At 44.3% G+C, this 60,904-nt stretch overlaps 2 protein-coding genes, 1 long non-coding RNA gene and 4 other non-coding genes across 12 annotated transcripts; 2 read left to right on the top strand and 5 right to left on the bottom strand.

Moving 5' to 3' along the window:
* Positions 1-2,634: 2,634 nt before the first annotated feature.
* On the bottom strand, positions 2,635-55,618 carry LOC129525697 (uncharacterized). Of its 3 annotated transcripts, none has more exons than XR_008670127.2 (4): positions 55,535-55,616; positions 52,264-52,395; positions 7,559-7,639; positions 2,635-3,084 (listed from the first exon to the last, which is right to left on the bottom strand). It is a non-coding gene; the product is annotated as an uncharacterized lncRNA (long non-coding RNA). The 3 variants fall into 3 exon arrangements; XR_008670126.2 differs by lacking the exon at positions 2,635-3,084 and adding an exon at positions 5,905-6,855; XR_010130824.1 differs by lacking the exons at positions 2,635-3,084; positions 52,264-52,395 and adding an exon at positions 5,905-6,855 and having other exon boundaries at positions 55,535-55,618.
* TRNAK-CUU (transfer RNA lysine (anticodon CUU)) lies at positions 13,819-13,891 on the bottom strand. Its single transcript has one exon. It is a non-coding gene; the product is annotated as a tRNA-Lys (tRNA).
* On the bottom strand, positions 15,170-15,241 carry TRNAH-GUG (transfer RNA histidin (anticodon GUG)). The gene has a single exon. It is a non-coding gene; the product is annotated as a tRNA-His (tRNA).
* Positions 16,118-16,189, bottom strand: TRNAG-UCC (transfer RNA glycine (anticodon UCC)). The gene has a single exon. It is a non-coding gene; the product is annotated as a tRNA-Gly (tRNA).
* On the bottom strand, positions 17,486-17,557 carry TRNAE-CUC (transfer RNA glutamic acid (anticodon CUC)). Its single transcript has one exon. It is a non-coding gene; the product is annotated as a tRNA-Glu (tRNA).
* HJV (hemojuvelin BMP co-receptor) lies at positions 31,001-35,352 on the top strand. Of its 3 annotated transcripts, none has more exons than XM_004026473.5 (4): positions 31,006-31,216; positions 32,483-32,668; positions 33,069-33,625; positions 34,100-35,352. In XM_004026473.5, the coding sequence occupies exons 2-4, from the start codon at positions 32,572-32,574 to the stop codon at positions 34,721-34,723; spliced, it is 1,278 nt and encodes a 425-aa protein (XP_004026522.5). In that variant the 5' UTR covers positions 31,006-31,216; positions 32,483-32,571; the 3' UTR covers positions 34,724-35,352. The 3 variants fall into 3 exon arrangements, 2 of the variants coding, with proteins under 2 accessions (XP_004026522.5, XP_018877016.4); XM_019021471.4 differs by having other exon boundaries at positions 32,465-32,668; XR_010130407.1 differs by lacking the exons at positions 32,483-32,668; positions 34,100-35,352 and having other exon boundaries at positions 31,001-31,216; positions 33,069-33,132.
* On the top strand, positions 53,937-60,060 carry TXNIP (thioredoxin interacting protein). 2 transcript variants are annotated; one of them, XM_004026479.5, is made up of 8 exons: positions 53,937-56,465; positions 57,010-57,082; positions 57,195-57,342; positions 57,455-57,557; positions 57,686-57,942; positions 58,049-58,205; positions 58,319-58,470; positions 58,600-60,060. In XM_004026479.5, exons 1-8 carry the CDS (start codon positions 56,216-56,218, stop codon positions 58,633-58,635), a joined length of 1,176 nt encoding a protein of 391 aa, XP_004026528.1. In that variant the 5' UTR covers positions 53,937-56,215; the 3' UTR covers positions 58,636-60,060. The 2 variants fall into 2 exon arrangements, with proteins under 2 accessions (XP_004026528.1, XP_055212900.1); XM_055356925.2 differs by having other exon boundaries at positions 55,893-56,465; positions 58,319-60,060.
* Positions 60,061-60,904: the final 844 nt, after the last annotated feature.

Genomic DNA, 60,904 nt, shown 5'->3' with positions numbered 1-60,904 from the left:
TGTGTCTGTGTGTGTGTCTGTGTGTGCCTTTGGCATTTAGGAAGGGTTGTATAGCTCATGTTAAATATTGCACTAAAAATGTTTTTGATGGTTTTCCTCCCTTTGAACTAGACACACTTCTAATATTTGGTTTATAGTTTTAAATTATAACTTTCAGCATCAAATATTTCCATACAACAGTCAATTACATGATGTGTTTTCTTTTTCCTACCTCCTTTACCTGCCACTTCTCATAATAGTATTTGAACCTAAACATATACCGGTGACATTCTGTGATTATCATCTTGCCCCTACCTTGGTTTTTGGTTTAGATCCACAATGAAATATATTAATGCTCATGAGCTATTCAAAAGTGAATGTCACAGTCATCACTTGCTGAGTGGTACTCATCCTTAACAGAGTCCTCATGAGGGAATCAGGTCTCACTGAGTTTAGCATGTTTAATAATCTTTTCTCACGGTCTTGATACATGGATCGCATTACTAGATATAAGGTGCTTGCCCAAAATGATTTTTCTGGAGTTTTTAGGAGATACTGTCTTCCTTGGGGGACATACATGGTGTATGTTCTCATTGTGGGATTCTATTTTGTTCTACCAGGACCTCTAATTTCTGCCAGTTACTTCATTCATTTGCTCTCTTCACCATGAGTCTCCAGAGGATACTTCCATGGTCCGTGCCTCCCCATCTCCCAGCAATTCTGCATTTCCAAGATTGGCACCTCTGGTCCTCTGCACGGTGAATCCCCTTCCTTTCAATTCCCCAGTAGCCAGTGCTCTAATCCACCAGGTCTCAGGCATGATCTATGTTTCTCCACACTCGCTTTGTGAGGATAGTTTTACCTGGGTTCTATCATGAACAGGCCCTCCCTGCTGTCCTGGCCTCTATTTGCATAGTGTTTCCTGCTCCCTCTGCCATCGTGTGGCTCCCAGACCTGGCTAAAGAAAATCACCTGAGGGCCACAGTGTTCCCTAGCCCTGGTGTTTAGCGGCAGGATTATGGGTGAGATTTTTGGGTCTCTAAGTTGACCCCTACGGCTCTGAAGTGTATGTTGAGAAATTCAGCTGTTATCATCCTAGGTGGACTTGCTCCCTCCTATCCTCCTACTTCAAATGCAGAACTTCAATCATTTACAAAAGAAGACTGAATCGTATAATAGAACACACCCTTATTCATTGGCTGGCTTCACCAGTCATCTCATGGCTGAACTTGTAAAAATACAATCTTAGCCACATGCCTATGAAATGTATATGTGTGTGTCTATATATACATGAATTTGCTTCTGAGATTATGGAGGCTGAAATTCCCAAGATGGAAGGAAAGCTGGATACCCAGGAAAGCATTTGTTCCCATTAGGCCTCTTAATTCTCTCCTGGCCCTTGATTGATTGCATGAGGCCCACCCCTATTAAGGAGGGCAATCTGCTTCACTTAGTCTGCCCATCCCAATGTTAATCGTATCTGAAACACTCTCTGGAACACAACCAGAATCACGTTTGGCCAAATGTCCTGGCACCCTGGTGCTCGGTCACAGTGACAAGTACAAGTAACTATCACACATGCCCTTTGTCATACTGGTGATTTCCACTGTTTTTCTCCCAAACTGCAGCTTATATTTGTTCTCTTAATACTGTTGAACAAAAACTTTTAATTTTTTAAAGTCGAATTTATCAATGTTTTCTTTAATGGTTTGTGTTTATTGATAATAAAGGACACTTTGCCTAACTCTGTGTCATGAAGATTGTGTCTTATATTTTCTGCTATACTTTTTCTAGTTTTATAGTTTATATTTAGTTGCATAATCCATTTTGAGTTAGTTTTTGAGTTAGTATTGAGGTTCAGGTGAATTTTTTTCCTTTGGGGATAAAAAAAACAAATTGTGTAAAAAAAAGTTGTTTCTACACAATTTGTTGACAAGAGAATGCCTTCTCCACTGAATCATATTTGCACCTTTGTCAATCCATTGGGTGATTGAGACTGGTGAGAGGACTGTCCTGGTGTTTGGACAGAGAGACAGGGCATGAAGTAGGGTGGTTCTTATGGGAAAAATTAAGGAAGACACATTTTCCCTGAGGAATAGGAAATCCCCAAGCACAATTTGGGGTACCCTCTACCAGCATGCTGTAGCACACTCATCTCTGCTCTACCTGTCCTGCTGCAAAAGCTTGGGCGTGCATAGACACTGAGGTTGAGTGGTGTCTTTGGGTATTTTGAGCATTGACACCAAAGTTCCAGCATCAAATCTTAGAATATCAAGCAGCCAGATGGATCACCTGAGGTCAGGAGTTCACAACCAGCCTGACTAGCATGGTGAAACCCCATCTCTACTAAATACAAAAAAATTAGCCAGGCATGATGGTGCATGCCTGTAATCTGAGCTACTTGGGAGGCTGAGACAGGAGAATCGCTTGTGTACCTGGGAGGTGGAGGTTGCAGTGAGCTGAGATCACACCATTGCACTCCAGCCTGCGCAACGAGAGCAAAACTCTATCCCCCCACAAAAAAAATAAATAAAAATAAAAGAATATCAAGCAGCCAAAGAAGCAGGAAAACATGACACATAATGAAGAATGTAATAATCTAGTTGAAATTGACAGACATGTTGGAAATAGAAGAAAAGGACATTAGAGCAGTTAGTATAATTGTATTTTAATTAAATGGGAAGGTTGAAGATTTTTTAACTATCAAATTCTGTAAATAAAAGTATGATTTACAGTCTGAAATGGAAGAAGGCAGTTGATTAAACATTGCAGAAGAGAAGATTATTGAACTAGAAAGAATAGAAGTTGAAACTAACATAAATGAAACACACAGTAACAAATGACTTGAAAACAGAAAAAGACCATCGGCATCAAAACTTTAAACCCCCCAGTATAGGGCTAAATGGAATCCCTGAAGGGCGTGTAGTGGAGAAGAGAGACAAAGATATTTAAAACATACTGGATGAAAGATTTAGAAGCTCCATGGAAACCATAAACTTCAAATATTACAGAAATATGATTATTCTAAGAACAAGAAACATGAAGAAAACTTCACCAAGGAACGCCTTAATCAAATCCATCAAAACCAGTGATAAAAAGGAAATCCTAAAAGGAATAAAAAGGGAAAGAACATGTTACATACAGAGCACTAAATATAAGGATGGCATAAGATTTCTCATACAAACAAGAAGTTTGCAATAAAGAACTTAAAAAAAAGAAAAACTGTCACCTACAATTCTACACCTGGCCAAATTATCTTTTAAAAATAAACATGAGAAAAAGTATGTTTGAACACAAAACAAAATGATCTCAATTTGCAGATGGTGTGATCCTATGCATAGAAAATCCCAAATAATACCTACAGAGGCAAACACACATACATGCACACAGAGGCCAGACACACACACACACACACACACACACACTCATATACACACACTACTAGAGTTAATAAGCGAATTCAGCAAACTTTCAGCAAACAATCAGTTGTGTTAGCAATGAACAATCTGAGAAGAAAATTGACACAATGATTTCATTTATAATAGCACTTGTAAGAATAATATGCCTGGGAATAAATTTGTTCAGGAAGGTGCAGTACTTGTACACAGACAACTACAGAATGTTGCTTGAGGAGATTCAGGAAGACCTAAATCAATGGACAGACATCTTGTGTCCACGGGTTGGAAGTCGTAACATGGTTAAGATAAAAATACAACTCAAAGCAACCCACAGATTCAATACAATCCTATCAAAAAGTGGCCTTTTTTACAGGAATGCCTAAGAAGAACTTCATATTCCTAAAAAATAGTGTGTCCCCCCAAAACAAAAGCAATCTTGAAATGCAAGAAGAAACATTTTCTATTCCAAAGGTCTTTAACTGCTCTAAGCAGTACTTGGTAGTCTTCAATATATAGGCTTTCACATCTTTTTTTTTCTTCTTTTGTTTCTGCACAGGATCTCACTCTTTCACCCAGGCTGGAGTGCAGTGGCACAATCACAGCTCACTGCAGCATGGAATTCTCAGGCCTATGACATCCTAGGGCCTCATCCACTGATTCCTGGGACTACAGGCTCACACCACCAAACACGGATAATTTTTCAGTAGAGATGAGGGCTCACTATGTTGCCTAGGCTAGTTTCAAGCTTCTGAGATCAAGCAACCCTCCTGCCACAGCCTTCCAAAGTGCTGGGATTTGAAGTCAAGCCTGGCTGGCTTTCATGTCTTTTCTATGTAGTTTATATTTCTGGATGCCATTGAGAGTCTGGCTGGCTTTCACATATTTGCTATGTCGTTTATATTTCTTGATGTTATTGTAAATGTTTATTAAAAGAATCTTTTAAAAACTTTGTTTTGGCCAGGCACGGTGGTCCACGCCTGTAATCCTAGCACTTTGGGAGGCCGAGGTGGGTGGATCATGAGGTCAGAAGATCGAGACCATCCTGGCTAACATGGTGAAACCCCATCTCTACTAAAAATACAAAAAAAAAAAAAAATTAGCCTGGCGTGGTGGCGGGCGCCTGTAGTCCCAGGTACTTGGGAGGCTGAGGCAGGAGAATGGTGTGAACCTGGGAGGCAGAGGTTGCAGTGAGCTGAGATTGCACCACTGCACTCCAGCCTGGGCGACAGAGCGAGACTCCGTCTCAAAAAAAAAAAAAAAAAAAAAAAAAATAGTGACAGGGTTTCACCATGTTGGCCACGCTGGTCTTGAACTCCTGATCTCAAGTTTTCCGCCTGCCTCGCGGCCTCCCAAAATGTTGGGATTACAGGCCTGAGCCACCGCACCTGGCCTGTTTACAGACTTTACAGACACATTTTGTTTACAAGCTTTACAGGTACAGTTCAATTGCGATTAGTGTATATTATGTTTGGCCCAAGACAAGTGTCTTTTTTTTTTTTCCCGTGTGGCCCAAGGAAGCCAAAATTTAGACAACCCTGCTCTAGAGGGTTTGATTCATGTTTCCACTGGGTTATGCTTATTGCCTATAATTCCATTTGATATTTTCCAAATTTGATTTTTTAAAAAGCGTTTTCCTGAAGCACCCTAAAGCTTTCCTAATAATATGAGAACTTAAACCAGATTGGATGTAGCAAAACCCAGCTGGAATCCTGCAACTTCTAACCTTAATGTTAGATCAAGAAGCAAAACACCCACCAGTCCAAGGGTCAGGGAAGCTGAAGATCATGCCTGAGCTGTAACAACACCCTTCCCAGTATACAAAAGCGTGTAACAGCCACTTGAATTCTATCTTCCAAGTGTCTCCTGTTGCCCAGGCTAACCTAGAGCTATCTAAAGATGGCAAATCTGGGAAATGTGCATTCAGCTTGGCAAAACTGATACATTACAAATCCACCACAGTCCACTTCTTCTCAAAGTGGCATCAATGTACATCTTCCTCCTCTTCTTTCTCTTTTCCTCCTCTTCCTCTTCTTTCGCTTCTTCCTCCTCCTTTTTCCTCCTTGTAAAATCATACTTAAGGTTCAAATAAAGACAATATGAAAATCATACTTTTTCTCATTCAGTGAAAATATGCCAACCCTTTCCCCAACAGGATAAAGTCTTTGTCTTTGAATGATGTTCACTCCTTTTTTAGCTAGATAGATCACATTCCATATTTGCTATCCTGTAACCTAAATATTGAGATTTCTAAAAGTTAATTATTAATGAATGTGCTAGCTAGGGTGATGGAAAAGGAGAATTCTCAAGAAAAGTATTGGTTAATATATAACCAAATGTATTCATCTCAAAATAATGAAGAAATACTCATAACTATTACAAGTCCTGATTTCTGCAACTGGCACTGGCACTAGCTGGTATTTGTAACTATCTTCACATCTTGCTCTCACAACCATTTCCTTTGGGCCTGGGCCGGTGGACGTGAGCGTGGGAAAGACCAGAACCCACGGTGCCCCCCACCGCACTATCCTCGGGTCTCCAGAGGTGGGATCCACCAGGCAGGGGCCTTTGCTGGATTCTAAACCGGCTCTGGGGATACAAGAACAGCTGCCTTTGAGAAACAGTTCAGGTCTCCATATTCCAGACTTCCTAGTAGGACTAAACGCTTAACGTTCACACGGGAATTCATGGTTCTCCTAAAACCCTGCGGTGGAATGCCTTCCTTCACCGAGCATTTATTGGGCACCTACTAGGTGTTAGGCTGGCTCTGGGCGAAGGGCTGCAGCCTGTGCAAACTCCAGGTCCCTGTCCGGTGGATCCCACCTCTGAGGGCCCGAGGGCGACGCGGTGAGGACACCACGGGTTCTGGTCCTTCCCACGTGCGCGTCCGCTAGCCCAGGCCCGGCGGAAATGACTGTGAGCTCAAGGTGTGAAGCGGGGCTAAGAATGGGAAAGCAAGTGACTTCCGCCGGAGAAGCTGCAGTTGTCGCCTGTAGAGGGGCCGGCGACTTTTGAGATGGTGAAAAGCAGGCGGGGGAAGCAGTGAAGAGCAGACGGCGAGGAGCAGGCGGCCGTTTGGCCGTTGGAGTTCCCCAGCTGACTCTGCCCAGGTAGAATGTCCAAACGTGCCCAAAGACTCGACTCTTGGCTTCAATGTCTCCCGTGTTCTGGGTTTCTGGAGTGCGCGGGATTGGACAGGCTACAAACATATGAGATTATCTACGGCCAGAGGTTAAAATGCCATTTCTGGTATCAGCAAATCTAAACCATTAGAGTCTCTGTGGCGCAATCGGTTAGTGCGTTCGGCTGTTTGAACCGAAAGGCTGGTGGTTCAAGCCCACCCAGAGATGATACCTTTTACTTAGGCAAGATTCACAGTTTCTGTTTAAAGACTTTAATCCTGGGAATCTTCCGGACCTCTACTAGCTTTAAATTGGATGCCAAAATACGCTGCGCGAAGGCTCAAGTTCCACGGAAGTTCCTAAAAACAAGAATATTTCAGCAAAAGTAATTTTTCAATAGAGCCTGAGCCTGGGGCTTCAGAGCTTACACCAGAGCCACTGCACTTATTTCATCACTTCCTGAAGCTGGGTTTTTACAATTGCACATTCCTGGAAATCCAAAACTCCCAATAATTGAAAACAAGAAAATCCCAGTCTTCACTTGTGGTGAAGCCTCAATTTCCGGGTTGAAATCTTGGTTGGTTCATGACGTGACTTTTAAAACGTTACTGAATTTTCTGTATCTCTATTTCTTCATCTATAAAAACAGAAAAAAAAAAAAAGTGCTTCCCTTGGCTGGTCGTGGTGGCTCATGCCTGTAATTGCAGCAGTTTGGGAGGATGAGGCGGACAGATCACCTAAGGTTAGGAGTTCGAGACCTGCCTGGTCAACTTGGTGAAACCCCATCTCTACTAAAAATACAAAAATGAGCTGGGCGTGGTGGCAGGTGCCTGTAATCCCAGCTACTTGAGAGGCTGAGGCAGGAGAATAGTTTGAACCCAGGAGGCAGAGGTTGCAGTGAGCCAAGATTGCGCCACTGCACTCCAGCCTGGTAACAGAGCCGACTCCATCTCAAAAAATAATAATAAAAAATAAATAAACAATGCTTCTCTCATGGATTAATCTAACATTTGTGAATCCAAAAGTATGTGAGACAGGTCTCAATAAATTTAGAAAGTTTACCTTGCAAGGTTAAGGTGGCACCCATGACACAGCTTCAGGAGGTCCTGGCAACATGTGCCCAAGGTGGTCGGGTACAGCTTGCTTTTATTCATTTTAGGGAGACAGAATACATCGATCAATACATGTAAGATTTACACTGCTTCAATCTGGAAGGGCGGGACAACTCAAAGGGTGGGGGGCTTCCAGGTCATAGAGCTAAAATTTTTCTGATTAGCTATTGGTTGAAAGAGTTCTTATTCCAGAAGGGAATTTCTGGGCTAGATAGGGGGTTGTGGAGACCAAGGTTTTACCATGCAGATGAAGCCTCCAGGTAGCAGGCTTCAGAGAAAATAGATTGTAAATGTTTCTTATCAGACTTAAGGTCTGTGTTGATGTTAATGCTGGTTGGCTTTTCCTGAGTTCCAAAAGGAAGGAGGGTATAATGAGGCATGTCCAACTTCTTCCCATCATGGCCTGAACTAGTTTTTCAGGTTAACTGTGGAATGACCTTGACCTAGAGCAGGGGTCCATTCACATGGTTGGGGGGCCTTAGAATTTTATTTTTGGTTTACACATTTGATGAGAAATACACATAAAGCATTTGAGCACCTAATAAATGTTCATTAAACGTTAGCTGCTATAATTATTTTCAGTGGCATCATCATCACCACTTTCATATTTTACCTCAGCCTTTTAAACAACAGCTTATCTTTTTATGGTATGGATGAACCAGTATATATTTAAATGGCCCTCAGCTAATGGACACAAAATTGTGTCTAATGCTTATTCTTATAAAAAATTATTCAGAGAACATCCTTATACAAATATCTTTCATCATTTGTGCAGGGATTTCGGGATTTCTCTTTTTTTTTTTTTTTTTTTTTTTTTGAGACGGTGTCTTGGTCTGCTGCCCAGGCTGGAGTGCAGTGGTACGATCTCGGCTCACTGCAAGCTCCGCCTCCCGGGTTCACTCCATTCTCCTGCCTCAGCCTCCTGAGTAGCTGGGACTACAGGCGCCCGCCACCAGGCCCAGCTAATTTTTGTATTTTTAGTAGAGACTGGGTTTCACTGTGTTAGCCAGGATGGTCTCGATCTCCTGATCTCGTGATCTGCCTGCCTTGGCCTCCCAAAGGCCTGGGATTACAGGTGTGAGCTGTGCAAGGATTTCTTAAAACAGACTTCTAGAAATAGACTTCCCTGGTCAAAGTATTTGTGCCTCTCTAGTTTTTCTAATTGATGCTTAATTGACCTCTAAAGAAGTTGGGCCTAGTCATATTCCCACATCCTAAGAGAATGCTCCTTCCTTGGCCACACTATCTGACATTTAATAGCAGCACAAACTCTTCACTTTTGTTTGGGGAATGTTATTGCTTGCAGGTCTCACACATAGCACTGAATCTTACAGGTAAGGAGCTGGTGCTACCCTGTTCTCCTTTGTTCTCCTGACCCCTGAGAATTCTGGGAAAGTGGTTCACAAGAGAGACTTGAGGTTGGATTCACCTGACTGTAAAAGTGCTGACAATGGGTGTTCCCACTGTTCCTGTGACAGAGAGCCCAGGCTTCAGCTGCTGAAGAAGAACTCAGACCTAACCCTCCAGGGCAGGACCGTTAATTTGGCACAGAGTTGGTCCTTAGCCAAATAAAAATTGAAAAGGGGAGATTTTAAATTTTCATCTAATTAAGACTTTATATAATGGATCTTTTCCTTATTGTGGCAACAAGAGGAGAGATTGCATTCTTGGGCTTTTATTGTTGGAACTTAATAATACTGGCTATTCTACTGCTCTTGTGGAATTGTTTGGTCTATGCTGGTACATGGTACTTGCTATGAAACACTGTCTGGTGAGCTGGATAGGCAAGTAGCAAAAGAAAACGTCATAAGAAACAGAAATAGGAGTTGAGTCCAATCTCTCTCCTGCACTGCAAGATTCTGTTGCAGTGGTACCTACACCTATTGCCATAGCACCCCCCAAATTTTCTTTAAAGCTAAGAAAATAGAAATAGAGGATGGATTCTCAAATAGATATACCTAGAGTTAGTTAAGTAAAGTCTGATTTTGATTCTTTCAGAGGTTTGGATGTCTTAGTTATCTCAGGCTGCTGTAACAAAATACCATCTACTGGGTGGCTTAAACATTTATTTCTCACAGTTCCGGAGGCTGAGATGTCCAAGATCAAGGTGCCAGCAGGTTTGGTTCTTGGTGTGAGTCCTCTTCCTAGCTTCTAGATAGTGATTTTTTTTTTTTTGGTACAGTATTTACCCTGGCAATAAGAATCTTATTTTTCCATTTGGTTAGTTTTTCATGTATTTATTACTTAATACTAGCCAATTTCTCCCCAGCTCTGTAAATCTCCCCTCAACACATAGAAACACAAAATCATTTTGATTGGTTTGCCTGCTTGTATGTTTGTTCAAGAAATTTTTCCTGGCCCAGCGTGGTGGCTCATGTCTGTAATCCCAGCACTTTGGGAGGCCCAGGCAGGTGGATCACCTGAGGTCAGGAGTTCAAGAACAGCCTGGCCAGCGTGGTGAATCCCTGTCTTTACTAAAAATACAAAAATTAGTCGGGCATGGTGGGGGGTGCCTGTAATCCCAGCTACTCAGGAAGCTGAGGGCAGGAGAATCGCTTGAACTGGGCAGGCGGAGGTTGCAGTGAGCCAAGATTGCACCACTGCATTCCAGCCTGGGCAAAAGAGCGAGACTCCTTCTCAAAAAAAAAAAAAAAAGAAAGAAAGAAAAATTTTTCCTGGCACATTTCTATCTGTTCCATTCTGGATGACTTGCTCTTCAGGCTTATCCCACAGCTGTTATCATAATATCTCTCTTTACTGCACCATCTTGGGATTTCCATCGCCTCTCTCTTTTGTTAGATCCCCTGCTTCATGGATCTCAAGGGGGTTCATTCCTCACTCACTTCTTCCTTTTGATGATGCATATCCTCCAAAACCTCCTATAAAGTGGTTACCTTAGAAATTAACTTTTTGAGACACTGCATGTCTGAAAATGTCTATTATACCCATACACTTAATTGATATTTTACTAGATAGAGATACATAGAGATAGGTTGAAATAATTTGTCTCAGATTTTTAAAAGCACTGCTTTTTTTTTTTTTTTTGAAACAGAGTCTCGCCTCGCTCCGTCGCCCAGGCTGGAGTGCGGCGGCGGGATCTCGGCTCACTGCAACCTCCACCTGCCGGGTTCAAGCGATTCTCCTGCCTCAGCCTCCCCAGTGGCTGGGATTACAGGCACCCGCCACCACGCCCGGCTAATTTTTTTATTTTTAGTAGAGATGGGGTTTCGCCATGTTAGCCAAGCTGGTTTTGAGAGGAGAGCACTCCTCATATTGTCTTATACTTAATTTCTTGTTTGCTGAAAAAGTGGAGGTTGAAAGAATGGGCAGAAGTGAAAATCGTGGTCAGACAACCGGGCGCCACATTTCGGGCCTGGTTGTTAAAATTCAACCCCTGACCTCACCACTTGTGCTGTCTATAAATTCCAGACATTGTATAAAAACGCATTATGAAACTCCCTTTTCTGTTCTGTTTCGTTCTGATTACCGGTGCATGCAGCCCCCAGTCACGTACCCCTCGCTTGCTCAATCCATCATGACCTCTCCCCCCACCCACAGCCCCTTTAGAGTTGTGAGCCCTTAAAAAGGACAGGAATTACTTATTCGGGGAGCTCGGTTTCTAGGACGTGAGTCGGCCGACGCTCCCAACTGAATAAAGCTCTTACCTTCCACAATCTGGTGTCTGAGGGATTTTGTCTACGACCTCTCCTGCTACAGTTTCAAACTCCTGACCTCAAGTGATCCGCCTCCCTCGGCTTTGCAAAGTGCTGGGATTACAGGCGTGAACCACCGCGCCCAGCCCTTGTTGTTTACTGTTTTCCTATAGTCTTTTTTTTTTTTTTTTGAGACGGAGTCTCGCTCTGTTGCCCAGGCTGGAGTGCAGTGGCACAATCTCGGTTCACTGCAACCTCTGCCTCCTAGGTTCAAGCGATTCTTCTGCCTTAGGCTCCCAAGTAGCTGGGACTACAGGCATACACCACTATGGCCAGCTAATTTTTGTATTTTTAGTAGAGACGGGGTTTCACCATATTGGCCAGGCTGGTCTCGAACTCCTGACCTCGTGATCCGCCCGCCTCGGGCTCCGAAAGTGCAGGGATTACAGGAGTGAGCCACTGCGCCCGGCCTACTGTTTTCCATAGTCGTTTCTGAGAAAGAAAAAGTAACCCTTTTCTGCTCTCAGCTAGAGCTGGTCTGATAAACACCTAGGCCATGATGTTCTCCGGTTCAAACTAAAAACTTCACACCAATAACAGACAAAGCTACCCTCTCACCAAGATGAAAGAAACACTATTTCACAATCATATTTGAGCACAAACAGAACACTGTTCAAACCATAATATGATCAAACATTCCCCTTTCCCAGCTACTAATAGTGACTGTTAATTCTTTTATTTTTTATTTTTTTGAGACGGAGTCTTGCTCTGTCGCCAGGCTGGAGTGCAGTGGCGTGATCTCGGCTCACTGCAACCTCTGCCTCCCGGGTTCAAGCGATTCTCCTGTCTCAACCTCCGGAGTAGCTGGGACTACAGGCGCCCACCACCACACTCAGCTAATTTTTGTATTTTTAGTAGAGACGGGGTTTCACCATATTGGCCAGGCTGGTCTCGAACTCCTGACCTTGTGATCTGCCAGCCTTGGCCTCTCAAAGTGTTGGGATTACAGGCGTCAGCCACTGCACCTGGCCTTATTTTTTATTTTATTTTATTTTTTTGAGACAGTCTCTGTCACCCAGGCTGGAGTGCAGGGACGTCATCTCAGCTCACTGCAACCTCTGCATCCTGGGTTCAAGCGATTCTCCTCCCTCAGCCTCTTAAGTAGCTGGGATTACAGGCATGCCCAACCATGCTCGGCTAGCTTTTGTATTGACTGTTGATTCTTTACCAATTATGTGTTTAGTTCTGCAACCATTCCTCCCACTTTCTAGATAAAAACATCGAGATTCCCAGGGGAAGAATTGTCCCACAATTTCCCCATAGTGTTTGCTGTCTCCTCTGTTGCAATGAGCCAATATACTCGGATTTGACTATAGGTTTGTTCCTGATGGTTATAGACTGGAGCGCCTCAACACCGTAGAGAAGATGGATGCCGTTCTGATTCTTTGTTATTTGCCTTAAACTGTTCTCCCAGCTCCCCTCCCAAAAGCTTATAGAATCTTCTACCTGTTCCTACTATTCTGAGACTTCATGATCTATTTCCATCCACCATGCTGGGTACACAGTGTGCTCCTTCAATATAGGAATGTATATTTTGGAGGTATCATTCCAAAGATGTTTATGCATATACAGTTAAAGGTATATATTTATTTCCTGCAACTACCATCACCCTTTTGATATACTTTTGCTGCATAATAAACCATCCCAAGCTTATTGACTTAGAATAACAATAAGTTATTATTTTTAGTGATTCTGTGAGTTGGCTTGGAAATTCTTCTGGTTCAGGCTGATTCATTTGGGGCTGGATGGTCTAGGATGGCCTCACTCACACATCTGGGGTATAGCTGGATTGGTTGGGAAAAGTGGGATGCATGGATCTTTTTCTTCATGTGATCTCTCTAGCAGGCTAGCTTGGGGGGATCTTCAGATCACGGTCTCAGAATTTCAAGTGAAGCAAAAAGCAGGTAATCCCCCCATGTGCAAGCCTCTCTTCTGTCAGTTTTGTGAAGGCACCAACATTTGCCCAAAGCAAGTCACATAGCCAATCCCAGATTCAAACAGAGGAGAAATAGACTCTCTTGATGAGAGAAGCTGGAAAATATAACCAACATTTTTTTCTTTTTCTTTTTTTTTGAGACGGAGTTTCGCTCTTATTGCCCAGGCTGGAGTGCAATGGTGCAATCTCAGCTCACCGCAACCTCCGTCTCCCAGGTTCAAGCTATTCTCCTGCCTGAGCCTCCCTAGTAGCTAGGATTACAGGCATGTGCCACCACGCCTGGCTAATTTTGTATTTTTAGTAGAGACAGGGTTTCTGCATGTTGGTCAGGCTGGTCTCGAACTCCTGACCTCAGTGATCCGCCTGCCTCGGCCTCACAAAGTGCTGGGATTACAGGCGTGAGCCACCGCGCCCGGCCCATATTCCTCTTTTCTTGATGAATTTGGGGTGAATGGAAACAATTTCTGGAATCAGTTACCGTAAAAGGACAGTAGCCGCTGTGGCGATTTAGAAGTTCATGTTTCCATGGTAGCTAAGCCAGAGGGTTAAATAAAAATGCAGCGCCCAACGTGGGGCTCGAACCCACGACCCTGAGATTAAGAGTCTCATGCTCTACCGACTGAGCTAGCCGGGCACTGATTGCTAGTGTTTTCTTATATGGAATCATTTTGCGCTGACGGAGCGGTTATATGATCTAATTGCATATTATTGCGTGTGAAAGAAGTTTCAGGACCTAGGACTGGTGGACACGGCAGTAGCCTTTTCATAATAGCTTTTTGCCATGAAGGAATTCGGGGTTTAGAGAGCGATGGGGGCTGCAGAGAGCCAGGAAGTCTCGCGGAGGACTCGGGAATCACGAGTCCTGCCTGAAACCTTAGTGTTTTCCGCACATTCCTTCCACTGAGGGAACCTCCTCACCCACTTCAGAGGAGGGTGCGAAAGAGCCCGAGGAAACTCAGATGAGAGGCGCAAAGACCTCTCTGCAAAGCATTTTAATTCTCCATCCTGGAAGAGGCACTGAGTTCCAGAGTCACAAGGGAAGGGTTCTCTCCTCTGCTCAAGTGAAGGCCAAAAGAACAACCGTGGTCCCAGCTCCGTGGGCCTCCATATCGCTCTAAAGCTTCCCGCCTGGGCTGCTTAGCGCCTTGGTGGGCGAGCCGCAGTGTGAGCCAACTGGAACTATTGTTGTTTGAGACAGGGTCCCGCTCTGTCGCCCAGGCTGGAGTGCAGTGGCGCGATCATAGTTCATTGCAGCCTCTACTTCCCGGGCTCAAGCGATGCTCCCACCTCACCCTCCCTAAGTAGCTGGGACCAAAAGCGCCCGCCACCATCTTAAAAATTCTTTTTCTGGCCGGGGGCGGTGGCTCAAGCCTGTAATCCCAGCACTTTGGGAGGCCGAGGCGGGTGGATCACGAGGTCAGGGGTTCGAGACCAGCCTGACCAACATAGTGAAACCTCGTCTCTACTAAAGATACAAAAATTAGCTGGGCGTGGTGGCAGGCGCCTGTAATCCCAGCTACTCAGGAGGCTGAGGCAGGAGAATTGCTTGAACCCGGGAGGCGGGGGTTGCGGTGAGCCGAGATCTCGCCACTGCACTCCAGCCTGGGCGACAGAGCAAGACTCTGTCTCAAAAAAAAAAAAATTCTGACAGTGTGGGGAGGCGTCTCAAGCTGGTCGCGAACTCCTGGGCTCCAGGGATTCTCCCGCCTCCGAGACTTCCCAAAGCTGCTGGGATTACGTAATGGCGCGAGCCACCACGTCGGCCTGGAGCTATTGTTATTCACCGAATCTGTGGACTGCACTTCCGCGGGGATGCCTTAAGCGAAGGCAGAATTACAAGCATTTGTCACTCTTTTAAAAGTGTTAATTAGAAAAAAAAAACAAACTACCACCTCAGCAAGTTAGAACCACCTGCCGTGACTCGGATTCGAACCGAGGTTGCTGCGGCCACAACGCAGAGTACTAACCACTATACGATCACGGCGAGCCACTAACGAGGCGGTGTGCTGCAGCTGGATTTAATGCCTCTTCAAATAGGAATGGCTGTTTCGTGCTACTTTTATTTGGCCTGTCCGTGAGGTCCACATCAATCAATTCCAAACTTTTTCACTCTAGAACCTTGAAGCTCCGACACCTGAATCAGTTTCTTAGACTCTAAATCCCTCGATGCCAGCGATAGCACCACCCGCTCCGCTGGGCGGCGGCGGGCCAAGGTCCTGACTAGAGGGCAGAAAGCGTCAGCTACAACCCGGGACCACGCCGCCTCTCGCCTCTCTCCTCTCCGCCTCCATTTCCCTCTTCCCCCTCCAAGGAATCAAGCTGCTTCGCCCAGGGATGAGAGGGGCAGCCTCGAAGGATTTTTCAAATTACATCTGCAGCCTGTACCACGGAATTGAGGTTTCTCTTCCCAGAATGGTGGAACCGGAAGAAAAACGGAGCTAGTGAGCTGGGTAGGGGATGAGAGCCCCGTCTTAATTTCTTGCTTCCGTCACAGGTACAAGAAGCGCTGCGTACTCTCTGTCTGGCATTGTGGGAGCTTGTGCTGACTTCCTCATCTTGACTCATAAATATATCAGAGCCACCTCTGCCGATTCAGAAAAACAAATCCAACCAGCCTCTATTTCAGACACTTCCTTAGACCCCTAGGAGAGTTATTGTTTGGACGCCAGCGGCCGAACCCATCAGACGGGCTTGGCGCGCACGTGCAGTTACCAAAATACAGATGTTTGCTGTGGGAGGGACAGACCATACTGGTGCAGACCTAGGACACAAAAGTGGTCAAAACTCTTTTCCTGTGTCCCCTACTTTGCTCGGTTTCCAGGCCTACTCAGTCTAAAAAGCTAAAAAGAAAAACTGATATTGCGTTGGCCGGGAATCGAACCCGGGTCAACTGCTTGGAAGGCAGCTATGCTCACCACTATACCACCAACGCATCTGAAATGCACTTGATTCGTTTAGAGTATCAGAACTAAATCAGGTTTGTCTTCTCATTTATTTCTAGGCTAAGCAATTTAGACTGCGGGAGAAACCTACAAGAGGAAAATTAAAAGGAAGCTCTCTGGAATTTCTCCTATTAAAAATTCTGTAGTAGTATCTTGTTTCACAGCTTTAAGAAAAGTCAATTCTAGTTTCCTGGACATTCATTCCACACATGCGCAAAATTACATATGTACAAGACCGTATATGACAGCATTTTTTTTTTCCAAAGAGCAAAGGGCTAGAAATAACCTAAGTGTCTATAATAGGAAGCTGGCTAAACTAATTATGGAAAATCCATACAACGGAATGCTATGTGCCAGAAGAAAGAATGAGGAAGTTCTTCATGTCTAATCTGTAAGTACTTCCAAAATATACTGTTAAATGGAAAAGGCAAAGTGCAGAAAGTGTGTATAGATTACTTCCATTTGTACAAGGGGGAGAGAATGTTTAAATATATATACGTATGTATATATGCATGTACTTGCATTTGCATAAAACATCTCTAACATAATGAAGAAACTTAACAGCGGTTACTTCATTAGAGAGAAAATAAATGGTAGAGGTGAAAGTCAGGTTTATCAGTTCTGCCCTTTTGGATATTTGAATCCTAAACCATGTAAATATATTACCTTTTTGAAAATCCAGTAATTAAATTGAAAGAAAATACGTTACTGAAGGATATTTATTTCCACTGCAAAGTGTTAGAAATACATTGTTAGCCTTAAAAATAGCTGGTGTTGACCGAGCATGGTAGCTCACGCCTATAATCCCGTCACTTTGGTAAGGCAGAGGCGGGTGGATCACCTGAGGTCAGGAGTTCGAGACCGGCCTCACCAATATGGTGAACCCCGTCTCTACTACAAATACAAAATTAGCCGGGCGTGGTAGCGCAGGCTTGTAATCCCAGCTACTTGGGAGGCTGAGGCAGGAGAATCGCTTGAACCCGGGAGGCGGAGGTTGCAGCGAGCCGAGATCGCGCCACTGCACTCCAGCCTGGGGCAACGACAGCGAAACTCCGTCTCAACAACAACAAAAACAGCTGGTGATAAAATAGTATTATAGCATACTTCCACTTTGTTTCAAAACCTAGATATTGAGTGGTCTTCGGGTGATAGAATGGTGAGCGATTTCTTTATTTGTGTTTTTCTACATTTTCTGTATTTCAGTTTTCACTTGGATGGGGAAGATTGACTAGCAGATAACGTTTATTTAAAAGATCCTGAGAGAAAGCAGTAAAAGGAATTATTCTTTCCCTGACCGGGAATCGAACCCGGGCCGCGGCGGTGAGAGCGCCGAATCCTAACCACTAGACCACCAGGGAAGCTGCTAAGCCTTCCCGGTTGCAGCTATATGATTCTACTAAGTGCTGCGGTTCGTGCCTGTAACTGCTAAACACTGAAGCCAAAGTGGCCAGACTGCTTGAGCTCACTAGTTCGTGACCAGCCTGGGCAAAGTGGTAAACCCTGGCTCTATCAAAAGCACAAAAAAATTAGCCGGGCGTGGTGGCGCTTGCCTGTAGTCCCATCTACCCGAGAGGCCGGATCGCTTGAGCCTGGTAGGCGGAGGTTGCAGCGAGCCGTGATCGTGCCACTGCACTCCAACTTGATGACAGGGCCAGAGCCTTCCTCAAAAAAAAAAAAAAAAAAATTACATGATTCTAACTAAAAGTTTATTTCCACTTATTCTTTTTCATATTATTTTTCACTGCCTAGATTCTGAGATTCTTGCATACTGGGCCTTTCCTATGTTGGGGCTTCTTCCCGGTACTTCTTTCCTGCAGTAGAAAACATTGTGAAAGAATTCTCCAGCCCAGCTCTCAGAGCCTAGGGAGCATCGTGTACACGTGATTACAGTCCCCAAGACCAGAGACGAATGTCCGGAGAGAAGAGGGTGAGACAGAGAGGAAGCTCACCTCCTTGTAGTTGCAGTGATTTCCGGAATTGTGAACATTAGAAAAGTAGAGACCCAGCTACGTCTTTGCCAAAAACAACCAGGAACTTTTCCTTAAGGAACATAAAAGACGTCATGCGAGTAACACTAGGAGATCCTGGGCCCACTGTACCTTTTTTCATGTCGTGTGAATTGTAGGCCAAACTGTTAAAACAAATATTACAGACGAGTGAAAATCACTCAGCCTAGAGGTACTTGGTGCTCAGCAGGATCTGAGCTCAACTCACTAGTGGGAGACTAAGAGAAACTCAGGGCCTTTAACCTTTAAAAATTACGAGGTCCCGGGCGCGGTGGCTAATGCCTGGAATCCCAGCACTTTGCGAGGCCGAGGCGGGTGGATCACGAGGTCAAGAGATCGAGATCATTCTGGCCAACATAGTGAAACCCCGTCTCTACTAAAAATACAAAAAGTAGCCGGCGTGGTGGCGGGCGCCTGTAATCCCAGCTACTCGGGAGGCTAAGGCAGGAGACTCGCTTTAACCCAGGAAACGGAGGTTGCAGTTAGCCGAGATCACGCCATTGCACCCCAGCCTGGGCAACAAGAGCAACACAAAATAAAAATTGCGAGGAAGGAAAAGAGGGAGTGAAGAGAAAGAAAACTGGGGTGCACGCATTAATGTGTTGCAAGCTAACTTTATGAGCGAGAAAAGAAAGCAAATGCGGGCTGGATACAGTGGCTCAAGCTTGTAATTCCAGCACTTTGGGGGGCTGAGGCAGGTGGATTGCTTTGAGTTTAGGAGTTTGAAACCAGTCCGGGCAGCAGGGTGAAATCCTGTCTGTACCAAAAATTACAAAAAAAAAAAAAAAAAAAAAAAGAAAGAAAGAAATCTTAGTGAATTGTGTTTGCCATATTGTACTTTCAGCTTTTCTGTAAGCTTGAAGTTTTAAAAAATAAAAGGTTAAGAAAAAAATGAAACAATCAAAAGCCTCCCCTTCTGGTCTTTTTTGGTCAGATGACCCCAAGTGATGAATTCTGTGCCCATGAGTTCAAGCAGAAATTTTTAAAAGCAACCCCACTCCCCAAACACACTCTTAACATCAGAAAATATTTTTGATAATGAATTTAAAAACTGAAAGATTGAATCATCAATGGTGTGTGTTATCAGCAAGGCCTGACAGAAAAAAAAAATGGATGGTGAGATACAGAGTTTGGGGGGATTATCATAGTTGTTGTTTTGAGACACGGTCCCACTTTGTTGCCCAGACTGTAGTGCAGTGCTGAGCTCCTACCTCAGCCTCCTGAGTAGCTGGGACTACAGGTTCCGGCCACCACACTCAGCTAATTTTGTGTCTGTGGTAGCGGAGATAGTAGGCCTCACCATATTGCCCAGGTTGGTCTTAAACTCTTGGGCCCAAGCCATCCTCCCACCTCGGCCTCCCAAAGTGCTGGGATTACAGGCATAAGCCACGAAGCCTGGTCTTGTTTTGCTTTCAAAGTATCAATGTTAAAACGTTGTTCAAGAAACGTTGTTTAAATCTTCCACTCATCCAGTCTCCACTTTTCTATGGGTTTAAATGCCATAAAATAGGAAGACGAGTAACTAAATGCTAGACATTTATTTTCACAAAGACAACAAGAATCCTGTTGTCATGTCACCAAGGAGCCTAACAGAGCCCACTTCCTTTTACTCCAGCTGTTTTCACTGGACCAAGGCTGAAAAACAAAAAGCATCTAACCTTCAGAACAACATCTCGGGATCTTACCCAGAGTGGGGACAAGGCAGCAGAATTTATTTTTCTATGTTGCAGAGGAAATCAGCCTCCTGTTTTGGTCAACAGTACTTTTTCATCAATTATTCTGCCACCTGCTGGTAATTTTTTGTTAAGAAAGGACCGAGGAAGGACAGACAGTATGAGCTATGGGAGCTAGCCACTTGTCTCAACATCAAAGTACCAGAAGGAATCTGGTCAAAGCACCAAGACAGGATTAAGCCTCCTCTTCTTGCCGGTAATGCATACCTAAAGTGGATGAGGAAGGAGTGTGGCTCATTTGCTTCACTCTGAGTTCTATTTTCCTTTTTTTTTTTTTGAGACAGAGTCTTGCTCTGTCGCCCAGGCTGGACTGCAGTGGCGTGATCTCAGCTCACTGCAACCTCCACCCCTGGGTTAAAGCGATTCTCCTGCCTCAGCCCCCTGAGTAGCTGGGACTACAGATGCCCATCACCATGCCCAGCTAATTTTTGTATTTTTAGTAGAGACGGGATTTCACCATATTGGCCAGGCTGGTCTTGCACTCCTGACCTCAGGTGATCTGCCAGCCTCAGCCTCCCAAAGTGCTGGGATTACAGGCATGAGCCACCGCACCTGGCCTATTTTCCTTTTTAAAAACATTTACAGATCATGTGCCAGACGAGGTATTGAAAATCTAAAAATACACCTAAGCTGGGTGTTGTGGCTCATGCCTGTAATCCCAGCTACTTGGGAGGCTGAGGCACAAGAATCGCTTGAACCCCGGAGGTGGAGGATAGGGTGAGCTGAGATCGTGCCACTGCACTCTAGGCTGGTGATAGTGCGAGACTCTGTCTCCAAACAACAGCAAAACACTTAAAGAGCTGAAAATCTAGTGTAAAACCAAATAAACAAGTGAATAAAAGAGAATGGATCGGGGAGGATTGAGTAGATGTGATCTCCCCTCGTCCTCCTCCCTGGACATTATATATAAGACAACCCTAAGAAGACTGAAATGTGGAGAGAAGGAGGTAGACCAGCTAGGAGCCCCAGAAACAAAGGCAGGACACAATGCTGATTTCTGTGGACTTTCGTTTTGCCTCATATACGCCATACTTGGAGCTAAAGAAACCAGCAACCTGGAAATCCCAATAGGAGCAGCCTAAAAATTCCCTAACAAAAGCCTGTTCTCTCTAGCCAAAGGATCAGGAATGAGGCAGTCTAGCAAAACAGAAAACTTTTAGACAATAATTGCACTATTCCAGCCAAATGCCACAGAAACAAACTGTGGCTTGTCCTCTCCTATTCTGGCAAAGACTGAATGGGGTGCCTAGACTTCCACCACCAGCAAGTCTATTAGGAATCATCCCTCTCTTTCCTGTTGGGGTGGTAGCAGAAGAAACTTAATAGAGAGTCAGGACTTTCACCCAAACTCAGTGAGTGGTAAGGAGGCTACCCCCTAAGGAAAGAATCAGTGAACTGAAAGAACAGTAGAAATTACTCAATCTGGGTCAGGCGCAATGGCTCACGCCTGTAATCCCAGCACTTTGGGACACCAACGCAGGCAGATCACTTGAGGCCAGGAGTTCAAGACCAGGCTAGCCAACATGGCAAAACCCTATCTCTACTAAAAATGCAAAAACAATTAGCCGGGTGTAGTGGCACACACCTATAATCCCAGCTACTTGGGAGGCTGAGGCTTGAACCTGGGAGGCAGAGGTTGTAGAGAGCGAAGATCGTGCCAGTGCACTCCAGCCTGTGCAACACAGTGAGACCCTGTTTCGAAAAAAAAAAAAAAAAAACTCAATCTGAAAAACAAACAAAATAGACTGGGGGAAAAATGAGCGGAGAGCCTCAGGGACTTGTGAGATTATAACAAAAGATTTAGGCCAGGCACGGTAGCTCACGCCTGTAATCCTAGCACTTTGGGAGGCCAAGGCGGGCAGATCACCAGGTCAAGAGATCAAGACAATCCTGGCCAACATGGTGAAACCCCATCTCTACTAAAAATACAAAAAATTAGCTGGGCGTGGTGGCGTGTGCCTGTAGTCCCAGTTTCTGGGGAGGCTGAGGCAGGAGAATCACTTTGAACCCGGGAGGCGGATGTTGCAGTGAGCCAAGATCATGCCACTGCACTCCAGCCTGGCAACAGAGCGAGACTCTCTCTCAAAAAAAAAAAAGATTTAACATTTGCGACAGCAAATTTCCTGGAAGGAGAAGAGGAACAGAACACGACAAAAAAAGTACCAAAGGATTTGGTACAGGGATAAACCTACAGATTCAAGAAGCTGAATGAACTCCTAACAGGATAAACCCAAACTACTTCAGGCCAAGACACATTGCAATAGCTTGGATGTTTGTCCCCTCCAAAACTTATGTTGAAATTTGATCCCCAATATTGGAGGTGGGGCCAAATGGGAGGTGTTTGGGTCATCAGGGTGGATCCCTCATGAATAGATTAATGTCCTCCCTCACCAGCAAATATGTTCTCACTCTTAGTTCCTGCAAGGGCTGGTTGTTAAAAAGAGCATGTCACCTAACCTCTTTTCTTTCCTCTTCTCTTGCCATTGATCTCTGCCCAAACAGACTTCTCTTCACCTTCCACTATGGTTGGGAGCAATCTGAGGCCCTCGCCAAATATAGATGCCCAATTTTGAACTTTCCAGCCATCAGAATCGTGACCCAAATAAACCATTTTTCTTTATAATTACCCAGCCCTCAGGTATTCCTTTATAGCAACACTAAATGAACTAAGACACACATCATAGTCAAACTGCTGAAGGCTAAAGACAAACAAAAAATATTGAATGCAGTGAGGGGAAAGCAATTTGAATAAAAGCAGATTTCTCTCTCTTTTTCTTTTTACTTATTTTGTTTTGTTGGGTTTTCTCCCAGGTTCAACCAAGTTAGAAAGCCATTTTCTCATCAGAAGCCATGGAGGCCAGAGGGAAGTGGCACAAAATTGTTCAAGTGCTGCAGAAAAAGACTGTCAACTCAGATTGCTATATCCAGTGAAAACATCCTTTAAAAATGAAGGGGGTATGATTCAACAACAAAAACACAAATAACCCACTGAAAAAATAAATATGTGAAAAAATGCTCAATGTCAACTGGGTGCGGTGGCTCACGCCTGTAATCCCAGCACTTTGGGAGGCCAAGGTGGGCAGATCACCTGAGGTCAGGAGTTCAAGACCAGCCTAGCCAACATGGTGAAACTATACTAAAAATACAAAAATTAGCCGGGTGTAGTGGCACACACCTGTAGTCCCAGCTACTCAGGACGCTGAGGTAGGAGAATTGTTTGAACCCGGGAGGCGGAGGCTGCAATGAGCCAAGATTGTGCCACTGCACTCCAGCTTGGGGGACAGAGTGAGACTCAGTCTCAAAAAAAAAAAAAAAAAAATGTTCAATGTCATTAGTCATTAGGGAAATGCAAATAAAATCACAATAAGATACCACTTCACCACCAGAATGGCTATAATTGTTTAAAATGGAAAATAACAAGTGTTAGGATAGGGAGAAAATTGAATCCTCTTGTATTGCTGGTGGGAATATAAAATGGCACACCTGCTGTGAAAAACAGTTTGGCAGTTCCTCAATAAGCTAAACATACAACTAAATATAGAATATGATTCAGTAATTTCACTCCTAGGTATATACCCCAAAGTACTGAAAACAAGCACTTAAAAAAATACTTGTACATGCATGTGGATAGCAGCACTATTTATAACAGTCAAAAAGTGGAAACAATCCAAATTCCATTAATAGATGAATGGCTAAACTGTGGTATATAAATACAATGGCATATTATTCAGGCATAAGAAGGAATGAAGTATTGATACATACTACAACTTGTATAAGCCTCAAAACATTATGCTCAAGAAGCCAGACACGCCGGGCATGGTGGCTCACACCTGTAATCCCAGCACTTTGGGAGGCTGATACAGGTGGATCACGAGGTCAGGAGATCAAGCCCATCCTGGCCAACATGGTGAAACCCCATCTCTACTAAAAATACAAAAAAAAAAAAAAAAAAAAAAAAAAAATTAGCTGGGCATGGTGGTGCGTGCCTGTAGTCCCAGCTACTCGAGAGGCTGAGGCAGGAGAATCGCTTGAACCTGGGAAGTGGAGGTTGCAGTGAGCAGAGATTGCGCCACTGCACTCCAGCCTGGCCACAGAGCAAGACTCTGTCTCAAAAAAAAAAAAAAAAAAAAAAGCCAGACACAAAAGGTCACATAGTGTATTATTCCATTTATATGAAAGTCCAGAACAGGTATTAATAAATCTAGAGAGACAGAAAGCAGACTGGTGATGGCCAGAGGCTGAGGACTGACTGGCTAATGGGTACAGGATTTCCTTTCAGGGTGATGAAAATGTTATGGAACTAGATAGTGGTGATGTTTTGATGGTTGCACAACATTTTCTTTTCTTTTTTCTTTTCTTTTTTTTTTTTTTTTGAGATGGAGTCTCGCTCTTGTCACCCAGCCTGGAGTGCAGTGGCACGATCTCAGCTCACTGCAACCTCCGCCTCCTGGGTTCAAGTGATTCTCCTGCCTCAGCCTCCCGAATAGCTGGGATTACAGGCACATGCCACCACACCCGACTAATTTTTCTTATTTTTAGTAGAGATGAGGTTTTGTCATGTTGGCCAGGCTGGTCTTGAACTCCTGACCTCAGGTGATCCGCCTGCCTCAGCCTCCCAATATGCTGGGATTACAGTCATGAGCCACCGCGCCCGGCCGACAAAATTTTCAATGTACTAAGCGCCACTGCATTGTATACATTAAAATAGTTAAAATTGTGAACTTTATGTTGTGTGTATTTTACTACAACAAAAAAATAATGAAGGGGGCCAGGTGCGGTGGCTCATATCTGTAATCTTAGCACTTTGGGAGGCCGAGGCAGGCGGCTGGGAGGTGGAGGTTGCAGTGAGCTGAGATCATGCTACTGCACTCTAGCCTGGGCAACATTGAGCATTGAGTGAGTGAGACTCCGTCTAAAAAAAAAAAAAGAAGAAAGGAAAATCCTAGCAGGATTTTCTACAGATACAGACAAGATTATTACTATTACTATTATTATTATTATTTCCTTCGAGATGAGGTTTCACTCTGTCACCCAGGTGGAGTGCAGTGGCGGGATCTCAGCTCACCACAATCTCCACCTCCCAGGCTCAAGCGATCCTCCCACCTCAGTCTCCAGAGTAGCTGGGACCACAGGCGCATGCCACCACATCCAGCTAATTTTTTTGTATTTTTGGTAGAGACAAGGTTTCACCATGTTGGCAAGGCTGGTCTTGAACTCCGGAGCTCAGGCAATCCACCCACCTCGGCCTCCCAAAGTGCTGGAATTACAGCATGAGCCACCACCTTGTTTTAAAAATCTGTAACTTTAAGACAAGAGACCGGGCGCGGTGGCTCACGCCTGTAATCCCAGCACTTTGGGAGGCCGAGGCGGGCGGATCACGAGGTCAGGAGATCGAGACCATCCTGGCTAACACAGTGAAACCCTGTCTCTACTAAAAATACAAAAAATCAGCCGGGCGTGGTGGCGGGCGCCTGTAGTCCCAGGTACTCGGAAGGCTGAGGCAGGAGAATGGCGTGAACCTGGGAGGCGGAGATTGCAGTGAGCCGAGATCACGCCACTGCACTCCAGCCTGGGCGACAGAGCGAGACTCCGTCTCAAAAAAAAAAGACAAGATTATTCTAAAAGTTATATCAAAGGCAAAGAAGCAGACATAGCTAGCACAATTTTTAAAAATAATTAAATGAGGTCGGGCGCGGTGGCTGACACCTGTAATCCCAGCACTTTGGGAGGCCAAGGCGGGCAGATCACTTGAGGTCAGGAGTTGGAGACCAGCCTGGCCAACATGGCGAAACCCCGTCTCTACTAAAAATACAAAAATTAGCCAGGTGTGGTGGTGTGTGCCTGTAATCCCAGCTATTCGGCAGGCTGAGGCAGGAGAATCACTTGAGCCCAAGGCAGGGAGGTTGCAGTGAGCTGAGATCATGCCACTACACTCCAGCCTGGGCAACAGAGGGAGACTGTCTCAAAAAAAAAGAAAGAAAGAAAGAAAGAAGGGAAGAAGGAAGGAAAGAAAGAAGGAAGGAAGGAAGGAAAGAAAGAAAGAAAGAAAGAAAGAAAGAAAGAAAGAAAGAAAGAAAGAAAGAAAGAAAAGTAAAGAAAAAAGAAGAGAAAAAGAATTACACGAATTAAAGACTGTGTGGTATTGGCAGAGGGATAAATATACAGATCAGTGAAACAATATAGAAAACCCAGTAGTAGACCCACACAAATATACCCAACTGATTTTTTTTCTTTTTTTTCCAATGAGAAAATGCTAAAACAAGCAAAACTTCATGAAGGGACATCTCATCAAAGACGATATACAGATGGCAAATAAGCTCATAAAAATATTTTCTACATCATTAGCCATAAGGGAAATACAAATTAAAACCAAAATTAGATATCATTACACACCTATCAGAATGGCTAAAAAATAGTTGACGACATCAGCCAAGTGCAGTGGCTCACACCTATAATCCCAACACTTTGGGAGTCTGAGGGGGCAGATCACTTGAGGTCAGGAGTTTGAGACCAGCCTGGCCAACATGGTAAAACCCCACCACCACTAAAAATACAAACAATAGCCTGGCATGGTGGTGCACACCTGTTGTCCCAACTACTTGGGAGGCTGAGGTGGGAGGATCCGTTGAGCCCAGGAGGTGGAGGTTGCAGTGAGCTGAGATCACACCACTGCACTCCAGCCTGGGTGACAGAATAAGATTCTGTCTCAAAAAAAAAGAATCTTTGTTGGTAAATTCCTTCAGGTTTTGGTGTGTTTGAAAATGTTTTACTTATTTTTAATTCTGGAATAATATTTTAGCTGAGTATGGAAGTCTAGGTTGGCCGTTACTATCCCTTGGCTTATCAGAGCCACACCACAACTGTATTCTCAACAAAAGAGAGATGACACACCACTCTGCTACCACAAAAATGACCAGATAATCCCCTCTTCAGACTAACATGAGTAACTAATGCTTTTTTCTCTTTACCAATTTCGGTTATAATCCTCTTGCTTCCTAGGTAAGAATTATTTAGACACCCAATCACTGAAACGCCCCCACTTCTTAACAGTATTCAATCCCAAATTAGTCCTCATTCAGAGTTTTAGAGACTAGGAAAAAACAAACAAACAACAAAATCAGCCCTCACTATTCTAAACTGTAGTTCAGAAATATCCAACAGAAGCTGAAACTCTATAAGAGGTTCCTTTTAACCTCTCCTTAGGGAAATGGTCCCATAATTCCTTTGGAGCATTCTCTCCCTTGCTACAGCAAGCCAGTAGATTTAACTTTTTTGACTACAGATTTGTTTCCAGTGGTGTTTAGTTAATGAGCTTCGACAAAGATAATGGTCAAATTTCTCCAATATCAATTGACTATGTGAAGAATATATATATATATATACACACACACACACACACACATTATTTGTGTGTGTGTATGTAATATATACATATTTATATAAGAACATATTGGCAGGGCGCAGTGGCTTATGCCTGTAATCCCAGCACTTTGGAAGGCCAAGGTGGGCGGATCACTTGAGCCCAGGAGTTCGAGACCAGCCTGGCCAACATGGCAAAACCCCATCTCTACTAAAAATACAAAATTAGCTGAGTGTGGTGACACACGCCTGTAATCCTAGCTACTCAGGTGGCTGAGGCATGAGAATCACTTGAACCCAGGTGGCAGAGGCTGCAGTGAGCCGAGATCGCTGGGTGACAGAGGGAGACCCTGTCTCAAAAGAAAAAGAAAAGAAAGAACGAACCCAGGTCATTTGTCCTGTAGAGTATTCACAAAGTCTGAATTTGCACCTTTGAGTTACCATTTAATGTCTCCTGTATTTCCTGTAAATTAGTAGTTAGCTCTAATCAGATTCAGACTGAAGTTTGTTTGTTTGTTTTTGGTATGGCTACTTCATGCAAGGTGGAGTTATATACTCTATGATCAGGAAAACATGTTTATCTCTGTTTTCATGATGAATAACAGCCACTGTTTTTTTGTTTACATAGAGATGGGCTCTTACTATGTTGTCCAGGCTGGTTTTGAACTCCTGGGCTTAAGCAATCCTCCCACCTCAGCCTCCCAAAATGCTGGGATTACAGGTGTGAGCCACTGTGCCCTGCCACAGTCATTGTTGACCATTGCCTAGATATATTAATTCATTTGGATTTACAAAATGTTGATATTCTAATTATATTATCCCTTCTTCAATTATTTACTGGAATGCTTCTATAAAGAGAAATTTCCCCCTCATCTTGAGATACAGTTCCCAAAAGAAAACCAGGATAAATACTTGATTCTTTCCAATTACCAGCAGTTTTTAAAATAATGAGTTGATCTGCCAGCATTCTCCAACAATGACCAATGGGTTTGTATTTTTAAGTATCATTGTGAATTCATGGATTTAAACATATTTTATGAATTTCAATCCATTGCAGATAGTATCCATTTTGATACTTAAATTGCCCCATCTTTGGCCAATGGGAACTATTCTAGTTGGCTCCTAAGTTCTTTTGTTACAATCCTAACACTCTTTGAAAGCTTCCTTGCCTATCTTGGACAATACCTGCCCCAAACCTGAAATCAGCCACTTATCCAAGGAGTTGTTGGTTGGTCCCTTTTAACAGAAAATGGTATTTACATAGCACAATTTGAGTACTAGAGGTGTTTATTTTTACTGGATCATTGTTTCCAGGCCTTTTTAGGGTAAAGCTAGGAAAATTTTAAGGATAAAATAAACCATGAGTTCAGAGTTATATTTGCAATTTAAATTCAGAATTATGGAGTTTTCTCTTAACTTCATCAATCGTAAATATGTATCTCTTTATTCCACACTAAAAATTCTGGTTCTCAGAGACACCAACATTATTAATCATTTGTTTTATCTCATAACTAAAATAATCTCAGAATAACAATACCAACACTAACACCATAATATGGCTATTTAAAAATATTTTTGCATTTATTTTCTGGCATTATAGTATATCCATTTAGGCTGTCATAGTCAAATTATTATGCTTTAAAGTCACTTGAATAGTTTGGTTAGAAGCATTTTACATTTCTATAATGAAACTGCTTGTGATATGGCCTCTAATGGTTGAGAAATATTTGTCATATATATATACCTGAGAAGTATATATTTGACAAAAATATTTGTCATATATATACCTGAGAAGAGTGCTATGAGGGCCTCTAGATTCTGTATTAAAATAGAGCCAACTGGTAAAGATGGCTTAGTGATTGTGTTGGTTATTACTGAGTGTCAATTTGATTGGATTGAAGGATACAAAGTATTGATCCTGGGTGTGTCTGTGAGGGTGTTGCCAAAAGAAATTAACATTTGAGTCAGTGGGCTGGGAAAGGCAGATCCACCCTTAATCTGGGTGAGCACAATCTAATTCACTGCCAGCACAGCTAGAATAAAAAGCAGGCAGAAAAATATGAAAGGAGAGACTGGCCTAACCTCCCAGCCTACATCTTTCTCCCATGCTGGATGCTTCCTGCCCTTGAACATCAGACTCCAAGTTCTTCAATTTTGAGACTGAGACTGGCTCTCCTTGCTCCTCAAGCTTGCAGACAGCCCACTGTGGGACCCTGTGATCGTGTAAGTTAATACTTAATAAATTCCCCTTTATTTATATATCTACCTATATAGATATCCATATCTATATAGATATTAATAAATCTAGAGAGACAGAAAGCAGACTGGTGATGGCCAGTCTAGATGGCTAGATAAACATGGATATAGATATAGATCTCTATATAGATAGAGGTAGATATAGATATAGATATATGTCCTATTAGTTCTGTTGCTCTAGAGAACCCTAATACAGTGACCGTATTTGGAATCGGTCCTTCTGTTAGTTTCACTTGGCAAGTACTAAAAGATGATGATCTCAGATATACCTATGGCTGCAAAAACATGACATGGCTAAATCCCTTGGTTGCAGTATCTCTTTTCTTTTTTAAGGGGGGTGGGGGGCGGGTCTCACTGTTGCCCAGGCTGGAGTGCAATGGCGCTATCATAGCTCACTGCAGCCTCAAACTCCTGCGCTCAAGTGACCCTCCTGCCTCAGCTCCCAAAGTGCTGAGATTTTGCAATATTTATGGTCACAAGATTATGTTATTCCATAAAAGTATCTTTCTGAGGCTAGGCATGTTGGTTCACACTTGTAATCCCAGAACTCTGAGAGGCTGAGATGGAAGGATTCATTGAGGCAAGGAGTTCAAGACCAGCCTGATCAACATAGTGAGACCTCATCTCGGAAGGAAGGAAGGAAGGAAGGAAGGAGGGAGGGAGGGAGGGAGGGAGGGAGCGAAGGAAGGAAGAAAGGAAGGAAAAGTATCTTTTTGAATCTTTTTCTATTTCTCCAACTCTTTCTTTAGAAGAATTCTATTTCCATTCTTTCTTCACCTCTTTGCCTTTGTTAGCCTTCTCTCCAAGCAAATCGGGAGCCTTTATTTTTTGTGTATTCATGAGGGAGAGGAAGACGAATTGCTGTACAAACTAAAGTAATGAAAATGGAGTAGGTAGGAGGATAGACAGCTGCAAGGATCTGAGCTGGATAGACTGAACAAACCCTCATCCTAAGCAACTCACAGCTCAGATTTCTTCTCTGGACAGCTGGCTTTTTTCGTCCTTCTGAAATACTCTGCAAAGATAGGGGAGGGGCTATGAACTACCTCTGCTATGGATCTTATTTAAAGTCAGCTACCTCCTAGATACTATCTGTAGAACCTAAATGTAATACTCAGCATAGCAGGGATGAACATGGTAAACCAAAGGTATCCAATTGCCCACTGTAATTTTTAAAGGCCAGGAGCTCAAGGTTATTGAAAATGCTGGAGGGCTGCCTGGAGTAGGCAGTGACCACAGAGTCACACAAGCTGGAATTGGATATCCGACTTGTCTGTCGTATTTCTCTCCTCCCTCCCTGACTTGGCACTCAATACTCCATATTCTTTCTAATCCTCTAACCTTCCCCACTCCCCCAACTCCCACACCCTACCCCCACCAACGTTCCTGGAATTTTGGACTTAGCTATTTTTAAAACCGTCAACTCAGTAGCCACCTCCCTCCCTGCTCAGCTGTCCAGTACTCTGGCCAGCCATATACTCCCCCTTCCCCCCATACCAAACCTTCTCTGGTTCCCTGACCTCAGTGAGACAGCAGCCGGCCTGGGGACCTGGGGGAGACATGGAGAAAGAGACGGAGGACCCCCTGGCTGGAGCTGACCCACAGAGTAGGGAATCATGGCTGGAGAATTGGATAGCAGAGTAATGTTTGACCTCTGGAAACAGTAAGTCAAAATGAAATTGCAATTCCTTTAATAAGCTTTTATATTGAAGTTAGACTTTTATAAAATTACAAACACCTACTTGGATGTCTCTCGTCCAAATGCTGGGATCTCTCCCTACCAAGGTGCCCCAATCTCCATTTCTCTTTCTGTCTTATTTCTTTCTGGCCTCTGGCCTCTAGCTTTTTGAAGTTTAATTCTCTGTCTCTCCTCTGGCAGTCTTAGCCCTCTCTTTACCTTATTACCTCAAGACTTCTGATGAAGTTTTAGAAGGAGTTCCCTACGTCCTCTATTCTGTAGTTTTCTTACCAAGGCCAAATATGACCTCAGATGATGAGTCACTGATACCCTTCTATCCTGCCCCCACTTAGCAATGCCCTTCACATTGAGATTCCAAGGGTGGGGGCTGCTCCCTGTAAATGATTTCTCCCCACAACTCTAGTCCCTCCATTCTATTCTCCCTCTTGCAGGACTCTTCCCCCAATCATATCCTTACCCATAAGATAGGGGAGTTAGGCAGGAGGGATTTAGCCCCTCTCCAACTCCTGTCATCATAAAAGACTGAGAACTTCAGAATTTGAAAAGAAGAGATTAATGGAAAGAGTGAAATTTGGGAAAATACAAGAACTGTTGACTTAGAAAAAACAAATATTGATTTGCTTGTTTGGTTTGCATCCCATTATTCCATGAGAGAGGGAGATTAAAATTGCAGCTCTCTAGACCTGATGAAAAGAGATTGGTTTCCTTTTCATTTGAATACTGATATTCTAGAGGGGATGGGTATGCCACCCCTAATCCTTCTTGTGTTCTGACACAAAGGAGGAAAAGAAATGTATGACTCCTAGAAGGCATCTCCTCCTAATGGAGAGGGACAAATAAGAAGTATGTTTCTGAAATATTTTCAGGTCCTAATTTTACTAGGGTACCCACTAGGATTACTGGTATCTGATCTAGCCCCATGATTCCTCCATCTTTGACATACCTGCTGTTTGGTAGCTCAGAATGGAGCAATACAGTGGACTCTGCCCCCTTGAGTTCACTCAACCTTCCCTCCACCCCCACCTAGGGGTATTGCACAAGGGCCCTAAAAGTGGCCACAGGAACAGGGCAAAGAGGCTTAACTGCCACACTTATAGTTTGAGGAACTCCAATCTCCCCAAATTCCAGTCTGTTCATCCTTTTCTTGATCTCCCCAGATTCACTCCACATTATCCTCACCAATCTTCAACTCTTCTCTCTCTCCATGTCCAGCCAAATTTCTTTTTTCAGTCACTTACAGGGCTTCCGGTCAAAATTCACTAGGTAGGAGGGTCATCAGCTGGGAAGAACCGGCGCCTGGGAAACCTGGCTGGATAGGTATGGGGGAGCCAGGCCAGTCCCCTAGTCCCAGGTCCTCCCATGGCAGTCCCCCAACTCTAAGCACTCTCACTCTCCTGCTGCTCCTCTGTGGACATGGTAAGGAAGGGCCAGGGAAGGGTTTGGGGAAATCTAGAGGGTAGGCTGCTATGTAGGGGTGGGCATGTGAGCCTGAATGAGTGAGGAGAGATAGGCGCTGAGAGTCCCGATCACTCGCCCTGCTCTCAAATACTAATATTTTATTTCCCGTTCAGTCTGGGGAAGGCCACTGGGGAAGCCCTTGGTCGACAGGCAGAAGAGATGTGGCAGGCTTACACACTTTTAGTAAGACAGCCGAGAGAACTAGGGACTAGGGGGTTGGGGGCTGGGGAAGGCCCTTAGTTAGGTTTTAGGAAGGCTGGAAACCCCTGATGAGATTTGGAAGAGTTATGAGCAAACTACACTCCGATAGAGCAGAGGTCTGAGGGCCGTCTCACAATCCTCTCCCTTCTGTCTTTAGCTCATTCTCAATGCAAGATCCTCCGCTGCAATGCTGAGTACGTATCGTCCACTCTGAGCCTTAGAGGTGGGGGTTCATCAGGAGCACTTCGAGGAGGAGGAGGAGGCCGGGGTGGAGGGGTGGGCTCTGGCGGCCTCTGTCGAGCCCTCCGCTCCTATGCGCTCTGCACTCGGCGCACCGCCCGCACCTGCCGCGGGGACCTCGCCTTCCATTCGGCGGTACATGGCATCGAAGACCTGATGATCCAGCACAACTGCTCCCGCCAGGGCCCTACAGCCCCTCCCCCGCCCCGGGGCCCCGCCCTTCCAGGCGCGGGCTCCGGCCTCCCTGCCCCGGACCCTTGTGACTATGAAGGCCGGTTTTCCCGGCTGCATGGTCGTCCCCCGGGGTTCTTGCATTGCGCTTCCTTCGGGGACCCCCATGTGCGCAGCTTCCACCATCACTTTCACACATGCCGTGTCCAAGGAGCTTGGCCTCTACTGGATAATGACTTCCTCTTTGTCCAAGCCACCAGCTCCCCCATGGCGCTGGGGGCCAACGCTACCGCCACCCGGAAGGTCAGGCACTCAATCTTCCTTCCGATCCACCTCATGAGATTCTTCCACGGGCACCATTCCTCCCCATCCCCACTATTCAACAGCAATGCTCCCTAATTCCCTTTTCTTCCTCAACCTCTCCCCCATCTCGAATCACTCCCTTCTACCAAACACCTGGAGCTGTAAATCACTTCCCCTTGATGGGAATTTGACTCAAATGCAGAAAACCTTGAAGAGACAGTCGGAGAGGGCGGACCTGAGGAGTTTCAGAAGGGAAACTTTTCCCTCTCCTAGGAAGTTGCCAAGATTAAGTAGAGAGGGGGTTAAGTAGGGATGAGGTAATACTGGAACGTAAATAGGAGAAGGGATCAAGGATTGAGGGCCATAGTAGTCCTGCATCTCTACTTGGATCAGATCTCTAACTATGTATGAGGTCTGATTGGGGGGAAGATGCACTGAACCCAAAATGAACTGTTTTCCCTCTTGTCCTCACAGCTCACCATCATATTTAAGAACATGCAGGAATGCATTGATCAGAAGGTCTATCAGGCTGAGGTGGATAATCTTCCTGTAGCCTTTGAAGATGGTTCTATCAATGGAGGTGACCGACCTGGGGGATCCAGTTTGTCGATTCAAACTGCTAACCCTGGGAACCATGTGGAGATCCAAGCTGCCTACATTGGCACAACTATAATCATTCGGCAGACAGCTGGGCAGCTCTCCTTCTCCATCAAGGTAGCAGAGGATGTGGCCATGGCCTTCTCAGCTGAACAGGACCTGCAGCTCTGTGTTGGGGGGTGCCCTCCAAGTCAGCGACTCTCTCGATCAGAGCGCAATCATCGGGGAGCTATAACCATTGATACTGCCAGACGGCTGTGCAAGGAAGGGCTTCCAGTGGAAGATGCTTACTTCCATTCCTGTGTCTTTGACGTTTTAATTTCTGGTGATCCCAACTTTACCATGGCAGCTCAGGCAGCACTGGAGGATGCCCGAGCCTTCCTGCCAGACTTAGAGAAGCTGCATCTCTTCCCCTCAGATGCTGGGGTTCCTCTTTCCTCAGCAACCCTCTTAGCTCCACTCCTTTCTGGGCTCTTTGTTCTGTGGCTTTGCATTCAGTAAGGAGACCATCAGTCCCATTACTAGTTTGGAAATGATTTGGAGATACAGATTGGCATAGAAGAATGTAAAGAATCATTAAAGGAAGCAGGGCCTAGGAGACACGTGAAACAATGACATTATCCAGAGTCAGATGAGGCTGCAGTCCAGGGTTGAAATTATCACAGAATAAGGATTCTGGGCAAGGTTACTGCATTCCGGATCTCTGTGGGGCTCTTCACCAATTTTTTCAGCCTCATTTATAGTAAACAAATTGTGCTAATCCATTTACTGCAGATTTCACCCTTATAAGTTTAGAGGTCATGAAGGTTTTAATGATCAGTAAAGATTTAAGGGTTGAGATTTTTAAGAGGCAAGAGCTGAAAGCAGAAGACATGATCATTAGCCATAAGAAACTCAAAGGAGGAAGACATAATTAGGGAAAGAAGTCTATTTGATGAATATGTGTGTGTAAGGTATGTTCTGCTTTCTTGATTCAAAAATGAAGCAGGCATTGTCTAGCTCTTAGGTGAAGGGAGTCTCTGCTTTTGAAGAATGGCACAGGTAGGACAGAAGTATCATCCCTACCCCCTAACTAATCTGTTATTAAAGCTACAAATTCTTCACACCATCCTCTGTTGCCTATGTTGAATCTCTTTACAGATGCTTGAAATGGAGTAAATGCAATGTGTTCACTCCACTGAAAGAGGGCTCGGAAGTATCAGATACTGTTTCTATCTCAGGGAGTTTACAGGCTATTGGAGAGACAAAACCAATTCACATGAAAGAGTGATGAGTGTGTAATTATTCACTAAATCCTACAGTATGGTACGTTCAGATGGGAAGATGGTAGATTTGAACTAAAGTAATAATAATAATAAAAGGTAACAGAGAAGATGGGATTTGAAGTGAGCTTTGAAGACTGGGTAAGATTCAAATTGTTAACGATCTTCCAGGCAATGAAAACCATCTGGAGTTATGCATGGATTCATGATTCAGCAAGGAAATGAGCAAAACTTAAATGCAGTACACAAGGAGTAATGGGACAGAAGGTTAGATGGGCAGAGGCCAGATTATGAAGCACCTTAAAAAGGGGGTAAGGGGTTTAAATTTGATTAATATCTAACACTTATTGAAGCTTAAAATCTGCCAGGCAATGTTTTAAACACTTTTAAAACATTGACTTAATTCTCATAGCTCTCTAAGGAAGGTGGTATTCTTATCTCTATTTTTATATAAGGAAACTTGCCTCCAGTCACACAGCTAACAAATTATGGAACTTGCCTCCAGTCACACAGTTAACAAATAGCAGAGCCAGAAACTGAACCTATGCCGTTTGGATCCCGAAACTTAATTTTTAATCACTATACTATATTGTCAAGGAAGCAGAGAGCCATTAAAGATTCTGGTTGTGGAGCTGGTAAAGATTCTAAAAGGGGAGTTGTGGTGGTCAATGTCACCACAAAAGCTACTCTGAGGCTGGGCACGGTGGCTGACACCTGTAATCCAGCACTTTGGGAGGCCAAGGTGGGCGGATCACTTGAGGCCAGGAGTTCGAGACCAGCCTGGGCAACATGGTAAAACCCCATCTCTACTAAAAATACAAGAAATTTGCCAGGCATGATAGTCCATGCCTGTAATCCTGTAATCCAAGCTACTCAGGAGGCAGAGGCATGAGAATCGAGAATTGCTTGAACCCGGGCCGGGAGGCAGAGGTTGCAGTGAGCTGAGACCATGCCACTGCACTCCAGCCTGGGCAACAGAGTGAGACTGTCAAAAAAAAAAAAACAACTACTCTCTTCTCATATTCTCATATAAAGCCAAAAAGAGAGAGTTGGAAAAGGAGGGAAAGCCCAAAATTGAAGGAATCTAGTTTGTAGAAGAAAGACTGAGAAGAAATGCTGTTCTAGATGAGGGTGCTCTAAAGTAACAATGCTGCTCTGAACAAAATTATGAAGGAGGTAACTCTTACATTTAATATCTTCCCTGTTTCTGGTCTCATCCTCCCTTCTCAGGTACTCCATAACCGAGCACCTGTCCTCCCTGCCCTAATCAAGTACTCACCATTATCTTCCACCTCTCCTCTCAGTCCCTGACACCTGACAATACTCCCCTGAACAAATATTACAGTAGGGCCCTTTGTATCTACTAATTCTGCATCCACAGATTCAACCAACCACGCACTGAAAATATTTGGGAAGTAGCCGGGCGCAGTGGCTCACACCTGTAATCCCAGCACTTTGGGAGGCTGAGGTGGGTGGATCACAAGGTCAGGAGTTTGAGACCAGCCTGACCAACATGGTGAAACCCCATCTCTACTAAAAATACAAAAAATTAGCCAGGTGTGCTGGTGGGAGCCTGTAGTCCCAGCTATTCGGGAGGCTGAGGCAGGAGAATGGCGTGAACCCCAGAGACGGAGCTTGCCGTGAGCGGAGATCGCGCCACTGCACTCCAGCCTGGGCGACAGAGCGAGACTCCGTCTCAAAAAAAAAAGTAATAAGGCTAGCTCTAAGCCCGGGCGAAGGAAGAGTATTACATGACAGGTGTCATCAAAGAATTTCACTTACCACTTGGCTGTGAAATTCTTCTTTTTTTTTTTTTGAGACGGAGTCTCGCTCTGTCGCCCAGGCTGGAGTGCAGTGGCGCAATCTCGGCTCACTGCAAGCTCCGCCTCCTGGGTTCACGCCATTCTCCTGCCTCAGCCTCCCGAGTAGCTGGGACTACAGGCGCCCGCCACCACGCCCAGCTAATTTTTTTGTATTTTTAGTAGAGACGGGGTTTCACCGTGTTGGCCAGGATGGTCTCGATCTCCTGACCTCGTGATTCGCCTGCCTCGGCCTCCCAAAGTGCTGGGATTACAGGCGTGCGCCACCACGCCCAGCCGAAATTCTTCTCAATTCACTTGAAATTCCCACACCTGAGGGATAAAGTTACTCTTTTAAGAGAACCAATACAAAGAGTATTTCTTCAAAAGGATGTTTTGAGTTAAAATACCTATATTTTCCGTGAAGCGAAGAGATAGCCCTGGATATGTCTCTTCCCCCAATTTTTTTTTTTTTTCATTAGAACACATTATTTTCTCCATTAGCTAAAGGTTACTTTGGAAAGCATAGAGACAGTGCTTTGAGGGAATGGCAGAATGGCTGTGGTCCTTAAAAGAGGTGGAGAGGAGGGAATAGAGGATAAAGAATTGCAGGAGAAATTTGAAATGGCAGACCAGATACGTCTCGAACTCCTGGCCTCAAGTAATCTGCTCACCTCAGCCTCCCAAAATGCTGGGATTATAGGCATGAGCCACCACGCCCAGCCCAACTAGCCCTATTATTAATGGAACATTTTTAAATAGGTAGCTCAAAATAAGCATATGAAAAGATGCTCAACATCATTAGTCATTGGGGAAATACAAATCAAATGAAAACAACAATGAAAAAATACTACATACCCACTAGAATGGTTAAAATGGAAAAGACTGTTAAATAAAATACAAAATGTTAGGAAAATGTGGAGCTTTCATGTGCTGTTGGTGGGAATGTAAAATGGTACAACTACTTTGTAAAACAGTTTGGCAGTTCGTTAAAAGGTAAGTGTACACTTACCATACAAACCAGACATTCCAAACTTAGGTACTGACCCAAGAGAAATGATAACATGTGCTGCACAAAAACTTATATACAAATGCTTATAACAGTTTTATCTGTAATAACCAAAAACTGGAAACAACTCAATGTTGAAATGGTGAATGGATACACCAATTGCAGGAAATTCACATAATTGAATACACAGCAATAAAATGAAATTAATTCCTGATATACACAACATGGATAAATCTCAAAGTAATTATGCAAGTGAAAAAAGCTGTTGCCCCGCAAAAAAAAAAAAAGAGTATATACCATCTGCTTCCATTCATATCAAATTATTAAAAACCTTCAGCAGATCATGGACTGTAAAAATATATAAAATGTTAGCAAACATATAGTGAGAAAAGGTGATCAATGGTTGCTTAAGGAATGGGCAGAGTGAAGGAGGGATGGCTTACAAAGGGGCATGAAGTAGGCCGGGTGCGGTGGCTCACACCAGCAATCCCAGCATTTTGGGAGGCTTAGGAGGGTGGATAACTTGAAGCCAGGGGTTTGAGACCAGCCTGGCCAACATGGCAGAACCCTGTCTCTAATAAAAAGCCCTGTCTCTACTAAAAACCCTGTCTCCACTAAAAACCCTGTCTCCACTAAAAACCCTGTCTCCACTAAAATGCCCTGTCTCTACTGGGTGTGGTAGCACAAGCCTGAAATCCCAGTTACTCAGGAGGCTGAGGCACAAGAATCGCTTGAACCCAGGAGGTGGAGGTTGCACAAAGCCGACATCATGCCACTGCACTCCAGCCTACGCGATACAGCAAGACTCTGTCTCAAAACAACCCAAAGGGGCAGGACGAAACTCATGGGGGTGATAGATATGTTCATCATTTTGATTGTGACAGTGGTTTCATGGATATATATATATATTTGTATATGTCAAAACCCATGAAATGATACACCTTAAATATGTACAATTTATCATACACCAAGTATACGTCAATAAAGCTGTAGTTTTGTTTGTTTTTTTTAATGAGTAGCACATCTTTCTCTCTTTTCTTGGTAGATCAGACAAAAGGCTTAGAATGACCATAGCATGACAAGGAAGATTACAACAGAGACTTTTCTTCTTCTAGGAAACATACAAAAGAAGAGGATAACAGAACAAAGGAAAGACCTTATTTAGTGATTTTATATTCTCCGCTACTCCTATGACAAGGACCACATTCCTTCCTCCAGAATGTCATTCTCAAAGTCAGAGACCACAGAAAGGAGATTTTCCGATTTAAGAACATCAACCCTGTGAATCATAATTCTGTCTTTCCACTTCACCAAGAGTCGGCAGGTGGTGCTAGTGACTAAAAAGTGACTTGGCAGACAATGAGGCAAGTTTCCAGGAAAAGAAAAATTATCGTCTAAGATTATCTGATATGTTGACCATTTGAAAGAAAATATTAATAGGCATTTGCCAGAACTGACATTTAGGAAATAAACTGAAGATAGGTACATAGTAAACAAAGTAAAATTTTAAATAAATTATAATTTAACAATAAACAAAGGGTTGTTCAAGACATGAAACAATCAATATATACTACTTGGCTCCTCAATGGATATCATTTACACAGTAATACTAATGTAAACACTGACTATTGATTCAGCCAGAACTATGCTATAACTTTCTATTGGGAGGATGAGGTAAGGGGAAAGGAAAGGTGGGAATATAGCATGATGTAAGAGTTAAAATTTCAATTACTATAACCATAAGAGAGTAGATATGTCTAATATTTATTGTTTCCTTTTTTTTTTTTTTTGAGACAGAGTCTCTCACTGTTGCCCAGGCTGGAGTGCAGAGGCGCAATCTCAGCTCACTGCAACCTCCGCATCCCAGGTTCAAGCGATTCTCCTGCCTCAGCCTCCCGAGTAGCTGCGACTACAGGCATGCACCACCAGGCCCGTCTACTTTTTGTATTTTTAGTAGAGATGGGTTTCACCACGTTGGTCAGGCTGGTCTCAAACTCCTGACCTCAAGAGATCCACCCACCTCAGCCTCTCAGAATACATATGTAATGTTAGCACATATATAGTGAGAAAAGGAGCTCAATGGTTGCTTAAGGGATGGGCAGAGAGAAGGAGGGATGGCTTACAAAGGGGTATGAAGCAGGCTCTGTCGCTCTCGCTGTATCGCCAGACTGAAGTGCAGTGGCCCAACCTCAGCTCACTCTATCCTCCATCTCCCGGGTTCAAACAATTCTCATGCCTCAGCCTCCCAAGTAGCTGGGATTACAGGCGTGAGCCACCACACCCAGCCTAGTTGTATTTTTATATTTTCAACACCTAGTCTGGCACATGATCTGTAAATGTTTTTAATAAGGAAAATAGTCCAGGCACGGTGGTTTACGCCTGTAATCCCAGCACTTTGGGAGGCCAAGGCTGGCGGATCACCTGAGGCCAGGAGTTCAAGACCAGCCTGGCCAACATGGGAACCCCATCTCCACTAAAAATACAAAAATTAGCCCAGCGTGGTGGCGTGGGCCTGTAGTCCCAGCTATTTGGAAGGCTGAGGCAGGAGAATCACTTGAACCCAGGAGGTGGAGGTTGCAGTGAGCTGAGATTGCGCCACTGCACTCCAGCTTGGGTAACAGGGCAAGACTCTCTCAAAAAAAAAAAAAAAAAAAAAGAAAGAAAGAAAGAAAAAGAAATATGAAGTGCATACCAGATGAAAAAGCTGAAAGAGGCAGGGTGCAGTGCCTCATGCCTATAATCCTCGGCATGGATTTAAGAGGCCTAGGTAGATGGATCCCTTGAGCCCAGGAGTTCAAGACAAGCCTGGGCAACACAGCAAAACCCTGTCTCTACAAAATATATAAAAATTAGCTGGGCATGGTGGTATGTGCCTGTAGTCCCAGATACTTGGGAGGCTAAGGCAGGAGGTACACCTGAGCCCAGAAAGTCAAGGCTGCAGTGAGCCATGATCATGCCACTGCACTCTGGCCTGGGTGATAGAGTGAGATCCTGTCTCAAAAACAAGGGGGGCGGGGGCCAGGTGTGGTGGTTCATGCTTATAATCCCAGCCCTTTGAGAGGCCAAGTGGGGGGAAGATCACTTGGGCCAGGAGTTCAAGACCAGCTGGCCTACATGGTGAAACCTCATCTCTACTAAAAATACAAAAATTAGCCAGACGTGGTGGTGTGGGCCTGTAATCCCAGCTATTTGGGTAGCTGAGGCAGGAGAATTGCTTGAAGCTAGGAGGTGGAGGTTGCAGTGAGCCAAGATCGCACCACTGCACTCCAGCCTGGGGCTGAGATTGCCCCACTGCACTCCAGCCTGGGTGACGGAGTGAGATCCTGTCTCAAAAAAAAAAAAAAAAGAAAGAAAAAGAAAAAGGGGCTTGGGCTTGAGGACTGCTGTTTTTTGTAAAATCATTTAATATCATGTGATTTTTAACTACATGATGTTACATTACATTGATTAAAAAGAGGAGCATTTGGCTGGGCGCAGTGGTTCATGCCTGTAATCCTAGCACTTTGGGAGGCTGAGGTGGGAGGATCACCTGAGGTCAGGAGTTCAAGATCAGCCCGGTAAACATGGTGAAACCCCGTCTCTACTAAAAATACAAAAATTAGCTGGGCATGGTGGTGCATGCCTGTAATCCCAGCTACTTGGGAGGCTGAGGCAGGAGAATCGCTTGAACCCAGGAGTCCGAGGTTGCAGTGAGCTGAGATTGTGCCACTGCAGTCCAGCCTGGAGACACAGTGAGACTCCTTCTCAAAAGAAAACCCAAAAAACAAAAAGAGGAGCATTTCTGGGCAGGTGCAGTGGCTCACGCCTGTAATCCCAGCATTTTGGGAGGCCAAGGCGGGTGGATCACTTGAGGTCTGAAGTTTGAGAGCAGCCGCGGACATGGCAAAACCCTGACTCTACTAAAAATACAAAAATTAGCCGGGTGTGGTGGCTGGCACCTATAATCCCAGCGGCTTGAGAGACTAAAGCAGGAGAATCACTTGAACTGGGGAGGCGGAGATTGCAGTGAGCCAAGATCATGCCACTGCACTCCAGCCTGGGCAACAGAGTGAGACTTCATTCCCCACCCTCAAAAAAAAAAAAGGGAGCATTTCCACCTTGGCCTGAGCTTTTTCCCCTTAACTTTGTGGCCATCTCAACCACTTCTCAGATCAAACAAACACCTCCCTCCCTACTGTACTCCACGCTATGTACTTCATGGCAAGTTCCTTCCCACATTTCTTCTCAAGGAAACAGATAATAGCCATGGCCCAGTAATTATAGTTTTCAAAATCAGTGCCAGGAAACCATACCAGCACTAAGGAAGGGAAAGAAGACATAAAACTAGGAAATAAAAGGCCTTCCTCAATTTTTCTGTGTACTCCCAAACCAAATTACTAATCATTTTTCCAACAATTAACAGAAGAAATAAGTTACATATGTTTCCTCAGATAAAAGTTATATAAATGGAGGGTGGGCTTTGAGAAACTGAAAAAGAAAAACCAGGAAGAATAACTAGATTCTACCTCCAATACAGGGCTATTTTGGAATCATTCTTTGCTATTGGTTCAAAGAACTAATTTTTTTTTTTTTTTGAGACAGGTTCTCACTTCATCACCCAGGCTGGAGTGCAGTGGCTCAATATTAGCTCACTGCAGCCTTGACCTCCTAGATTCAAGCAATCCTCCTGCCTCAGCCCCCTAAGTAGCTGAGACTACTGTGCTAGCCACCACTCCCATCTAATCTTTTGTTTTTTGTATTTTTTGTATAGATGGGTTTTCGCCATGTTGCCCAAGCTGGTCTCGAACTCCTGGGTTCAAGCAACCCACCTACCTTGGCCTCCCAAAATGCAAGGATTACAGGCTTGAGCCACCACACCTGGCACAGAACCAACATTTTTAATATTAAGCGTTTCACATAGTCAGTCTTTGATACAACACTTCTACCTTTGAGAAACTAAGTCATATTTTCAAAAAAGTAGGCTGGCTGGGAGCGGTGTCGCATGCCTGTAATCCCAGCACTTTGGGAGGACACGGTAGGAGGAATGCTTGAGCCCGGGAGTTTGATACCAGCCTGGGCAACATGGTGAGACCCCCGTCTCTACAAAAAAATTAAAAATTAGCTGGTTGTGGTGGCACGTGCCTATAGTTCCAGCTACTTGGGAGGCTGAGGTGGGAGGATCAATTGAGCCCAGGAGGTTGGGGCTGCAGTGAGCTATGATCGCACTACTGCACTCCAACCTGGGTAACAGAGCAAGACCCTGTCTCAATAAAAGAATTAAAAATAAATTAAAGGCCAAGCGCAGTGGCCCATACGTGTAATCCCAGCACTTTGGGAGGCTGAGGTGGGCGAATTGCTTCAGCTCAAGAGTTCAAGACCAGCCTGGGCAATATGGCAAAACCCCTTCTCTACGAAAAATACAAAAAATTAGCCGGGAGTGGTGGTGTGTGCCTGTGGTCCCAGCTACTCGGGAGGCTAAGTTGGAAGGATTGCTTGAGCCCAGGAGGTTGAGGCTGCAGTGAGCTGAGATTGCACCACTGCACTCCAGCCTGGGTAACAGAGTGAAATCCTGTCTCAAAAAATAAATAGGTAAAAATTTAAAAATTAATTAATTAAAAATGAAAAATAAATGTAGAAATCAGAGAAAGCTTTACAAAGGAGATGACTTTTTTTTTTTCTTTTGAGACAGAGTCTTGCTCTATCACCCAGGCTGGAGTGCAGTAGCACAATCTTGGCTCACTGCAACCTCTGCCTCCCGGGTTCAAGTGATTCTCCTGCCTCAGCCTCCCGAGTAGCTGGGATTACAGGCGCCCACAATCATGCCCGGCTAATTTTTGTATTTTCAGTTGAGAAGAGGTTTCACCATGTTGGCCAGGTTGGTCTTGAACTCCTGACCTCAGGTGATCTGCCCGCCTCAGCCTCCCAAAGTGCTGGAATTACAGGTGTGAGCCACCACACCTGGACAAGATGATTTTTTTTTAAGGCTCAGGGACTCACTAGGAATTTTGTCCTAGCTGTGTGATCATAGGCAAGTCATTTGAGTTCTCTGAATCACAATATTCTCTTCTGCAAAATGTCTTCCTGCTTACCTGGTGAGAATCAAATGTTTGTGCAATTGCGTTATAATGCATATATATAGATATATAGATGACAAAATATAATTAACAAAGAAAGTACTGGCCGGGCATGGTGGCTCACACCTGTAATCCCAGCACTTTGGGAGGCCAAGGTGGGCAGATCACCCGAGGTCAGGAGTTCAAGACCAGCCTGACCAACATGGAGAAACCCTGTCTCTACTAAAAATACAAAATAAGCCAGGCGTGGCGGCGCATGCCTGTAATCCCAGCTACTTGGGAGGCTGAGGCAGGAGAATCGCTTGAACCTGGGAGGTGGAGGTTGCGGTGAGCCGAGATCGCCCCATTGCACTCCAGCCTGGACGACAAGAGCAAAACTCCATCTCAAAAAAAAGAAAGTACTGATCTGGCACAGTGGCTCATGCCTATCATCCCAACACTTTGGAAGGTCGAGGTAGGAGGATCACTAGAGCCCAAGAGTTAGAGACCAGACTGGGCAACATAGCAAGACCCCCATATCTACAAAAAACTTAAAATTAACTAGGCATGGTGGTAGTCCCAGTTCCTCAGGAGGCTGAGGCCGAGGGTTGCTTGAGCCCAAGAGTCAGAGACTGCAGTGAACTGATCGCACAACAGCACTCCAGCCTGGGCAAGAGAGAGGCCCATTTCTTAAAAAAATTAATTCATTTTTTCAAAAGGCATTGATGGATCTAGAAAAATAAATAAATGTTTTAAAATTTTTTCTTAGAAAAGAAAGTATTATTAATTGTCAGTCTGGATAAAAAAATAGAAACTTGTTTTAATGTAGAATTTCTTTCCCTCAGTCATGAACACTACATTTCCTTCATTTGTTCCTTCTCATAATCAAGAATCATCTTTGCCACTCGGGAGTGATCTGGGCTGTTTTGGCTCTCAGAAAAGCTTTTATTTGTTTGAGACAATTCTTGGACTAAGAATTTTGACAGTATATTAAACTTCCCACTAGGTGGCAGAGCTGAGTCAACTGTATTTCTGAATTGTGTAAGAAATAATTTCTCAGAAAAGGGGAAGTTGGGTTGAGCACACAATGTCCCATCTCCCTCATACTTATAAACACCAACGCAGTCCAATTTTCTTCTCACAGAAAAACAAACCATCACCTCTCGCCTCCTTACCGTCCCTGCTCTGATACATATTTGGGCCACAGGCTTTGAGGAGGGACAAATATGATACAGTTTAGCATAAGAAACTGAGGTTGAGGTGTCAAGTCTAATAGTAATAAGAAATAATACTAGGATCTGAATTACTGGTATATTCTATCCAGAGACATAACCCAATCTATCAATTCAATCAATCTATCTCTATATGTATGTGTGTGTGTGTGTCTGTGTGTGTGTGTGTGTGTATATATATATATATATATTTTTTTTTTTTTTTTTTTTGACATGGCAATTCAAGCCATCCTCCCACCTCAGCCTTCCGAGGAGCTGGGACTACAGGTGTGCACCATCACACACAGCTAATTTTTTTTATTTTTAGTAGAGACAGGGTTTCCCCATGTTGCCCAGGCTGGTCTCGAAGTTGTGAGCTCAAGTGATCCGCCTGCCTCAGCCTCCCAAAATGCTGGGATTACAAGCATGAGCCACTGCGCCTGGCCTCAATTTATATTTAATAATATATTTATTCTGTGAAATGTACTCTAATAGATGCTAGGAAGAATACAAAGATAAAAAAGGGCATAGTTTCTATTCTCTAGGAATTAATTAGGAGAGAAAAGGCACTTTACGTGTTAGTGCTATGTAAGAAATATAAATGTGCTATGGAGTATTCCAAACAGAATGAAAAAATATTTGATTGTAAGGTAAAAGATGAGGGGATTGGCTGGGCATGGTGGCTCATACCTATAATCCCAGCACTTTGAGAAGCTAAGGCGGGTGGATCGCTTGAGCTCAGGAGTTCAAGACCAGCCTAGGCTACATGGTGAAACCCTGTCTCTACAAGTTTTTTTTTTCTTTTCTTTCTTTTTTTTAAGTTAGCCAGGTGTGGTTGCATGCCCATGTAGTCCCAGCTACTCGGGAGGCTGAGGTGGGAGGACTGTTTGAACCTGGGAGACTGAGGCTACAGTAAGCCATGATAGCACCACTGTACTCCAGCCTGGGTAAGAGAGTGAGACTCTATCTTAAAAAAAAAAAAAAAAAAGTTGAGGGGATTGGGGAGCAAGAAACGTTTTTGGTTTTGCTTTGTTGCTTTGAGATAGAGTCTCACCCTGTCACCCAGGCTGGAGTGCAGCAGCATGATCTCAGCTCACTGCAACCTCCACCTCTGGGGTTCAAGCAATTCTCCTGCTTCAGCCTCCTGAGTAGCTGGGATTACAGGCACCTGCCACCATGCCCTGCTAATTTTTGTATTTTTAGTAGAGATGGGGTTTCACCGTGTTGGCCAGGCTGGTCTCAAACTCCTGACCTCAGGTGATCCACCCACCTCGGCCTCTCAAAGTGCTGGGATTACAGGCATGAGCCACTGCACCCAGCCAAGAAAGGTTTAATAGAGGAAAAAATATTTGGCTGTCTACAGAAGAGTGGGTAAAATTTCAAAAAGCAGAGATGGGGAAGGACAGGCACTCCAGGTACAAGGAAAAATGTAAGCAGGGACATAAAGACAGAGAAGGATATATTAAGGGAACACTGAGTGCTCAGTTTTGGCTGAAGCATAGGGTACATATATGAGGAAATAGTGGGAAATGAATGAGAAAATTTGGTTGAGGACATTTCGTGAAGGCTTAAATGCCAGGTTGAAGCATTTAAATGTGATTCAGTAAGCAATACATTTTGCATTATTATAGGAACACACAGGAACTCAATTCTGTGAGATTAATCTAGTGATGTTCTATAGATTACAGCAGGAAAATCAGTTAAAAGCTATTAAAGTAATCTAGGCAAAAGTAACAAAAACATGAACCAGAATGGTGGCAGTAGAATAAGAAACAGGAGACAGGTGCTAGAAACACTAGAAAGATGGCTCTATAGAATTCAGCAGTTGACTGGATGTGGGGCATGACAGAGAGGAAGGAATTAAAGGCAATCCCTGGATTTGAAGCCTTTATAACTAGGGGAATATATAATGGTTCTATTAAAACAAACAAGGGGGCTGGAGGCAGTGGCTCATACCTATGATACTAGCACTTTGGGAGGCCAAGGTGGAATGATCCCTTGAGCCCAGGAGTTTGAGACCAGCCTAGGCAACAAAATGAGAGCCCATCTGTACCAAAAATTAAAGAATTAGCTGGGCATGGTGGCTTATGCCTGTGGTCCTAGCTACTTGGGAGGCTGAGGCAGGAGGATCCCTTGAGCGCGGGAGTTCAAGATTGCAGTATGCTATGATCCCTGATCCCACCAGTGCAATCCAACCTGTGTGACAGAGCGAGCCCTTGTCTCAAAAAGAAAGAAAGAAAAAGGGGGAAAAAAAAAAAGGCCGGGCGCGGTGGCTCACACCTGTAATCCCAGCACTTTGGGAGGCCGAGGCGGGCGGATCACCTAGGTCAGGAGTTCGAAACCAGCCTCAACATGGAGAAACCCAGTCTCTACTAAAAATACAAAATTAGCCGGGCGTGGTGCTGCATGCCTGTAATCCCAGCTACTTGGGAGGCTGAGGCAGGAGAATTGCTTGAACCTGGGAGGCGAAGGTTGCGGTGAGCTGAGATCACGCCATTGCACTCCAACCTGGGCAACAAGAGCGAAACTCCGTCTCAAAAAAAAAAACAAGGCAAAGAAATGGGTTTGACCACCAGGGAAAGATTATGAATTCATTACTAGACAAGCTGAATTTGAGATACCAGCTGGAACCTTGGAGACAGGCTAAAGGTATAGCATAGATTTAAAGTCATTTACACAGAGTGATGTACAGATAGTCAAACTGAAAAGTGAAACTTCAAGAAAGAAAAGGAGAGGGCCCAGGACAAGCCCTTTAGAAGAATTTTCAGGGAGTAGGAAAAAAAAGAATTGTTAGCAAAGGAGAAAAGGATGAAGTCCAAAAGTCAAGATTTAAGTGTTTAAAATTTTAAAACATGGCAGTTTCCAAATCATATAGAAGTCAAAAGGAATAAAGCCTATAAAAAGTACTCTGACTGGCCGGGCACAGTGGCTAATGCCTGTAATTCCAGCACTCTGGGAGGCCAAGGCACGTGGATCGCCTGAGGTCAGGAGTTCCAGACCAGCCTGGCCAGCATGGTGAAACCCCATCTCTACTGAAAATACAAAAATTAGCCGGGCGTGGTGGCACGTGCCTGTAATCCCAGCTACTCAGGAAGCTGAGGCAGGAGAATTGCTTGAAGCCAGGAGGCGGAAGTTGCAGTGAGCCAAGATCGCGCCATTGCGCTCCAGCCTGGGCAACACAGTGAGACCCTGTCTCAAAAAAAAAAAAAAAAACCCTACGTTGATTTTGCCAGGTATGGTGGCTCATGCCTGTAATCCCAGCACTTCGGGAGGTCGAGGTGGGCAGATCACTTGAGGTAAGGAGCTTAAGACGAGCCTGACCAACATGACGAAACCCGGTATCTATTAAAAATCAAAAATTAGCTGGGCATGGTAGCACACGTCTGTAATCCCAGCTACTTGGGAGGCTGAGGCAGGAGAATTGCATGAACCCAGGAGGCAGAGGTTGCAGTGAGCCAAGATCGCACCAATGCACTCCAGCCTGGGTGACAGAGGAAGACTCCATTTCAAAAAAAAAAGGAAAAGAAAAGAAAAACTACTCCAATTTCCGCTGGAGACCTTGAAGAAAATAGTTTCAGAGAGACCAGAAGGCAGACTAAAAAGGGACAAGTTCAGTCCACAGAAAAAGCTGATACAGGTTATTCTCTTAAGAAATTTGACAGTAAAAGAAGAATACCGCCTAGGCACGGTGGCTCACAACTGTAATCTCAACACTTTGGGAGGCCAAAGTGGGTGGATCATTTAAGGCTAGGAGTTGGAGACTGGCTTGGCCAACATGGTGAAACCCCATCTCTACTAAAAATACAAAAATTAGTCGGGCTTGGTGGTGGGCACCTGTAAACCCAGCTACTCAGGAGGCTGAGGCAGAAGAATCGCTTAAACCTGGGAGGCAGAGGCTGCAGTGAGCCGAGATCGAGCCACTGCACTCCAGCCTGGGTGACAGACTGAGACTGTCTCAAAAAAAAAAATACTGTAATAACATGAGAAGGGAAATAAGATATTTTTATCACATATAAAGGCAACTTTAAGAACTATGGCCCAGCACAGTGGCTCACGCCTGTAATCCCAGCACTTTGGGAGGCCAAGGTGGGTGGATCACTTGAGGTCAGGCATTCAAGACCAGCCTGGCCAATGCCTGTAATCCCAACTACTCAGGAGGCAGAGGAGAATCGTTTGAACCTGGGAGGCAGAGGTTGCAGTGAGCCAAGATCGTGCCATTGCACTCCAGCCTGAGTGACAGAGTGAGACTCTATATAAAAAATAAACAGATAAAGCTGGGCATGGTGGCTCAAACCTGTAATCCCAGCATTTTGGGAGGCCAAGGCAGGTGGATCACCTGAGGTCAGAAGTTCAAGACCAGCCTGGCCAAAACGGTGAAACCCTGCCTCTACTAAAAATACAAAAAATTAGCTGGGCATGGTGGTGGGTGCCTATAATCCCAGCTACTAGGGAGGCTGAGACAGGAGAATTACTTGAACCTGGGAGGTGGAGGTTGCAGCGAGCTGAGATCACGCCACCGCACTCCAGCCTGGGTGACAGAGTAAGACCTTGTCTCAAAAGTAAATAGATAAGTAAATAAAGCTAATTACAAAAAAAAGAAAGAAAAGAAAAAGAACTACCTTTAGGAAGTTATTGTAAGGGCCTTCAGAAAAGAAAAAAAAACTTTTTTTTTTTTTTTTTTGAGACGGAGTTTTGCTCTTGTTGCCCAGGCTGGAGTGCAATCTTGACTCACTGCAACCTCCACCTCCCAGGTTCAAGCTATTCTCTTGCCTCAGCCTCCAGAGTAACTGGGATTACAGGCACGCGCCACCACACCTGGCTAATTTTGTATTATTAGTAGAGACGGGGTTTCTCCTTGTTGGTCAGGCTGGTCTCAAACTCCTGACCTCAGTTGATCTGCCTGCCTCAACCTCCCAAAATGCTGGGATTACAGGCGTGAGCCACCACGCCCAGCCAAAAAGAACTATCTTAAATGAGCCTACAATACCTCCAAACAAGTTAATTCAGCCCCTCTCCCCATCTTGCCATGACATTGGACAATACTGAGATCTCTATCCTTTGCTTATCATGGTAGAAAAATTGATCTCAGTAAACACGAAATGTGGGCTTCCAGATGAGATATTTTTAAAAGTTAAAACTAAATTAAAAAACAAGATTGGACATGGTGGCTCATATCTATAATTCCAGCACTTTGGGAGGCCAAGGTGGGTGGATAGCTTGAGCCCAGGTGTTCCAGACCAGCCCAGGCAACATGGCAAGACTCCATCTCTACCAAAATATGCAAAAATTAGCCCGGCATGTGCCTGTAGTCCCAGCTACTCAAGAGGCCAAGGTGGAAGGATCACCTCAGCCCTGGAGGTTGAGGTTACAGTGAGACATGGTCATGTCACTGCACTCCAGCCTGGTGATGAAGTAAGACCCTTTCTCAAAAAAAAAAAAAAATTAGCTGGGTATGGTGTGTGTTCCTAGTAGTTCCCGCTACTGAGCTATGCTTGTGCCACTGTACTCCAGTCTGGGCAACAACAAAACAAACAAATAGATAATAAAGAGAATCCTGGGTTTGGAGAGTGGCTCCACCAGATACTAGCTTATGTCCCAGGTCAAGTCACTTAACCAAAATAAGAATTGGTTTAAAAAAAAATAAAAGACTGCTACAGTCCCATTTAACTCTAAAATTCTCGGAGTCTTGCCCTGAATCCTTTATTAGACTATTGTGAGAATCAAACAAGATACTGTGTATCAAAGCACTGAGAGCCAAGACAACACATTTTTATAGTACATACTTTTAGACAGACATGGGCGGGTTCAAGATCTTGCTCTACTTACAAAATCTGTGACCTCAGGCAAATTACTTCACTTCTGAGCCTGACTGAACCAACACCGAGTCACAAGGTTATTGAGAGAATTAAATGAAACAATCTAACCTCAAATACTTTCTAGAACAACATGACAGATGACCTTATAAATATCACTGACATAATTATATAAAAGACTTGGTTCATTATAGGTGCTCAATAAATGGCAATTACTTAAAAAGTCACTTGGAACTCTAACGTGCTATACAATTTCTTTTTTCTTTTTTTGAGATGGAGTCTCGCTTTGTCGCCCAGGCTGGAGCGCAGTGGCGAGATCTCGGCTCACTGCAAGCTCCGCCTCCCAGGTTCACGCCATTCTCCTGCCTCAGCCTCCCGAGTAGCTGGGACTATAGGCGCCTGCCACCACACCCAGCTAATTTTTTGTATTTTTAGTAGAGACAGGGTTTCACCGTGTTGGCCAGGATGGTCTCAATCTCCTGACCTCGTGATTTGCCTGCCTCGGCCTCCCAAAGTGCTGGGATTACAGGCGTGAGCCACCGCGCCCAGCCTTTTTTTTTTTTTTTTTTTTTTAAAGAGAGATGGGGTCTCACTACAATGCCCAGGGTGATCTTCTTGAATTCCTGGCCTCAAGTGATCTTCCCATTTTAGCCTCCCAAAGTGCTGGGATTACAGGCATGAGCCACCACACCTGGCTTACAATTGTTAATTGATTCTTATTGATCTATGACTTGGGGCAGTCTTCAAACTCTTAATTTGCCTCTAAATTCCTTAGGGAAAAAATTGAAAGGGAAAAGGGTGCCTATAATCCCAGCATTTTGGGAGGCTGAGGTAGGCGGACTGCTTGAGCAGGAGTTTGAGACCAGCCTGGCCAACACGGTGAAACCCCATCTCTACCAAAAATACAAAAATTACCTAGGCGTGGTGGAGCACATCTGTAGTCCCAGCTACTCGGGAGGCTGAGGTGGGAGAATCACTTGAGCCTAGGATGCGGAGGTTTCAGTGAGCCAAGTGACACTGCATTCCAACCTGGTTGAGAGTGAGACCCTATGTGGAAAAAAAAAGAGAGAGAGAAAGGAAAATGGGTAAGGGTAAAAGGGAAGTTTACAGAGTAGAGGTGAGACAAGTGATTAAAAGGACCAAGAAAGGGCTTTGTTCTGCATTAAGAACTATGAGTCTTCATGTTCTAAATGTTTGTCAGGCCAGAGGTTAAAGAAAAGAGAAATGCAATCAGTGTCTTGTCTCTGACTGGCAACAAAGTGCTGAGGGCACTTCCCTCCCTGAAACTGCTGGCTTTATTCTGTCACCTGCAGTAAAGCAAACAAACAACAATCACCACTTGGTTTCCTGTTGGCACTGGGACTGAAGAGGGTAGAGAAGGGGCAGATAAAGATGCTCCAACTTGCAAAACTCTTGGACTGTGCCCTACTTTGCTGTTCCTCCTTGGCCCACCCCTTTTCCCAAACCTCACAAGTGTTTTTATACCCTGATTTTAGGACAAGAGTTTACAAAATTTCTTTCTTCTTAGACCCAAGAACTGGGAAAGGAGAATCGGGGCAGGTTTTTATCAGAATACCAGGTTACAAGGTGAAAGGTTGTAAACAACTGTGTCCAGGAGGACTCCACTTCAGAACATGCCTTGGCTACAGGCCTAGTAGGCAGCAGCTGCTGCCAAAGCTAAATAATTTTTTGGCATTTAAAGGAACCCAGGCATAACACAGAGCAACGTAGTCTGTAGTGAGCTCTGCAAATGGGAAGATACAAGGAAACCAGAGCCCAGGAGAGAAACTTAGAACGGGAGAATTGTCATAGGATTTTTTAAAACTCAGCAATTCAGTATTTCAGAGATGTGCCCAAATAAATATCAAATAAATTGAAAGGGAAAAGGGTGCCTATAATCCCAGCACTTTGGGAGGCTGAGGTAGGCGGACTGCTTGAGCAGGAGTTTGAGACCAGCCTGGCCAACATGGTGAAACCCCATCTCTACCAAAAATACAAAAATTACCTAGGCGTGGTGGAGCACATCTGTAGTCCCAGCTACTCGGGAGGCTGAGGTGGGAGAATCACTTGAGCCTGGGATGCAGAGGTTTCAGTGAGCCAAGTGACACTGCATTCCAACCTGGTTGAGAGTTGGATGTCTTAAGATGTCCCATATTACCGCCACCCTGATCCATCACTAACCACCATCTTTCCTATTCCCTCAAAATGTATTTAGTTAAGATTTAACAATATTTAACAATATTGACTATGTAGTTAACAATATTGATTCATATATTTGTCAGCATTTTGATGTTTGATAGTTACACTTTCATACCCATCAAACTAAACGTTCTCCCAGAAGCCACAATTTTGAACTTTTAAAATTACTTCAGTCAGGCCAGGCACGGTGGCTCACGCCTGTAATCCCAGCACTTTGCGAGGCCAAGGCGGGTGGATCACCTGAGGTCAGGAGTTCAAGACCATCTTGGGCAACATGGTGAAACCCCGTCTCTACTAAAAATACAAAAATTAGCTGGGCGTGGTGACGCATGCCTGTAATGCCAGGTACTCAGGAGGCTGAGGCGGAGAATCGCTCTAACCCAGGAGGCAGAGGTTGCAGTGAGCTGGGGTCAGGCCACTGCACTCCAGCCTAGGCAACAGAGCAAGATTCCACCTTAAAAAAAAAAATTACTTCAGTCAGAGTTCCACCTCCTCTGCTCCCAGTAACTCAATCAACATTGTTAACCAGCTGAAAACACCTCAAGCCTAGTTGGTTAAGTTTCTAGAACAGGGTGCCGCCTCAAACACACCCTAAGGATCAACATGTTCCTGGGGTGTAATGCATGTGTGTGTTTTCCAAGAGACTCATGATGCCTATTCTTGAGCTTGCTTAATATTGGGGTTGAGTTGTAACTCGTTAGCCTTAGGGTGTCAATCCAGCTAGGCTGTCTGAGGAAGGAAGAAGGCTCTTTAACAGCAATGAATAGGTTTTTTTTTTTTTTTTTTTTGCTGATTGGGTAGGGTTTCAATATACTTGAATGCTTCTTAATTACCTCCCCATCTCAATCTTGGGACATTATCTTCCTCTTTCCAGCACAAGGAATTAAATAATAATCTTCTGATACCCCAGCACAGATATAGGAAGGGTCTATGAATCAAATAAAAGGAGGAAGAATCCCTGCACTTTTGCATACAGGTTTTTCCTATTACATTTAAGAGTAAGTTCTCAGTACTCAGCTCCTAAAGCATCTCACAGCCAGCAGGGGAAAATCCATCTGACAGCTGGCCAAACGAAACCAACAAAGAATGAAGAGAGAGGGTAGGGTCTCTTCTGGCTTGAATTTATAGTGCTCTGTTGACCGATCTTTCTTCTCTTTTCCTTCTTACTGTTTTCTAAACCGTTTAGGGAAAAACCTTTGAAAATATTTTTTAAAATTGTTCCTTCAAACAGGTGTGTGGCCATCTCTCCACTGAAAATTCGGATATAAACAAGAGGACTTTCTCACTTTTAACCAGATTTATGGATGTACATTTGATTTAGTGAGTTGGGAGAGGGGATGGAGACAAGAAAGAGTGAACATAACTGGAAAAAAGTGAAAAGAGTGAAGCATCCTTTTTTTCCCCCTTTTCCTTTTCCTCCAGAAGCAGGTAGGAAGTGGGAGATAATGAGCGCCTGGACACACCTCACTAAAGACGTAATGAGGTAAATGGGGAACATAGACAAAGTGTTCCCCAACTTTGCAGGTAGAAATTGAAGAGATGACAGGATAAGCAACAGGATGTAAACACGCCCGTCCTATTTCCGTTCCACAGAACAGAGAGAACAGAAGAGAGGGTACAAGCTGGGGGTGGGTGACGAACAGCACAGGCACGCAGCCGCCAGCCCTAGCCCCAAGGGATTGGAACGGGAAGGACAAGACATCAGTCCTACACACGCAATGAGGCCTGAAAGTTCTCCTTTCCCTCAGAGACGGTGGTGTTTTTTATACTTAATAGGGATGCGGGGCAAGAGAAGGACAAAGGGCTGTTCCTGAACAGTAACACCAAGCATTCTGCGCTCCACAGCCCCAAACCTGAAAGTATTCTTGGAGCTATGGGATTTTCACACACTTGCTATTTATGAGCCAGGAATAAAGACAGGCTCTAAAGTAACTGCACTGGCTAAGACTAGGCATGAAATTCCCTCATAAGCACATTTTCCTTTTACCTCAAAACACCGCTCTCAGACCAGAAACGTCCACACCCGCCTTCCGATGGCCTGTCGCCCTGGCTAGGTTTTAGGGTCAGTGGGATCCTCCTTCCACTGGACCCGGGAGAAGACGCTCAACAGCCCCCTCCTTCCTCTCCTTCCCCCCTCCCTGCGCCGCTCCAGAGAGCAACAACCATTTTCCCCGCCAGGAGCACACCGTGTCCACGCGCCACAGCGATCTCACTGATTGGTCGGGCTCCTGGTAAACAAGGACCGGGCAGCCAATGGGAGGGATGTGCACGAGGGCAGCACGAGCCTCCGGGCCAGCGCTCGCGTGGCTCTTCTGGCCCGGGCTACTATATAGAGACGTTTCCGCCTCCTGCTTGAAACTAACCTCTCTTTTTCTCCAAAGGAGTGTTTGTGGAGATCGGATCTTTTCTCCAGCAATTGGGGGAAAGAAGGTTTTTTTCTGAATTCGCTTAGTGTAACCAGCGGCGTATATTTTTTAGGCGCCTTTTCGAAAACCTAGTAGTTAATATTCATTTGTTTAAATCTTATTTTATTTTTAAGCTCAAACTGCTTAAGAATACCTTAATTCCTTGGAGTGAAATAATTTTTTGCAAAGGAGTTTCCTCGATTTGGAGCTTTTTTTTTTTCTTCCACCGTCATTTCTAACTCTTAAACCAACTCAGTTCCATCATGGTGATGTTCAAGAAGATCAAGTCTTTTGAGGTGGTCTTTAACGACCCTGAAAAGGTGTACGGCAGTGGCGAGAAGGTGGCTGGCCGGGTGATAGTGGAGGTGTGTGAAGTTACTCGTGTCAAAGCCGTTAGGATCCTGGCTTGCGGGGTGGCTAAAGTGCTTTGGATGCAGGGATCCCAGCAGTGCAAACAGACTTCGGAGTACCTGCGCTATGAAGACACGCTTCTTCTGGAAGACCAGCCAACAGGTAAGCGGCCCAATTCATTGTTGGAGGGTGAAAGCTGATTAGAGAAGAGAATTGAATACACAAAACCTGTACGAAATGTTTTAAGTTGCTCAGTTTGAGTGGTTTGAATTACGTGTTGTTGCTTCCTTTTTTCTGTTTTAATTTGCAGACATTCTCCCCCCCCCACCAAAAAAAAAAAGGGTGATTTGTACAATTTTTTATGGTGCTGTGTCCTAAAGGGGATCCTGAGGGGCGTTGCCTCGGGTAGTTAAAGTCTTATGTGTGCATAAGTTGCTTATTCTTTGTCTACTTCCTGTTTGAGATGTTAGTAGAGAACTGTCCTGGGTGAATCTTTCAGTATTGCAGGGCTTGGCAACTTGCTGCCCGACAAAATACATCAGAATTTCTCTTTAAGAACAATATGGGATGGATTAAAAAATATATATATGGGATGAAATTGGGGGTACTTCAATACCTTGCATGCCACCCAAGCATTCCTTATCACACAGATGCATTTTAAGTGTAACAGGAAGCCTAATGGCTACTCGATTTTCTTTCTCTTCAGGTGAGAGTGAGATGGTGATCATGAGACCTGGAAACAAATATGAGTACAAGTTCGGCTTTGAGCTTCCTCAGGGGTAAATATCAGCTAAATGCATCTTTAAACTTTTCTTTCTAAAATATCTTGCCCTCCTTTGATCACTTACTGTTCTTGGAGAGCGTTTTAAAATTTTCATTTTCTTGACACAGGCCTCTGGGAACATCCTTCAAAGGAAAATATGGGTGTGTAGACTACTGGGTGAAGGCTTTTCTTGACCGCCCGAGCCAGCCAACTCAAGAGACAAAGAAAAACTTCGAAGTAGTGGATCTGGTGGATGTCAATACCCCTGATTTAATGGTGAGATCCATTTTAAAGATTCTATTCTCCTGGGTCATGAGGATGATAAATCAGACATCTTGGGCATTAGATTGAAGCATCTCAAAACACCTTTTTATCCTCTTCTACATAGGCACCTGTGTCTGCTAAAAAGGAAAAGAAAGTTTCCTGCATGTTCATTCCTGATGGGCGGGTGTCTGTCTCTGCTCGAATTGACAGAAAAGGATTCTGTGAAGGTAAAATCCTAGTGCTTATGGCAGTTAAAACAGGAACTGGGTTTAGGGGCAAGGGCATGGGACTGGGGTAGAGGAAGTGTGATTAACTATACTGAGTATCAGTAAGTTTTCATCTTTCTCATTGCTAGGTGATGAGATTTCCATCCATGCTGACTTCGAGAATACATGTTCCCGAATTGTGGTCCCCAAAGCTGCCATTGTGGCCCGCCACACTTACCTTGCCAATGGCCAGACCAAGGTGCTGACTCAGAAGTTGTCATCAGTCAGAGGCAATCATATTATCTCAGGGACATGCGCATCATGGCGTGGCAAGAGCCTTCGGGTGCAGAAGATCAGGCCTTCTATCCTGGGCTGCAACATCCTTCGAGTTGAATATTCCTTACTGGTGGGTAGATGCAGGGTGGCTTCAGCAGAGAAATTGTTCATCTGTTACCACAACTGTCTTGTTTCTCCAGACCTCTGGTGTAACAAACTGCCATCTTCCTTTCTAGATCTATGTTAGCGTTCCTGGATCCAAGAAGGTCATCCTTGACCTGCCCCTGGTAATTGGCAGCAGATCAGGTCTAAGCAGCAGAACATCCAGCATGGCCAGCCGAACCAGCTCTGAGATGAGTTGGGTAGATCTGAACATCCCTGATACCCCAGAAGGTGAGCCAGACCTAATGTCTTTTCTTTCTTTCTGGTCTACCTGGGTTTGTAAAATTGTGATGGTCCAGCATTTCTTGGGCAGGATTCTTATGTGGCCGTATTTTCTTTTCTAGCTCCTCCCTGCTATATGGATGTCATTCCTGAAGATCACCGATTGGAGAGCCCAACCACTCCTCTGCTAGATGACATGGATGGCTCTCAAGACAGCCCTATCTTTATGTATGCCCCTGAGTTCAAGTTCATGCCACCACCGACTTATACTGAGGTGAGGATTGTCATCTTTACTGTTAAATTTGTCCTAAGCTTTCTATAAGAAGTTGATTTAGGCGGATTGCTAAACTGGTTTGTTCTTTTCGTTCTTACCTGAACTGAAATAGTCTGTTTCTTCCTTTAGGTGGATCCCTGCATCCTCAACAACAATGTGCAGTGAGCATGTGGAAGAAAAGAAGCAGCTTTACCTACTTGTTTCTTTTTGTTTCTCTTCCTGGACACTCACTTTTTCAGAGACTCAACAGTCTCTGCAATGGAGTGTGGGTCCACCTTAGCCTCTGACTTCCTAATGTAGGAGGTGGTCAGCAGGCAATCTCCTGGGCCTTAAAGGATGCGGACTCATCCTCAGCCAGCGCCCATGTTGTGATACAGGGGTGTTTGTTGGATGGGTTTAAAAATAACTAGAAAAACTCAGGCCCATCCATTTTCTCACATCTCCTTGAAAATTGAGGCCTTTTCGATAGTTTCGGGTCAGGTAAAAATGGCCTCCTGGCATAAGCTTTTCAAGGTTTTTTGGAGGCTTTTTGTAAATTGTGATAAGAACTTTGGACCTTGAACTTATGTAACATGTGGAGAAGAGCCAATTTAACAAACTAGGAAGATGAAAAGGGAAATTGTGGCCAAAACTTTGGGAAAAGGAGGTTCTTAAAATCAGTGTTTCCCCTTTGTGCACTTCTAGAAGAAAAAAAAGAAAAACCTTCTAGAGCTGATTTGATGGACAATGGAGAGAGCTTTCCCTGTGATTATAAAAAAGGAAGCTAGCTGCTCTACGGTCATCTTTGCTTAGAGTATACTTTAACCTGGCTTTTAAAGCAGTAGTAACTGTGCCCTACCAAAGGTCTTAAAAGCCATTTTTGGAGCCTATTGCACTGTGTTCTCCTACTGCAAATATTTTCATATGGGAGGATGGTTTTCTCTTCATGTAAGTCCTTGGAATTGATTCTAAGGTGATGTTCTTAGCACTTTAATTCCTGTCAAATTTTTTGTTCTCCCCTTCTGCCATCTTAAATGTAAGCTGAAACTGGTCTACTGTGTCTCTAGGGTTAAGCCCAAAGACAAAAAAAATTTTACTACTTTTGAGATTGCCTCAATGTACAGAATTATATAATTCTAATGCTTAAATCATGTGAAAGGGTTGCTGCTGTCAGCCTTGCCCACTGTGACTTCTCCAAACCCAAGGAGGAACTCTCGATCAAGATGCCCAACCCTGTGATCAGAACCTCCAAATACTGCCATGAGAAACTAGAGGGCAGGTCTTCATAAAAGCCCTTTGAACCCCCTTCCTGCCCTGTGTTAGGAGATAGGGATATTGGCCCCTCACTGCAGCTGCCAGCACTTGGTCAGTCACTCTCAGCCATAGCACTTTGTTCACTGTCCTGTGTCAGAGCACTGAGCTCCACCCTTTTCTGAGAGTTATTACAGCCAGAAAGTGTGGGCTGAAGATGGTTGGTTTCATGTTTTTGTATTATGTATCTTTTTGTATGGTAAAGACTATATTTTGTACTTAACCAGATATATTTTTACCCCAGATGGGGATATTCTTTGTAAAAAATGAAAATAAAGTTTTTTTAATGGAAAAAAAAAATGTCTGTGAGATGGCTTTGGAAAAGTTTTTGGAAAGAAGGTGTGTCTAAAGGAGTTTTCCTCTACTTAACAATCCACACTAATGAAAACCTTGTGGAGAAAACACTCCCTATGGACCTTAAGGAATGTCGGCAGAGTGGGGGCTAGAAGGTGAAGAGGGAAACAGTTTGAGGCATGTTTCAGATTCACTGAAGAACTATACTGGGATTTTCCGGTTGTCTAAACTAGTTTTCCAAATCCATAGGTAATCATTACTAAATTCTTTCAGTTTTGGAGTTCATAGGTTCTTGAAATACAGGGAGATGATGTTTATGAGGGCATTTGAAAGAAAAGAGTGGCGGTTCCTTTTTTTTAGACAGTCTCACTCACCCAGGCTGGAGTGTAGTATGATCTTAGCTCACTGCAGCCTTGATTTCCTGGGCTCAAGTGAACTTCCCATCTCCGCCTCCCACATAGCTGGGCTACAGGCATACACAACTACGTTCAGTTAATTGTGTGTGCGTGTGTGTGTGTGTATGTGTTTTTTCTACGCTCAGCTAATTTTTTGATTATTTGTAGAGTTGGGGTTTTGCCATGTTGTCCAGGTTGGCCTCAAACTTCTGGGCTCAAGTGATCTGCTGGCCCTGGCCTCCCAAAGAGTTGGGAATACAGGCATGAGACACCACACTCAGCTGAAGACCCCCTTTTTACAATATGGTTTTATCATAGGGTTTCTTCCCAATGTAAACTTGATTTATATACTAACAAGGATAACTTCAGGATTTAAGAGGTTATAGAGTTATGAGTATTCTTTGGAGGCAGCTAACCATTTTTTATTTTCACAGTTCCTAACCAAGCACATAACT

Source organism: Gorilla gorilla, chromosome 1 (genome assembly GCF_029281585.2).
Source record: "Gorilla gorilla gorilla isolate KB3781 chromosome 1, NHGRI_mGorGor1-v2.1_pri, whole genome shotgun sequence".
NCBI lineage: Eukaryota > Metazoa > Chordata > Mammalia > Primates > Hominidae > Gorilla > Gorilla gorilla.
The sequence above is the reverse complement of the archived record's forward strand: the minus strand, read 5'-3'. Positions and strand labels throughout refer to the sequence as shown.

Coding starts and splice junctions, on each gene's coding strand:
- HJV (XM_004026473.5), top strand. CDS start 32,572: ATGGGGGAGCCAGGCCAGTCCCCTAGTCCCAGGTCCTCCCATGGCAGT. Junction 32,669..33,068: donor GCTGCTCCTCTGTGGACATG/GTAAGGAAGGGC, acceptor TTCTGTCTTTAG/CTCATTCTCAATGCAAGATC. Junction 33,626..34,099: donor ACGCTACCGCCACCCGGAAG/GTCAGGCACTCA, acceptor TTGTCCTCACAG/CTCACCATCATATTTAAGAA.
- TXNIP (XM_055356925.2), top strand. CDS start 56,216: ATGGTGATGTTCAAGAAGATCAAGTCTTTTGAGGTGGTCTTTAACGAC. Junction 57,343..57,454: donor TCAATACCCCTGATTTAATG/GTGAGATCCATT, acceptor TCTTCTACATAG/GCACCTGTGTCTGCTAAAAA. Junction 58,206..58,318: donor CATCCCTGATACCCCAGAAG/GTGAGCCAGACC, acceptor TTTCTTTTCTAG/CTCCTCCCTGCTATATGGAT.